The sequence below is a fragment of the Brassica napus genome, chromosome C5 (assembly GCF_020379485.1).
Source record: "Brassica napus cultivar Da-Ae chromosome C5, Da-Ae, whole genome shotgun sequence".
In the NCBI taxonomy this organism is placed as follows: Eukaryota; Viridiplantae; Streptophyta; class Magnoliopsida; order Brassicales; family Brassicaceae; genus Brassica; species Brassica napus.
In genome coordinates, this window is record NC_063448.1 from 9,768,504 (window position 1) to 9,826,364 (window position 57,861).

Consider the following 57,861-nt stretch of genomic DNA (forward strand, 5'->3'; position numbering starts at 1 on the left):
AGAACAGAAGCGAAGTCACCGGCGTATTAATTACGGAGACATAAACGAACAAAAGTGTGAATGGACGTGGAGTGGCTATGCACCTTGTATAACATTCAGGCCGGCGAGGATTTTGTCCCTCGTTAATTATTATTCTATTTGTATCAACAACAACAACAACAAAATCTAAATGATATGTTTTTAATGATGATTGTCTGTTTAGTTTTATACTTGTGGTTTACTATAATTAAGCATCACATTATTAGATTCAAATAATATGAAGTTTAAATGTTAACAGCGACACCTTAGATATTTCTGTAAGAGTTAAGAATGAATGACTCTGGACAAAATTCAGTAATGCTATGGAATGGGTACTAAGAAAAATAATGTTGGTTGGTTTATTCCATCGAATTCTTTGTATAATTATATATTAAAATTATATATAGTAAAACGGTTAATGACGTTCATGATATGTATAAAGATTTGAAAATAACGAATAGGATTATGAATAATGTAGAAAACAGAATCTAAAGCTGTGTCTTTGAGAGCAAATCTACAAGAGTACAAGACGCTGTGAGAATGAGGCTGATGATGGACAGCTAATGATGCCAACACGTCCAAAAATTTAAATAATTGAACATTAGTCATATCCACAAAGGCATTACACACCTGGAAGATAATATCATTTAAATTTTGGTTTATAAATAAATGGTGTAGCACTAATCATAAGTTTGCTACTTTGCTTTAAGATATGGCATAACTTCGTAGTTGCGGATGATTCATATATAAATAAGTTTTTTTTTTTTTCACAGTACATATAAGCTAATACTGTGATGCTACGCTGGTTAACTTATTATGATAGACTAATGATTGTAAGATTTACATGTCATTAAGAAATATCAAAGTAACGTATAATAATTGTAGATTTTTTTTGGTCCTTTTTGGTAGTTAGCTAGCTATACAGTGACTAGTGAGGTACTAGGGAGGGCTTTATTTTCTTCTCGCGTTGAAATTCATCTCTTCCATTATTTTCTTCAGCTTCTTCCTTCCATGTGTACCAATCTTTTAAAGAACCATTCTCTTCGACTTCTGACTACTAATCATCTGTGATAGTATCCTTCCTTTCAATTCAGCTACATAAAGGAGCTGTTTTTAATACATATTTGGTAAGAATCTATTTGTTTTTCCAGATTCACTGTAGATTTGACTTAGTTTTTCTTTATACCCGACACGATTTTGAACGATTCTATGGTGAAATTAGGGTTTAGCGCTTTCTAGAGCTGGTGGGGTTTCCTCTTTTCACAAATTGGAAGTTTTATAATCTTCGGGGCTCCAATGAAACATCACTTTCTATGATTCATTTCTTTATAGCATAAGTCTTGGTGACCCTTTACTCAAAGTCTTCTCTTTTCAAGTCAAGTTGCTTAGCAGCCTTGACAAGTCCTCGTTTTTTTCTAATGGGTCTTTTCGTTTCTTATCTGATTCCGAGATTTTGATTTTGCTTTCAACATCCCTCTTAGTGGAGGGAGCTCTTTAAAGTTTCATGCTTTCTCCGTGCCTCACATGCTTCTCCTTTATTTCAGAAAACCAGTTGCATTGGGTAGCTTATAGCCAATCATCTGATTAAGGTGAAGGTGAGAAATCTATCCTCTTTTACTTGTTTTTTTGGTAAATATTCTTACAACTTCATTTGCTTGTTTGTTTCTGGTTGGACTTTCCTCGGTCGTAAAGTAGATTATTGTTTTTAAAAAAAAATCGTGTAGAGTTCTAGTCACGTTGTCACGTTGAATGAGCAAGTAATGGCAGATAGCTCGTGAGCTGTGTGTTAACTTTATCCTTATGAATCTAGTGGAGGAGGAAGGAGTTGAGCTGTTTTTTTTTGGTTGGCCATTACTATCACCAAGTTTTCTCCTTTGAATCATTCTTCTCTCTTCTTCTAGCTTTGATCATTTCTTCGTCACTGTGTGTTCTTTTATCAAAAATTGGGACTTATAGTTAGATTTGTTTTTTTTTTCCTGTTTGTAGCTTTTCTATAAAGCTCTGTTAGAAAAAAATGGGATGCTTTTCATCAACGCCGAAAGACACTGGTGCGAACAGAAGAAAGCCAACCAGCATCGGCGAGGTTTCAGTATACGTACCCGGTTTAAGGATACCGAGACCCGTGGAGTTTTCACAAGCAGTTGGTGATCAATTGCCAAAGACTCTAGTGGAACGCTTGACAGCTTTGAGAACGCGTATAGTAGTGATGGCTAATCAAGAAGGTCCTACAATAACAAGAACTAGAAGAAAGACACAACATGGTATTTATATATATATCTGGGAAGATCTTTTGTATGTTTTGTATCTTTGTTCTGCTTTCTACTGTTTACGGCTCTAAGGGGAAAAAATGTTTCTTGGCAGGAGGTTCCACGCTCTCAGATCTCCATCAAGCTTTGGTAGACTATCTACCTGTTCTATTGGAACTAACTAAAGACGGTAATATCCTGTTATGTGTTTATAGATTGAAAGATCTGTTTGGTTTTAGAGATTTATTCTGACCTTACAGTGGTTGTGATGTTTCTTCAGGTAGCCATCTACAGTTTAAAGTACATTTTATTTGGGTAAACCAGGAGGATGAAGAAGAGGTTAGTAATAATTATAATCAGAGCAGTTTTCATCAAAGGTTCATCATATTATACCGTCAACTCTTTGCATATGTACTCGTGATCAGGAAACAGCAATGTCAAACATTTGGTATGAAGTTTTGTCTGTTTTGCATCTAATGGCAATGCTACAAATGTCACAAGCCAATTTGCTGCTTCTTCCTAGAGGGTTTAGTGATGGCCACAACCATCCGAAAGTATCAGAAGGTTAGGCTTCTTCGCTTGCCCGGGGAGAATTCTCATTCTTAATGTTATGTTTAATCTCTAAGTGTTATTCTATTTGATGGTTTTGAAAGAAAAAAATTTGTTAACTAAATGTTGCTGCTAAGGTCCCTGACACTGAACAGTCTCGTTGTTGTTTCGTTGAGTATAGAAAACAGACGAGCTTCGATCGATATCTTCTTAAAGGCAGCTGGATATCTTGAATGTGCTGTTAAGAATGTTCTCCCTCAGTTTTCTGCTGAGCAAAGGTTTATAGACGGAAAATTTCTAATGTCAATTTACTCTAATTGTTGGTAGTTCTGAATTGAACTTAATGGCACAATCTTTGTATTTGTATTTCTGCAGGAGAAGTTTACCGGTGGACCTAGCGGAGGGAGTTCTACGAGCTCTTTGCTTGCAAGCACTAGGCCAGGTAGGACCTCTCTTTTTAACGGATATTGTTAAGTTTCTTACATTTGGTTACTTTCCTTTTTATGTGATCTAATAACATATTTCAAGTTACTGATTTTTTCTTTTAGGGTGTTGATATCCAACTCGGCATGGCAATTGATAGTTCTAAGGCCACTCTTGCAGTCAAGCGAAGGCTTGCATGTGAAATGGTTAAATATTGGCAGCAGGTAAATTCCTTACTCTTATCTGATTTTACTGTCTTAAGTTGGCTGCCACGTCTTGCAAGCATCTGAAATTTTCATTAACGCTTGACTTTCCTTGTCGGTGGCCACTAAAACAGGCACAAGACAATTTGATGAATCTTCCATTAGCAAATGGTTGGGGTGAGAAGCATAGACTCTTCGTTAAGTGGAAGTATGTTGAAGCTAAGGTATTGTTTTGTGGTCTTTCTCTTGCTCTCTTACTCCTTACATTATGTAAACCTGTCTGGTCCTTTTTCAGTTACTGTCCTGAGCCTTGGCTGCATTTTGTTCTGCCCCTGTAAAATCATCAAGCTCCATTTGTCTAATGTCATGTTTCATTTTCTGGAATAATTTGGATCAGGCTGCGGCTTACTACTATCACGGTTTGATTCTTGATGAAGGAAACACAGAGAAATCACATGGCATGGCAGTTGCTGCTTTACAAGCTGCAGATGAGTGTTTCAAAGAAAGTAAGAAAGCCTCTGAAGCATTCAACGCCTCTTCACCTACTTCAAGGTATATTCTTTCTCCTGAGCTCATTTGGTCACAGATGTAGAAGTCGTTTCGAAGATCCAGTATTTGTTTTACTGCAGGACACCACCGCTTTTCGGGACAATGAAGTATCTAACAGAGAAAATCCCGAAAGATACTTCGAGTAAAGTCAGGATAAACCGTGATCTATACTCTTATGAAAAGTGAGTTTTATTTGGCTTTGCTTCCTCTGCAATAAATTATAAAGCTGAGTTCTTCTTTTGATGAATTGATTACTCTCTGATGAACAGAATAATGGAGACGGCACCAACACTTCCTGATTTCGCTTTGGCATTAAAGCCAGATGAGTATCAACTTCCTCTAGTTGAATCTACGTAATCTGAAGATGCTTAAAACGTTTCAAACAATAGCAATCGAAGATATAGATGTGAAGACCTTATAGAGCAAAAGAATGAGTGGTTTCCAATGGCTGCCTGCAAAAATGGATTTGGATCAGTTTACAGTGAGAGATATCTTTGTATGTTAATGTAAACCATATATTTCTGCAATAAATTATCATTCTTGTTATTTCCAGTATTCATAATAACACTTCAAGTGTGTCTAATAAAGACTATAAGTATAGGCAAATGGTGGGGTTATGTTATGTTCTAGTATATAGGTTCTTGGTGATTAAGGTTGCCGGAGATGTGGAAAGGTGTTAAGAGAATTGTTTGACTTGGAGTGAAGCATCAGATTGAGCAAAAGAAAGAAAGTTCTGGAATGAAAGCAGAATCTAGAGACTAGAATAGATGATTCAGATTTCTTTCAGACAACAACATGGTCGGACAGATTCTTTTTACTGAAGGAAGAAAAAGTCGAACAAGTCAAGAGGCTGTTAGAATTCTGTTATAGTTCTTAACCAACTTTTATTTCAAAGACAAATTATTTTCAGTATATAGAAATTAGAAACTGTTGGAAAACGCAGGTTTTAGGTCTGAATATTTCTGTGTTTCATTAATAAATAAGTGTTTCCTTATATAAGAGATTACAAGATAAGTAAAAACGAAAGTATCCAAAACCTAAACCCACTAGGATTAGGAAAACTACTAATATATAATAATGGAAAGATAACGATTACAAGGAAAAAGAAAGATGGTTTCTTTTTCTTCAAGCCGCCTCTCTCTCTCCATGTCATGGCCGACTCCCTCTCTCTCTCTCTCTCCAAGTCGTGGCCAACTCTCTCTAGTTGTATGGGCCGGTTATGGACCGGGCTGGTTATGGACATCCACTAATTGATTTATAACACTCTCCCTTGGATGTCATAACCATTCAGGATCGTAGTACGCTTCATGTTGCCTCATTAAAACCTTATCAGGAAAACCCAGTGGGACAAAACCATGATGAAGGAAAAAGAGTACAACACGTACTACTCCTCCTGATGTGGACCTCAGTGGAGGTTTCTTCAGTCTACGCATCTGATGCGTGATCTTTCTTGAACGTGCAGGTAGGGAGTAAACAAATCGGCCAAGTTCATTACTGAACCGCAATTGGATTACTTTGACCTTTCCGGTCTCTTCTCATGTCTTCTGACATCGTGTGTGCGTGGTCAAGAAGTGGACCTTTGGCTGTCGACTACTCTTAATTAGGTCGGACAGACTAAACACACTGTGGACAATATATATACTGAGCATGGTACTTATGAACTTATAGTCTCAGGTCGTAAACCTATGTTCCGGTGTATCTACTACACGGATGTGTACCAATGTCTCTGTCCATAGATCTTTCTTTATTATCATCGACTATGCACTAATCTGATCGATCCATATTGAGTCATAGACTTCTTCTATACATGTTTATAACTTGTCTCATGAGTGTTCTAGATCAAGATGTGATCAATGATTAGTGATGTAATGAGTTTTATAATCTCATCAAGCTATGGCTCTTCGGCCGAACACACTCATGGATCTCGATCAGTAATCTCTCTTGCATTCGATAATGCTATTGCAGTCTTTTATCCATACCTTGATGGTGTCCCATGACCTTTGTTGCCGTGGATCATACCACGCACCGAAAGATCTATTAGGTCATGGACCTCGACTACACGAGTTTATGAACGGCAATCATGATGGCTGATCTTTCTTTTCCACTAGCCATGATCAAAGAAGAAAGGCCGGACACCTCTAGCCAGACACCCACACAGATTTAATAAATAATTTGTATCAACCAATTAACCTCTCTTTAGGCTGGTTTAGTATAAAGTAAACACAAGGAATTCAAATCTCTTTTATAAGTATATGTATGGACTGAATTTGGATTGTCCTTATACAATTCCTTTAATAGTATTACATACTATATGCAGCTGCTTTGTTTCAATCCATGAACAGCTTAGGAACAATAATGTTCTTTATCCATGTACAACTTAGGAACAATGTTGTTCTTTATCCATGAATAGCTTAGGAACAATGCTGTTCTTTATCCATGAACAGCTTAGGAACAATGTTGTTCTTTATCCAGTGATCCATATGTTGCTTACTACATCAGTATCTAATTTCTTTCTTATGACCAGACCTTTATCAATTTCGAATTTGTGTAGCAGCATCCACCACATAGGAGTTTATCTCCTTATAATATGTTCCATGGTCTTTGTGAGTATCCTTGTGTAACAAGCTATGATCTAATGCTGTTAGTAGGAAAACATGAACACCTTTACACCTTGTGATCATGTACCATCTCTCACGGTTTCTTATTCCTCACAAGACCCATCTATTTCACTGGTTTATCAGATGGCGTTTCTGTATATGTGTATGGCCAATACGTCTATCTCTTCTTTAGATATTTTAAACCCCACGTTTATCTTTTCAATCTAATCTTTAATCTTTATGAGTACTCTTTTGTGGGTTCATGATCCTCGTTTATATCTTTAAACTCAAGTGCTACTCTCTTATGTATCTTTATACAAATATATATCTTATGTGTCGACACTTATGTATATGGTTCCATTGTGTTCCAGACATGATCTAATCGATTTGAGATTTCATTATCCAGGACCTTTGTTACCTAGTAGCTTGGCGTCCCAAGCTACATGGTTTGGTACCTTAGATGTTTAGCTGCGCAGTCTTTTCTCAATGTCTGGTCTGGTTTCCTTATGACCTCGGATTTGTATTCTATGCACCTTTCTCTTTCTGAGGTTCCTTATCTTATGGAACACTTTGGTCTATCTTGTATAGACTCTGTAGCAACTTGACTGTGTCTCTTTCTAGGACATCATATTTCGTTTGGTGCTAAGCTGGTTATGACTTAGTCATTCTTTTCTTTTCTTTTCGGGTCAGTGTCTAACATCTCGATTAGCTAGCTATGTATAATCTTTTCTTTCTTTGGACGTCTATAATTCTAATCCGAGGATCTTTGCCAAGACAATGATGGTTGATACCATTATGTTTCTTATCATTCTTTACTCTTTACCAGCTTATAGCTTTCTCTTTTTAATCTTGGATAGTCGGATTCATTGATCATACAATCCGTGTACCTGGCCACTTTCTGATCACCCATATTTGGCTCAAGGTCTCTTAGAAGTCGTGGGAGAAAGTCATACTCTTATCCAACATATATTAACAATCCTCTTCTGAGGTTCCATCTTAGACGGCACATATGTCTGTGGTGGTTTATTCAATAGTCTCTTAAGATGGTATATGTCTGGCTCATGACCCGTATTCAATCTGAGATGGGAATATCTATGCTCACTTATATGGCCTGATGCATATTAACCTTATATACATGTAAAACTCGTGATGTCCCCAAGCTTATAGACTTTAGAGTCTGAACCTTATAGGTAATAGCCTGTACGGCCAAGCTGTTATCAAGCTGTTATATATGTATTTATAGTATGGTTATGGACCACGGGTTTGTCCTCACTCCCCCTCATGATCATACTATAATCTGCAGATGCTTGGGACATTATAGCCTAATGAGTTTCCCTTGTGTACATGTTACACAACGTGAGATACTATGGGATAACTCTGTGTGCCCTTTTGATATCAATCTTTTTCATCAAGTTTAGACCAGGATGGCCAATCCGGTCATGCCATATAGTGTATAATTTTCGTGGGGTATACCAATCTGGTTATCATGGCTCTTGCCTCTTATCATACTGATCTTTGCATAGTCTAGATCAGTAGAGAATGCATGTATAGTTTCGACCACTCTTTGTTTCCTTTGCCCATTGTTTCTATATGGAAATCATTCTTATATCATATATCTTATAAACTCAATGGGCTTCTATGGGTGGATATAGAGCATTAGGTCTTTCAAGCCTGCGTGCTCTTTTTAGGCACCAATGTACTTAGCCTCTTTAGGCACCAATGTACTAAGTCTAGCCGTAGCCCTTTAGGCAATTCTATATTGGTCGCAGGCCCTTATCTGACTGACTATACCCGCAACATTGCCTTATATATTGGTGTTTTCTTAGTCATATCTAAAATCATTCATTCATCTTATAATATAAGTTCTTAATTCAAGAAAATTACAAACATAAAGCAAAGCAAACACAGAAGTCGAAATCAACATTTTTTTTTTAGACAATCAGATGTTTTAACCTAATGATTCCCCATTACATATATTATGGCACACTGACTTGGTCGAGTGTGGTGGCTTAGAAATGCCACAGCCTCCTCTCCCTTAACCATGGCCAAAACTGGGTCCACAACCACGGTTATAGTGATTCTTATGTCCATGGTCGTATAAGGTGGTTTGGCTATGCCCACGTCCTTTCCATCCATCACGGTTACAGCCGTATGATTTATCATGATGGACGTGGTTGCTTTCTTCAGATTTTTTTTTCTGCAGCCTCATTGGCTTAGGGTTGGCGAGTAATCATTATTGCCCTGTATCTATTACTTTCACTTGCATTATTGTCTTCGATGATACATTCACCGAGGCCCTTTGATTTCAGGACAATCTCTGTGTCTAATGCCCATTGTAAATAATTATCTCCAAAGAGATTTAGGGCAGCATAATCTAGATTGCTGATTTTCGACATCTGTAATCATATATCACTCAATCTTTATAAGAAAATAAATCATGTGACCAAGTAAACAATCGAGTTAATTCATTCCTAATAAACAAGCCACACTGCTATAGGGGTGATGTGCAATGAGGCCACACGCCCTAGGTGATGTATGATGCTGCCAAGCAAGCAATCAAGTAATGATCAATGCATCAGTAAGTAAGCCACACGGCTATGATAGTAAGGTGCAATAAAGGCCACACGGCCAAGATATGATGCAAACAATCTATGTTGATCCAATTAGGGTTTTATCATCTTAGCAATACAAAATGTGGCTAGGGTTTCACATTTTATGAGAATCAAAATAATCTAGCACCTTAGCTTTCAAGACATCAATTAGATCAGTCAAAATAACAAGAATCAAACCTAAACTCAATTTGGATCAATATCATGCGATTTAGGGTTTCAAGGCCCTTAGGGATTCAAATTCGAGATTTAGGGTTTCATATTCAATATGCAATCAATCTAGCTGACTTAACTCACAATCAATAGAATCAATCAAGCAAGCAAGCCTTATGGCTAAGGTTTATGCCTCACGGCCAAGAAGAAGCCACACGACCATGAGGAAGCCACACAGCCAAAACAGGAAAACAAGCCGAAGAAGCCACACGGCCAAAACAGGAAAACAAGCCGCACGGCTAATGATTCAATTCAGGATCAATGCATATAGTTTGTTGTGTAATTGCAATCCTAGCATAGATGCATTCTATCAGTTTATACAATGTACTCAACACAAGCAAGCTAATCGGCCAAGCAAAGAACAATCATACTACTCAACACAAGCAAGCTAATCGGCCAAGCAAAGAACAATCATACTTGATTTCAATTTCAATTTCAATTTCATCCTAACATGAGATTTTAAGTGCAATTGCAATCAATCAATGTGATTAGGTTTAGGTATGAATGCAACAAGGCCACACGGCCACAAGTATGATTATGTCTAGAACAGTTTAACCTAATCATTTAGTTTCAGATTTTGATTTTTAAACAATCTAAACTAGATCATTAGGGTTTTGATTTAAACAAGCCAATTACTTCAGATTCAAGATTCAAGTTTAAACAATTTTAATCATAGTTCTAGGTGATCAATCAATCAAACAAAATTTTTTAAAATCCAAACAATTAAAATCGATTTATCAAATTAGGGTTTTGGGAATTCGATTTGATCTTAGATCAAGGGAGTTTAATTTTGAGATTCAAAACCTTCAAGGTTCTGATTTTAATTGATCAATGGATCAAATCTCGATTTTAAGGTTTGGATCGAACTTATAGAGCTTCGATTTACTCATAGGTTATCGATCTATTATCCTATGGCTTTCATCCTTTTAGAGATTATATTTTAGGGTTTCAATCTTTACAAAACAACCAGATTCGATTCATGTTTTCAGAATTCGAATTACCTTTAGGTTTTGAAGATTGTAGAACCGGACCACCAAGAGAACCTCGAGCTAGACGGGACGCGAGCTGGAACAAGCTGGAACGCGAGCTGGAACGAGCTAGAAGGAACGCGTGCTGAGGCGCGAGCTGGAACGGAACGCGTCTGATCGGGAACGCGAGCTGTAGTTGTCCGGGATGTAAGCTGAGACCGGATGGAGCTGAGGCTGAGTTTGTCTAGTATCAGGAACGCCTTAGGGCTGGGGCTGATCGGATGAACACGAGCTGGAACACTTGCAAGAACAGATTAGGGTTCGTCGGGTTCGGATTAGGGTTCCAAAGCAAATCGGCGCGCACTGTATCAGTGCGTGAGGGCGCGTCGGTGGTCAGATCGACAAACGGTTTGCACTGACTAATTCGTCTTGGCAAGAGCTTCGATTTGATATCTTGATCGTTTTCTGGGTTGATATCTTGCATATTTCCATTGTTTTATCCATTCACTCATTTGCATTTTGATCATATAGACTAGGATTTAGCCATGTTTAGGTTGCATTTTGCATACATAAGTCTTTATCAGGTATTGGAGTACCACATGAAGTTCTCAGAGACATTTGGGTGTGTTTGGAGCTCGAAAGAGGTGTAAAGATGATCATTGGACGAGCAGAGCGTTGGGAGCGACTTCCCGGAGCGACACCAGCAAGTCGCTCTGACCTGCCTTATAAGAGCGACCTTACCAGAGCGATGCGGAGAAGTCGCTTGCCATTTCATCCCGGTGGAAGCCGAAAACTGACCCGGAGCGACCTATCAGAGAGACCACTCCAGGTCGCTCCCGAAGCCCAGAGCGACTTGGCCAGAGTGACACCCCGAGGTCGCTCGTATTTCTACCGCGTGACGACAACACAATGGAGCCGGAGCGACCCACTGAGGTCGCTCCCGAAGCCTGGAGCGACCTTACCAGAGCGACGCAGAGAAGTCGCTCGCGTTTTCATCGCTCGGAGACACGAAAACGGGCCCGGAGCAACGTCTCGCAGCGACCCCTCCAGGTCGCTCCCGAAGCCTGGAGCGACCTCTCGAAGCGACTACTGGAGGTCGCTGCGCGCCTATTGTTTGTTCGAATTCAGTTTACTCAAGGGCCTTTTAGTCATTTCATTATGCACGTTTTTACATTTCAAAACCTATGTTTTAAGTACCTTTGGTAGCCACCAGACATATCATCTTGATCTTGGAGGAAACCACCAAAAAAACCTCTTGGAAAAGTTCATCTCTTTGATTCATTTGATCATATGTTATCCTGTTGATTTCTAATCTATTTTCTGTATTTCTCTACATGATTAATCTGAAATCCAATATGGGTTTAAGAGGAATCATGAAGAGTAGTGAGTAATCACCTTTTGAATTCATGGGTTAGGGAGATTAAGGGTGATTAGGTTAGTTCTAGGATGTTTTAGTGTAGATCATTCTTGTTCCTTGCTAGTAGAGTATTCATAATGCATCTTATGAGTTGGCCACTCAAAAGTTGATCTTTAGACATGTCCCACCCACAAGGTGTTTGATGAAATGCCTGAGACAACTCTCCTAAGCTTTTAACATACTTTACCAAAGACATTTGTTGTTAAAGGTGTTAAGATAGCCAATAGACCTGTTAGTAATGATTGCTTTCATATTATTCAACCAAAGACATTTGATGTTTGAGATATGTTAGTAAATGAACATTCATCTAGACATAGAGTTTGTTTAAGATTGTGTCTAAGCTTAAGGTTGATAGTTTGATTGATCGTTTGCCATCCTTAGTTCGAAACTTGATCACCCAAGGTCTAATCCCTATGCCCATGAGTTCTCTTTTCCCTTAGTAAAGAAAGTTATTTCATTTATCATTAATCATTAGTTTAGAAACCTCTTGAATTATCGGTTGCACTTAGATTAAGTGAGTACTTGCATTCTCGGTGCTTTGATATCCCTCAGAACTGGTTCGACATTCACCTATACTACAACATTTGTCTTAGGAACCTTGAAAACTCTTAACACCAAATTGGCGCCGTTGCCAAATTCTGAGTAGATTGAAACATTGAGATTTAGTCACTTGCTTGAGACTAAGTCATTTTAAATTTTGTTTTGTTACTGATTCTTCTTCTTCAGAGCTTTAGAGAGAGAGTGTGCTAGAGCTAGAAGAGAAGAAGAGCAACAAGCCCACTTGCAGGAATTGGACGTTGATATGGCAGATCCACAACAAGAGACAGAACACAGACTGCGGACAGCTCGACCCATTGGTACTTATGACCGGCCCAACATTCATGGTCATAGACTGGGAATCCGAGCACCGGCTGTGGCAGCCAACAACTTTGAGGTCAAGTCAGGACTCCTCAGCGTGATCGAGAACAACAAGTATCATGGCTTGGCTCTAGAGGACCCATATGATCACTTGGACAGGTTCGACAGCTACTGTGGGTTGTCAAAAACCAATGGTGTGTCAGAGGACGCCTTAAAGCTCAAGTTATTCCCTTTCTCTTTGGGGGATAAGGCGCGTCAGTGGGAGAAGTCCCTACCCAACGACTCTATCACCACTTGGGATGACTGCAAGAAAGCATTCTTGGAGAAGTTCTTCTCTACTTCAAGAACTGCTAAGCTGAGAAATGAGATCTCCAGCTTTCAACAGAAGGGCTTGGAAGGATTCAGTGAAGCCTGGGAGAGATTCAAGGGCTACCAAGCTCAATGCTCTCACCATGGTTTCTCTAAAGAAAGCTTGTTGAGCACATTCTACCGTGGTACTCTTCCTAAGTACAGAGCCAGACTGGATACAGCTAGCAATGGGTTCTTCTTGGGGAGAACTGAGGAAGATACAGAAGAGCTGGTTGACAACATGGTAACGAGTGATGCAGTCTACAGTGGAGACCACGACAGAGGCAGTATAACAGATGAAAAGCAGCTGAGGAAGGAGTTGAAGGCTCTACAGGATAAGATAGACATCCTCATTGCGGATAAAACCACCCAAGAGCAGCTGCACTTTGTTGGTAACCCAAACCAAGAAGCAACACATGTTGTCCATGAAGTTGAGGGTTTGGAAGGGGAAGAAGAGTTGTGTTTCATCAACAACAATGGTAGCTGGTACAAGAAAGAGCCCAACTTTCAGTACAACAACTACCAACAGAAATCCTATCCTAACAACCAACAGAGTGGTTATCCGCCTAGGAACAACCAGCAAGGCAACTATCAGCCTCAGCAAAACCCTCCTCCTGGTTTCTCCAACAAAGGGAACCAGTCTTCTCAACAATAAGCTAATCCTTCTACCTCTACTCCTCAGGAAAGCAGCACAGATGTTCTACTGAAACAAATCTTGGAGTCTCAGACTAGAAGTGAAAAGCAGGTTGGATATGAGTTGAAGAACCTTCACTCCAAGATTGATGGAAGTTACAATGAGCTCAACAACAAGTTCAGGGCTTTGGAAAACCAGTTTGCTTCCATGACCACTCACCAGAATCGCCAGCAAGGGTCTCTACCTGGAAAATTTGAGCAAAAACCCAAGGAGTATTGCAATGTTGTCCTCTCTACCACTTCTTCAGGGATTGAATTGAGTAATCACAAGAAAGAGGTAGATGAAATTGAAAGATTGGTGTTTGGAACTGAGATTGAACAGGTTCAGCATCTGATTGTAGCAACAGCTGAAGCAAAGATTGTGGAGGAAGCTGACAAAATGGTTGAAGTAAAGATTTTGAAGGGAGATGAACCCATGGCTGAGAAACCAGTTGCGAAGAGAGCTAACCAGAAGCTGAAAGAGGTCAAGCTAGAGGACACCACTGAGGTTGAGCAGTCACCCTATGACAAGCTCCCATTTCCACAAAGGGTTCTCACCAAAGCTCAGAAGAAGGTGATTTCCAAATTCAGAAAAGACCTAAGTGATATTGGAATTCAGCTTCCAGCGATTTCGGGCATGTGTGAGGCTCATGTCCAAATGATGCTCATCAAGGACATTGTAGACCACCAAGCAGAAGTAGCAGAGCTTCTCAACATCTCAACTTTAAAACTTGATCCACCAGTCACACCAAAGTCTCTCCCTAAACTAGAATCCCAAGGGAAGTTCACCTTGTCTTGCTCTCTTGGTAAGCTCACCTTTGATGATGCTCTTGTTGATTATGGTGCAAGTGTGAATGTGATCTCAATGGAGATGGTGAAGAGTCTTGAGATTGAACACATGGAGCCAGATACTTCCTCTCTCACGTTTGGGGATTCTTCTTCTACTACTCCTATTGGTCTCATCAAGGATTTCCCTTTGAAGATTGGATCTTGCACCATCCCTATAGACCTCACTGTCTTGAAGATGACAACTGAGAAGAGAGTTCCATTGATCCTGGGCACACCATTCCTTACTATTGTGGGTGCTTGCATCGATTTCGCCAACAAGAAGGTCACACTCCTCAATGTCAACAAAGTTGTCTCTTACCCAATTCAGTCTCCACTGGATGTTGAGTATTGTGGAACCATCACTTGTGGAGATCCCTACATTGAGAAAGATCCTCCTTCTCCACTTTCCACTTGAGGTACTTCTCTACTTTTCCTTGTATATACCATTTCATTTTTGCATATTAGCTTTCTCTTTTGGGTATCTCTCTCTACTTGACAACACATAGACTGTGTCATTTAAGTTTGGGGGAGGTACCAAGTATTTGATCATGTTTTCTTTGATGATTTTTCATTGAGTCTTGCATACATACTTTTTAGCATAAAAAAAAAAACAAATCATATAGATTGCATCACTTGCATTTTTAGGAGAGTCTAGAGCATATAGGTTGCATTCACTTGCATTGGGAGCAATGATTTAAAATGCCTTGTAAAGAACACTATTTCACACTCGAGTAGCTATTGCATCTCTCAAAAAGCCTTGTACGTTTCGAGCCTTGAAAACTCTTCATGAATCTCATTAGTTGCTGAAACTCAATCTTTGAAGTCAACTACAACCTTGTTTGAACTGAACGAACTTAATGCTTCTTGCTTATGGTCCCTTGTGTACTGAGTCATGGATATACACATTTGAGTTGTCACATCCTTTACGCCAATCTTTTTGACAAACTCGAGTGGTACACCATTCCCAAAACCCTTCCCTCTTTTTGAGCTTTCATTATTTGATGAGTGAGGCCTTTTTCGGAAAGCCTTACATGTGCATAATGTCGAGAGTATCGGGAACGACGATGCTTGATCTTCATTCCTGCTAGATTAGGCGCTCTATTGTCTAGCTATAGGTGGGGGTGAGTGTTGTGACTATGATTTGGAAGCAATGAAAAGTTCGAAGGAAAAGAATAGACTCTTTGTGTTTAAATGGATAATCTTATTGGAATTAGTAGATAAGTGTCTAGCTCGAGTTTATGAAAAGTCTTGGCCCCGAAAAAAAAAGAATATAAAAGAGAAAAAGGAAAAAAAAATATAAAAAAAAGAAAAAGAAAGAAGAGGGGGCTAACAAAGTTGTTTAGAGCTACGATTTGTTTTGAAGTTGAGAAAATCATTTATAGATTTCAAAGAAAAAGAGTTTTATGTGCAAAGTGTTCTTGGGATCTTTTGGTGAGAGATGTGAGTTGTGTTTGACATTATGAAGTGATTGTGTAACTTGTATGTTTGGGAAAAGGGTAGAACAATGGAGATTGAGCATTGTATGCATGAGTTGGTCCCTTTCTTAGATATATTATGTGCAATGTCAAGGCTACTTGTCTTGAGAGTAAATCACCTTTAAAGATCATGTGTTTTGAACCTCTTGACTCACTTGAATAAAAGCCTTCTCTTTACTCAACCAAATGATTTGGACCAATTGACCATTTGCAAGAATTCACTTGATGTTTAATGCTTAATGAATGTGAGAGTTGGTTGATTTGAATGTGTGGATGCTTGATGATGAGTATAAGGTCAAAAGGAGTTGAGATAGGCCTAGAGAAGCTAGAGTGTGATAAGAGAGTGTGCTCATGTTGGATTAGATGTTGAATTGAGTGCTAGTTGTGTTTCTTTTGGCTAAGAGCTCCCATCTTCAAACCTCTCTCCCTATAAGTTCTAGAAAGTTCACTTGTGGACAAGTAAAAGAACAAGTTTGGGGGAGTTGATATCTTGCATATTTCCATTGTTTTATCCATTCACCCATGTGCATTTTGATCATATAGACTAGGATTTAGCCATGTTTAGGTTGCATTTTGCATACATAAGTCTTTATCAGGTATTGGAGTACCACATGAAGTTCTCGGAGACATTTGGGTGTGTTTGGAGCTCGAAAGAGGTGTAAAGATGATCATTGGACGAGCAGAGTGTTGGGAGCGACTTCCCGGAGCGACACCAGCAAGTCGCTCTGACCTGCCTTATCAGAGCGACCTTACCAAAGCGATGCGGAGAAGTCGCTCGCCATTTCATCCCGGTGGAAGCCGAAAACTGACCCAGAGCGACCTATCAGAGCGACCACTCCAGGTCGCTCCCGAAGACCAGAGCGACTTGGCCAGAGTGACACCCCGAGGTCGCTCGCATTTCTATCGCGTGACGACAACACAATGGAGCCGGAGCGACCTCTCAGAGCGACCCACTGAGGTCGCTCCCGAAGCCTGGAGCGACCTTACCAGAGCGACGCAGAGAAGTCGCTCGCGTTTTCATCGCTCGGAGACACGAAAACAGGCCCGGAGCGACGTCTCGCAGCGACCCCTCCAGGTCGCTCCCGAAGCCTGGAGCGACCTCTCGGAGCGACTACTGGAGGTCGCTGCGCGCCTATTGTTTGCTCGAATTCAGTTTACTCAAGGGTCTTTTGGTCATTTCATTATGCACGTTTTTACTTTTCAAAACCTATGTTTTAAGTACCTTTGGTAGCCACCAGACATATCATCTTGATCTTGGAGGAAACCACCAAAAAAACCTCCTGGAAAAGTTCATCTCTTTGATTCATTTGATCATATGTTATCCTGTTGATTTCTAATCTATTTTATGTATTTCTCTACATGATTAATCTGAAATCCAATATGGGTTTAAGAAGAATCATGAAGAGTAGTGAGTAATCACCTTTTGAATTCATGGGTTAGGGAGATTAAGGGTGATTAGGTTAGTTCTAGGATGTTTTAGTGTAGATCATTCTTGTTCCTTGCTAGTAGAGTATTCATAATGCATCTTATGAGTTGGCCACTCAAAAGTTGATCTTTTGACATTTCCCACCCACAAGGTGTTTGATGAAATGCCTGAGACAACTCTCCTAAGCTTTTAACATACTTTACCAAAGACATTTGTTGTTAAAGGTGTTAAGATAGCCAATAGACCTGTTAGTAATGATTGCTTTCATATTATTCAACCAAAGACATTTGATGTTTGAGATATGTTAGTAAATGAACATTCATCTAGACATAGAGTTTGTTTAAGATTGTGTCTAAGCTTAAGGTTGATAGTTTGATTGATCGTTTGTCATCCTTAGTTCGAAACTTGATCACCCAAGGTCTAATCTCTATGCCCATGAGTTCTCTTTTGCCTTAGTAAAGAAAGTCATTTCATTTATCATTAATCATTAGTTTAAAAACCTCTTGAATTATCGGTTGCACTTAGATTAAGTGAGTACTTGCATTCTCGGTGCTTTGATATCCCTCAGAACTGGTTTGACATTCACTTATACTACAATATTTGTCTTAAGAGCCTTGAAAACTCTTAACACCAAATTGGCGCCGTTGCCAAATTCTGAGTAGATTGAAACATTGAGATTTAGTCACTTGCTTGAGACTAAGTCATTTTAAATTTTGTTTTGTTACTGATTCTTCTTCTTCAGAGCTTTAGAGAGAGAGTGTGCTAGAGCTAGAAGAGAAGAAGAGCAACAAGCCCATTTGCAGGAATTGGACGTTGATATGGCAGATCCACAACAAGGGGCAGAACACCAACCGCGGGCAGCTCGATCCATTGGTACTTATGACCGGCCCAACATTCATGGTCATAGACTGGGAATCCGAGCACCGGCTGTGGCAGCCAACAACTTTGAGGTCAAGTCAGGACTCCTCAACGTGATCGAGAACAACAAGTATCATGGCTTGGCTCTAGAAGACCCATATGATCACTTGGACAGGTTCGACAGCTACTGTGGGTTGTCAAAAACCAATGGTGTGTCAGAGGACGCCTTAAAGCTCAAGTTATTCCCTTTCTCTTTGGGGGATAAGGCGCGTCAGTGGGAGAAGTCCCTACCCAGCGACTCTATCACCACTTGGGATGACTGCAAGAAAGCATTCTTGGAGAAGTTCTTCTCTACTTCAAGAACTGCTAAGCTGAGAAATGAGATCTCCAGCTTTCAACAAAAGGGCTTGGAAGGATTCAGTGAAGCCTGGGAGAGATTCAAGGGCTACCAAGCTCAATGCCCTCACCATGGTTTCTCTAAAGAAAGCTTGCTGAACACATTCTACCGTGGTGCTCTTCCTAAGTACAGAGCCAGACTGGATACAGCTAGCAATGGGTTCTTCTTGGGGAGAACTGAGGAAGATACAGAAGAGCTGGTTGACAACATGGTAAAGAGTGATGCAGTCTACAGTGGAGACCACGACAGAGGCAGTAGAACAGATGAAAAACAGCTGAGGAAGGAGTTGAAGGCTCTACAGGATAAGATAGACATCCTCATTGCGGATAAAGCCACCCAAGAGCAGCTGCACTTTGTTGGTAACCCAAACCAAGAAGCAACACATGTTGTCCATGAAGTTGAGGGTTTAGAAGGGCAAGAAGAGTTGTGTTTCATCAACAACAATGGTAGCTGGTACAAGAAAGAGCCCAACTTTCAGTACAACAACTACCAACAGAAATCCTATCCTAACAACCAACAGAGTGGTTATCCGCCTAGGAACAACCAGCAAGGCAACTATCAGCCTCAGCAAAACCCTCCTCCTGGTTTCTCCAACAAAGGGAACCAGTCTTCTAACCAACAAGCTAATCCTTCTACCTCTACTCCTTAGGAAAGCAGCACTGATGTTCTACTGAAACAGATCTTGGAGTAGAGTTTGTTTAAGATTGTGTCCAAGCTTAAGGTTGATAGTTTGATTGATCGTTTGCCATCCTTAGTTCGAAACTTGATCACCCAAGGTCTAATCCCTATGCCCATGAGTTCTCTTTTCCCTTAGTAAAGAAAGTCATTTCATTTATCATTAATCATTAGTTTAGAAACCTCTTGAATTATCGGTTGCACTTAGATTAAGTGAGTACTTGCATTCTCGGTGCTTTGATATCCCTCAGAACTGGTTCGATATTCACTTATACTACAACATTTGTCTTAGGAGCCTTGAAAACTCTTAACGCTATGGGTCCTCACGGTTTGGGAGAACGACCTCTTTGAAGTTCCAAGGTAGATTTTTTTTTTTGTTTAGGGTTTTAGGGGTTGGTTTTAGGCTCAGGGTGTTAGAGGCTATCGTGCTGATAACGTGTTGTAAAACAAAGGTTTTAGGTCTGAATATTTTTGTGTTTCATTAATAAATAAGTGTTCCTTTATATAGGAGATTACAAGATAAGTAAACATGAAAGTATCCAAAACCTAAACCTACTAGGATTAGAAAAACCACTAATATATAATAATAGAAAGATAACAATTACAAGGAAAAGGAAAGATTGTTTTCTTTTCTCCAAGCCGCCTCTCTTTCTCTCCATGTCATGGCCGACTCTCTCTCTCGCTCTCAAAGTCGTGACCAACTCTCTCTCTAGTTGTATGGGCCGGTTATGGACCAGAGCGGCTATGAACATCTACTAATTGATTTATAACAGAAACTGTAATTGTTTCTGAATACACACTTTTCCTTCTTTTTTCTGTCATCTCGTTTATTAAATAGCTAAAAACCAACAAAGTACAAGAATTAAAAGGAAAGGGCATTAGAAATGCCCAAACGTACAACAGCAAAGCCTAACCGTAAAGGTCCACACATAAAAGCCCAAAAGAAAGAGGTTCTAGACAGCTCACAGCCAATGTGTCAAAACGCATGCGGAAAATGGACACGTGGCGGAAGAGCAGAGACAATCCTTTCTTCACCGATTTTCAAGTTGTTGCTAACCGGAGATCTAATAAGTATACGTGGAAAGGCAGATAATGTGTAAAAAAAAAGAGTTAATGTGTAAATATTTTAAATGGCTATTTATTTAGAAAAAGAGATATTATCTTTTTACCCAAATTAAATTCTTCACTCTCTGCGCAGCAGCGGCGGCGATCTGGCACAGCGACGGAGATCTCGAAGCAACTTTCTCCGATCTTCCACATCTGATTTCGTTTCTCAATAGTAAGCTTCGATTATATATGCTCTTCTTTCCACTAGTAGTTTTATGGAACCAATGTGTCAAATTGATCTCGCTTGACACAGAAACCCTAATTTAGATTGCCATTATCATTACTGAATCAGATAAAATCCACAGGATTAGTGACCATGCCCGTCCTTTACGAGCAAGATAAGCACGTATCTTCCGCTATTATGACAGGACAGGTAGTAATAATCTCCATCTCCATCTCCGTTATCCTTGTCTTAATCGAAACAACACTTGATAAAACTGCTCTGTTTTGTCTTTTTTCCAGGAGAGAGGTGTGCTTAGATGCCAGGAACGAACTTCACTGCTTCATCACTGGAAGCTCACAAAGGAACAGATAGACTTAGTTGACAAAGCAGGCTTTGGTTGGTTCAGGCTAATAGGATCAATCAGTTTAAACAACTCTCTAATCTCCGCACTCGTCGAGCGTTGGCGAAGAGAAACCAACACCTTTCACTTCCCCTGCGGTGAAATGACAATCACTCTCGACGAAGTATCCTTGATCCTCGGTCTTGCTGTTGACGGGAAGCCTGTGGTTGTTGGTGTTAAAGAAAGAGACGAAGACCCTTCTCAGGTATGTCAGAGACTCTTGGGGAAGCTGCCGCAAGGTGAGCTGAGCGGGAACCGAGTGACTGCGAGATGGTTGAAGGAGAGTTTCGCAGAGTGTCCTAAGGGAGCTACCAAGGAAGAGGTCGAGTTTCACACGCGTGCTTATCTTATATACCTTGTTGGGAGCACGATTTTCGCAACTACGGATCCTAGTAAGATCTCTGTGGATTATCTTATTCTCTTTGAGGATTTCGAGAGAGCTGGGGAGTACGCTTGGGGTGCTGCTGCGTTGGCGTTCTTGTATAGGCAGATTGGTAATGCTTCTCAGCGGTCTCAGAGTATCATTGGTGGATGCTTGACGCTCTTACAGGTTTTTGTTTCTCTTTGTTGTCTTTAAGAGGTTTTATGCTCTGTCTTATCACTTTAGGCCTTGTACTAATTGGGTTACTAATCTTTAGTGTTGGAGTTACTTCCATCTGAATATTGACCGGCCAAAGAGAACCACCCGTCAGTTTCCCCTGGCACTTTTGTGGAAAGGAAGGCAACAGAGTCGTTCAAAGAATGATTTGTTCAAGTATCGCAAGGCACTTGATGATCTAGAGCCATCACATGTAAGAGTTTATTCACTGGATCCTTAGATATTCAATGTCTTTGTGAATCCTCATGATTGTTACTACTTGTCTCTCTTTAGGTTAGTTGGTGCCCCTTCGAAGGAGATCTTGACATTGTCCCACAAAGCTTCAAAGATAATCTTCTACTTGGTAGGTCAAGAACAAAACTGATTGCTCCAAAAGTAGTGGAATGGCACTTGCCAGACCGATGTATGAAGCAGTTCGGTCTATGCCAAGTTATCCCTGGAGAAGTTCCTCACAGAAAAAACGAGAAAACCCATGACGAAGACTTACTGGAAGACATGAACACAGCAGATGAAGAATGGATGAGGCGAAGGGAGAACATTGTGGAGAATGAAGGAGGCAATGTTGATGAAACTGAATATATGCAGTGGTTCAATAGCATCACAGTCCCAAAGCTTCACAGAGATACAAGTCTTGAAGCTGATATAATGAATGTGGTAAATGGATCGTCTTTGTTTAACTTAATGCGTAAATCACCTTGAAGATTTGCGCCTTTAAACCATTGTTGTTCTTTTTGTAGCAAGCTGCTATACTCCAATTCGACGAGGTGGCTTCAACGTTGTCGCTAGAGGATCTACATCCAGAGGAGAGAGAAGCAGTTGAAGAAGCAGTGATGTGTATGTCAAATGCATTGAGAGTAGGAGATTGGTATGAGGCTCCACCAACAAATAAACGCAAACGAAGAGAGGAACAAACGGAGTGTAGCGAATGAAGAGACCAAAAAAAAAAAAAGATGGCTGATCAAATGGCTGTAGGCATTCACCTGGGGAAGAAAGAAGATGTAAGTCCCATCATCACCTGAGTTTATGCAAGCATTCTTACTCTTGATAATTGTTTGGCTTTAGGAGTAGAGGTATTCTAGGAGTGCTTAATAGATATAAATCAGCAGAGGTTTCCACTATTTTAAGGATCTAACTACAGATTTATCATGGGAATGTGCAATTAATTTCGTTTCAGCTCAACAAGAGCACTAGATGATAAGATTCTGGTACTGTTAAAACTTTAATTATTATGTATAAATCTTCTTTTACATGGTGTTCTAATCAGTGTATTTCAATTAGTGATGAACTTGATAAAGTAGTTACTTAACGTGTATGTGATGTTCCTAGCTAACGAGTTGCGATAAATATGGTATTGCATACCCATCATTTAAAGAAAAAAGGTTAGTACAGCTTAAACGAATTAATATATTCCTTGTAAAGAAAATAGTTATGCACCCATTAAAGCTGTAGACTATAGTTTACCAAACAAAATGTTGTTCCACTCTGATGAACGTCAGAAGAATTTCCTAAAAATAGTCAAATGATGACACAACTGTAAATTATTTCTAGTATTATGCAAAGTTGATTGCATAAATTTCAGTATTCCCAACATATGACATAAGAATATTCCCAGTGAGGAGTGAGTCGGTAAAATCCCAAAGAAAAAGTTCAATTTTGTCAATACACACGAAACTGATAAACCCCACCAGACCGGAGAAAGTGGATAAAGTCGCCGGTTTTGTATACCATTTGGTTGATTTAAAACTCTCCGAACCAATGACGGTAGAGATGAGTTTGGTTTCAGGCATCTCACTCTCTCACTACCTCGAAAATGGTGAGAGAGAGAGAGAGAGAGAGAGAGAGAGAGTACAAGGTGCAGTAATGGAGAAAGAAGCAAGAGAATTTAAAACCCTTAAACCTCTCTCTCTTCGCCTCCTGTCAAACGCCATTAAAACCCCCTCCCCCATCAGTATCAGTTACGCGATTTCTCTAGAGAGACAGGTAAGGAGAGAGAGGGAAAAAGGAGAGATTTTGGAATCTGTAATGAATGTAAAAGGAGCAAAATGTGGAAGAGAAGAAAAGAAAGCACTAATGGCGGCAAGATACAAGTACTCTCTCTCTCTCTCTCTCTAAGTGGTTCTGTAGAAAGACAAGAGACATAATTACGGCTATCAGATTCTCTTCCGTTTCTTTTCTTTTTCTTCTCTTTATATCCTCCTCACTCTCAAACACACAAACAATTATGCTCTTAAAAAAATCTCTCTTTTTTTCTTCCTTTGGGTAGTTCAAAGTTTGTAACTTTCTTTTTCCCCTGTTTTTCTCTCTCTCTCTGGGTTGTGTGATGGTCCACAGTTAGCAAGTTTTACTTTGTTTGGTTTAAAGAGAGTTGAGGAACAAAAGGCTTTTGTTACTGTTTCTTTGTCTAGTAGACCTTTATACTGTGAATCAAGATGGAGTTTCTTGGGGACAGCTCTGAAACGGACAAGAAGAAGATGAAGAAACGATTCCACCGCCACACACCTCACCAGATCCATCGCCTTGAATCGTATGTATTATTATCCCTTTTATTCTTCTCTTTGTTTTCTCTCTCTGTTCTCTGATGATTTTGTTTGTAGGAGTTTCAATGAGTGTCAACATCCAGATGAGAAACAGAGGTTGCAACTTAGCAAAGAGTTGGGTTTATCTCCAAGACAGATCAAGTTTTGGTTTCAGAACAGAAGAACTCAAAAGAAGGTTTTCTACTTGCTTACTTTCACTCCTTGTTATTGTCTCCTTCCCCTCCATAAACGTCGTTTCTTTTTAAAGGCACAACACGAGAGAGCTGATAACTGTGCACTCAAGGAAGAGAATGATAGGATTCGTTGCGAGAACATTGCTATTAGAGAAGCTATCAAACAAGCCATTTGCCTCAACTGTGGTGACGCTCCTCTTCATGAAGACTCTTACTTTGATGAACAGAAGCTTCGAATCGAAAATGCACACCTTAGAGAAGAGGTTCTAGCTTTTTCTTTCTCTTTCTTAAACCTTCTTCATGCACTGTTGTTTGACTTTAGAGCTTAAACTTTTTATGTTTCCTTTTTGGCAGCTCGAAAAGGTTTCAAGCGTTGCAGCTCAATTCATGGGGAGACCATTCTCTCATCTCCCACCACTACTAAACCCGATGCACGTTTCGCCATTAGAGTTATTCCACAGTGGTCCTTCCCTTGATTTTGATCTTCTTCCAGGAAGTAGTAGCTCTTCAATGCCTGTTCCTCCTACTTTACCATCTCAACCGAACTTGGTTTTATCAGACATGGATAAGTCTCTCATGACCAACATTGCTGTGACCGCTATGGAAGAGTTGCTTATGCTTACACAAACAAACGAGCCTCTCTGGATCAAAGCCAATGGATGCAGAGACGTTCTCAATCTCGATAGCGATGAGAATATGTTCCCAAGATCAAGTGGTCGTGGAGGAAAGAACCACAACCTTCGAAAAGAAGCAACTAGATCTTCTGGCGTTGTGTTCACTAATGCTGTGACACTTGTGGATATGCTCATGGACTCTGTTAGTAACTAAACTCAAAAACTTTGGTTTCTTGTTTTTTTTTTCTCATGTGGGGGTTTCATTAACTTGCAGGTCAAATCTTCAGAGCTTTTCTCTTCAATCATTGCCTCATCTAAAACTCTTGCAGTGATTTCATCTGGATTGCGTGGAAACCACGGAGATGCATTGCATTTGGTAATAAGAAAAACACATTGTTGAAAATGATATCTTTGTTTGTGTAAACCTTTTAACCAACTTTGCTTTTGGCTTGTGCTAGATGCTTGAAGAGCTTCAAGTGCTTTCTCCACTGGTACCAACGCGTGAGTTCAGTGTGCTAAGATATTGTCAGCAAGTCGAACATGGAACTTGGGCTATTGTGAATGTCTCATATGAGCTTCCTCAGTTTATAACTCATGCTCGGTCATATCGATTTCCTTCTGGTTGCTTGATTCAAGACTTGTCCAATGGCTATTCCAAGGTTTGTGTGTAGCTGTTCTGTTTTGTTTCATTTTAATAGAATCTATGATCATTTGATTGCATCTTTGAATGTATAACAACAGGTTACTTGGGTTGAACATGTTGAAGTCGAGGAGCAAGAACCGATTCATGAGATGTTTAAAGATAATGTCCGTGAAGGAATAGCTTTTGGAGCTGAACGTTGGATCGCTACTCTCCAAAGAATGTGTGAGAGATTCACGGCTCTACTTGAACCAGCAACATCATCACGTGATCTCAAAGGAGGTGAACTGAAACATTTAAATCTTAATTTATCAGCTTAATATCCTTCAAGTAACACATTTGAAAACCTTTCAGTGATTCCATCGCCTGAAGGGAAGCAAAGTATAATGAGACTTGCTCAAAGAATGGTAAGCAACTTTTGCTTGAGCGTTGGCACATCTAACAACACTCGGACACCTGTTGTTTCGGGATTGGATGCATTTGGAATCCGTGTGACTTCGTATAAGAGTCAGCACGAACCAAATGGAATGGTTCTATGTGCAGCCACCAGTTTCTGGCTCCCAGTTTCTCCACAAAACGTCTTTAATTACCTCAAAGATGAAAGAACTCGACCTCAGGTACTACTACATGCACTAAAGATCATTTCGTGTAACATTTTTTAGTTTTTTTCTTCTAATGTTCTATTGTTTTGGTATTATAGTGGGACGTTCTTTTGAATGGAAACTCGGTTCAAGAAGTTGCTCATATCGCAAACGGATCACACCCTGGAAACTGCATTTCGGTTCTGCGTGTACGCTACCTACCTTATACATATCATTTAGTTCATGATTCTACTGATTGATAATAATTTGGTATATACTTTTTGTTCAAAAGGGCTTCAATGCATCATCATCACAAAACAACATGCTGATTCTACAAGAAAGCTGCGTAGACTCATCAGGCTCGCTTGTTGTCTACACTCCAGTGGATCTCTCAGCACTGAACATGGCAATGACTGGTCAAGACACTTCTTATATTCCTATTTTACCCTCGGGTTTTGCTGTTTTACCCGAGGGAGGCAGGAATAATCAAAACGCAGAGATTAAAGCTGAAGGAGGAGGAGGAGGAGGGGGTTCATTGATAACGGTTGGGTTTCAGATAATGGTGAGTAGTTTGCAGTCAGGGAAATTGAATATGGAGTCAATGGAAACAGTTAATAACCTCATCAGTACTACTGTCCACCAAATTAAAACCACCTTGAATTCTCCTTCAGCTGCTTAATTGAGGACGCCATTAATAGCTCATTTTCCCATCTGATTTCTGAGAAGGGTCTTCAATGATGATCACAGAAGTGAAGTTAATAAGTAGTACTACTTATTTTGCCTTTAATTCCAGCAAAGTTTGTAAGAAGTCATTACTCTTCTGGGTATTTGTCTCCTCTCTTCACTCTCTTGTTGAGTTTTTTTTTTGTTGGGGGGTTTTTGTTTTCCTGAAGTTTTTGTGTGTCTGAAATGGGAATATCTAGTGGGAAGTAGGAGTCAAGAACGCACCATGCTCTAGTTGTATGGTTCGGGCATTGACTTCAGTTTGTTTTCTTTTGTCTAGTTACAGTTGTTAAGTTACTTTGGTCATGGCTAAATTTCGTCCATATGTTGTTATCTATCTATCACCATTAATCTATTTCTTACTACTTATTCATGATATGAAGATGTTATTGTTAGATCCGGCAATGTAACTGAATATAATAACAATTACGTCTCTGAAACTTAGAAACACAATAAATGTATCAACCAGAGTTACAAAACAGAGAAAAAAAAAACTATCAACATTAGCAAAATTACTTCAAAAACGTATTTGACAAAATGATAACTCGAACTTTATAAAACCATATATTTACACTAGGCCTGGACATTAAAACCGGTTCCGAAGAACCGAACCGAAACCGAGCCGAAAAAACCGGTTCGGTCCGGTTTTGGGTATGAGAAATAAACCGAATGGAGCCATTTCTCTGGTACTCACGGGTAGCGGATCGGTTCGGATTTAAACCGGGATCCAATTGAGTACCCGACATTTACCTCGTGAATAGTATTCATCTTCATTACTCAACAAGGGGTGCCGGGTTCAGCCGATGGAGAAGAACGAAGAGTCTCTACTTTACTCTTTGTAGCCGTTTCTCCTCAGATCGAAGAGTCTCTCCGCATGCTCGTCTCGAGGGTCGATCTTGAGTCCCTATAAATATGGACACTGAAGATTGCATGAGTTCATACTCTTATCAATCGAAAACCTTCTCAAAGGTAAAATAAACCCTAATTGATTGCTCAATCGATTGTTCATTACCAAAGTTCTTATTTTCATTTGATTGCTAACAAATGGATTGTGTTTTTTCTGACAGATGGATTCTTCAGCATCGGTTAATCCAAAGAACAATGGCAAAGACAAAGTCTCTGATCATGAAGAAACAGAGGACGAGCTCATCACTCCTGACAACAGAGGAAAGAGGAAGACTTTTGCGAGTTCAAGTGGAGCTGCTTCTCAGCCAACAAAGGACACTAAGGTTTTAACCCCAAGGTCTTATGTCTGGGAGCATTACACTCGGACTCAAGAAAACCGTGACAGATGCGTTTGTCACCACTGCAAGAAGAGTTTTGCTTGTGCTTCAAAGTCTGGTACTTCGAACCTGGGAAAGCATCTGACAACCTGTAAGCGGTATCTGGCATGGGAAGCAGCACGAAAGAAGAATCAGACAGAACTTACCGACAATGGAGCTGTGAGGGATACAAAAGTTTCTGAAGCTCAAGTCAGAGAGGCAACAAATGAGATGCTCGTGATTGGGGAAATGCCACTTTCATTTGTTGAAAGTATGGCTTGGAAGCACTTCTGCAACAAAATAATCGGTTTCAACCCACACTCTAGGAGGACCGCAACAAGGGACATCGTTGAACTGTATGTCAGAAGGAAAACGGCTTTGAAAGCTTGGTTCAAGGCTAATAAGCAACGAATCTCTCTTACAACTGACATATGGGTTGCTCAAATAACAGGTAATGTTTGAAACTCGTTTTTGAAACTTCGAGATTATTATTTTTTTCAATATGTGAGCTTCTTCAACTTTTCTAACTCGTTTTTGAAACTGTAGGTGCGAGTTATATGGTAATCACCCTTCACTTTGTGGATGCTTCCTGGCAGTTAAAGAAGTTGATCATCGGTTTCAAGCACATCACAGACCACAAAGGTCAGACAATTTCGACTATGCTTCTAGATTGTTTGGCTGAATGGGGCATAGAGAATATCTTCTGCATCACGGTTGATAATGCAACTGCAAACACCTCTGCGCTTAGGAAGTTTCAGAGTAGATTCTCTTTATTGTCAGATGAAGCGTTTGTTATGAATGGAGAGTTTGTGCATATGAGATGCGCAGCACATATCATTAATTTGATTGTTAAAGATGGTTTGGCTGAAGTAGATAGTGATGTCGCTGCAATTCGTAATGCTGTTGGGTATGTTAGGTCTAGTACGTCTAGATTAAGGTCATTTGAGCTTCGGGTTGATTCGGGAAAGATGACTAGGGGTAGTTTGCCACTGGATGTTAAAACTAGATGGAATTCTACTTACTTGATGTTGTCGAGAGCTCTTGAGTTCAGGTTAGCCTTTGACAAGATGGAGGCAGAGGACAGGCTTTACAACGACTACTTCATGGAGTTTGATGGTGGAGCACAACGGGTTGGACCTCCTGCTATGGTTGACTGGCATGCGATTGAGCGGTTGGTAAGGTTTCTGATTATCTTCTACAACTCCACATTGGTAGTGTCTGCAAGCACTTCTCTGAACTCCTACAAGTGCTATGGCGAGATCGTTACAATCCAGAAGAATCTGATGGGGTTGAGTAATTCTGTTGACTCGGAATTGAAGACGAAGGCTGATGACATGCTCCTGAAGTTTGATAAGTATCGGGCTGGTATGAAGAACATCAACAAGATGTTGATTGTAGCAACGGTTTTTGATCCTAGGAAGAAGATGCAGTGTGCAAAAATGTGTTTTGAGAAACTCTATGGGAAAGATAGTGCAGAAGCTAAGGAGATGTTTCAGTCACTGATTGATGTATTGCGGTTCATGTTTAAGGAGTACAGTGCTCGGTATGCCAGAGGTGAAGCAGTTCAAGCGTCTCAAACCACTCCAGCTGCATCTTTTGGTAGCCAAGAAGCTTCATTCGATAGAGTCAATTTGATCAATAACGAGATGAAGTATGAAAGGATGGATTTCATGTATGAGGAGTTGGTTGGAGAAATTGAAGATCGAGAATCTAAGGATGAGTTGGATACTTATCTAAGGGAGAGTGTAGTCAATCCGAGAATCATTGTAGGAGTTGAGTACGATGTTTTGTCTTGGTGGAAGTTCAATGCTCTGAAGTTCCCTGTTCTTGCAGAAATTGCAAGAGATGTACTTGCAATGCAAGTCTCTTCAGTTGCTTCGGAGAGTGCTTTTAGCACGCCTGGTCGTATCATTGATTCATACAGGAGCTGTCTTACTCATTACATGGTTGAAGTGTTGATGTGCTCTGAGCAATGGCTTAAGGCAGACATTCGTTGTGGTGATGCAAGGCTGGTGACAATGGAACAAATTCTCAGTGACTTTGACTTTGAGTATGAAGACAAGCTTAAGAAAGGTACTTTTCTTCTCTAATCTTATATGTTAAATTTTTTTAGCTGTTTGCTAATTATATTAATTTATGTCAGAGTATGATAATCTGAACTTGCAAGAAGACTAAGGAAGTGTGTGGTCTAGTCCCTGTGTTTGGTTCTTTGGTTTCAAGGTAAACTCAACTTATAGTTTCTGCTATGAACTTTGAAGTTGATCATTGCTTATTTAATTTGCTAACGCAAGTTTGTTTTCTTTGTTCAAGGATAATTTCGGAGTGTGGTGAAGTTTTTTCTGCTGAAGTTTGGTCGATGGTGAAGTTTTTTTTGATGAAGTTTGGATGGTGAAGGCTTTTGTTTTTTTTTATGTTCGGTCTGAGACAGTAGTTCTCTTTGTTTCTCTGTTTGTTTTGTGTCATGAACACATTTTCTCTGAATGTTGTTGTTATTAGTTTATGTTATCGGAAACAGAATGTTGTATTTTTTTCAACTAGTAATATCATTCTCGGCTATATATTACATGTTTGCTCTCTTCTTCCATTCTAACTCATGTTAAACATTTTACAAGTTATTATAGTTACTTATGTAGTCATATAAGTTTGGATATTTGGATCAAAAACAAGGAAGTTTGGTTACTTTGGATCTTTTTATCCGGATCCGATCCGGTTACAATGGACATCCGATATTTTTCGGACTTTTTTTTTCATATCCATACCCACCCGGAACCGAGTGGATCCGACTCGAACCCGACCCGAATTTTTAGAATATCCGAATGGGACAATTTTTCAAAATCCGATACCCGAAAGATCCGACCCGAACCCGAAAAGGTATCCGAATGCCCAGGGCTAATTTACACACCATGAAACGTTGTTCTTGCAATCACTGTGCTCAATGAATCACCTATTTATCACATTTTATGCTCAATCTATTTGAACTTGCACCATCATTTGGTCATGAACAACAACAACAGATCCTCTCCAACGCTGTAGAAACTTCTCTCATATCTGCCAGTTTATGTCCTCTTCAGACACCTCATTGACAGATTTGCCAGTGCAATTCCTGGTTCCTGCTTGCATTCATTTCTCTGTTATCCTTGTTTATTTATTTCTTACGCGCCAGCACGACAATTTGGTTTTAATCTTTTTTTTTGGTGTAATAATAATCAAGAAGTGACTCATGCTGATTTCGAACCTGGCATCTTCACGTTAAAAAAGGTTTTGATCAAATTTTTGTAGGGGCGAAGGCGAACCTCAATTTGGTCCGGTTTACAACCGTAACGACGGAAATTACTATTCTAGGCCCATGGGCCACAAAGTAATAATCTTGATGATAGGGCTCATCCGGTAAATAAAAAAAGAAGTGGCCGACAACAATTCAGATCGCCGGCGGAGTCTCAGATCCCCCACGTTACCATCCTCCGAGGATTGTAACTTTTCTACAAATCTACGCTTTTGTACGTTGACTTCGTAAACTCGTGGCTATATAAGTCAAAATCTCTTTCTCTAATATCTCTCGTCTCGTCTCCTTTGCTTCTACCTTTTATTCCGATCCAATAAAACTCAACAAGGATCCGGTACGTCATCCTTCAAATCTCATTCCCTTCGTAAGATGCTAGTGAAAATGATTGTGGAATTGATAATTTTCTCGTAAATTTTGTTTCAGAAATGAAACCAGGTTCGTTTATGTCGGAGAAATCCGCGAAGATCTTCGTCGCTGGACACAGAGGATTGGTCGGATCCGCCATTGTCCGAAAACTCCAAGAATCCGGTTTCACAAATCTCATCCTCCGAACACATTCCGAGCTCGATCTCACCAACCAAGCCGACGTCGAATCCTTCTTCTCCGCAGAGAAGCCTGCTTACGTCATCCTCGCCGCAGCCAAAGTCGGTGGGATCCACGCCAACAACACCTACCCAGCTGACTTCATCGCCGTCAATCTCCAAATCCAAACCAACGTGATCCACTCCGCTTACACTAACGGCGTCAAGAAACTCCTCTTCCTCGGCTCCTCCTGCATCTACCCCAAGTTCGCTCCTCAGCCCATCCCCGAATCAGCTCTCCTCACCGGCCCACTCGAGCCCACCAACGAGTGGTACGCCATCGCCAAGATCGCGGGGATCAAGATGTGCCAAGCGTACAGGATTCAGCATCAATGGGATGCTATCTCCGGTATGCCGACGAACCTCTACGGTCCGAACGATAATTTCCACCCTGAGAATTCTCATGTGCTGCCCGCTCTGATGAGGAGGTTCCACGAAGCTAAGGCCAGTAATGCTGAGGAAGTTGTGGTGTGGGGAAGTGGAAGCCCGTTGAGGGAGTTCTTGCACGTGGATGATTTGGCTGATGCTTGCGTTTTCTTGATGGAGAAGTACAGTGGGTTTGAGCATGTGAATGTGGGGAGTGGTGTGGAAGTGACGATCAAAGAGTTGGCTGAGTTGGTTAAAGAAGTTGTTGGGTTTGAAGGGAAGCTTGTTTGGGATTGTACTAAACCCGATGGGACGCCGAGGAAGCTGATGGATAGCTCCAAGCTCGCGTCTTTGGGTTGGACCCCGAAGGTTTCTATTAGAGATGGTTTGCGCCAGACTTATGATTGGTATTTGGAGAATATTGTGCAGAAGAAGCAGTAACAAATTGAAAAACCTTTCAGGTGATTGCGTTTTAATGTTTTATGATTATGCGTTTTGGCTCTACATCTCATTCTATCTAATGTAAACTTTTATATTCATGGATATCATCATATACCATGTTGAGATTATCAATAAAAATCGAGTACCTTCTACTTTACTCAATTTTGGTCAGCAAACGCATCTGTTCACTGATAACACACAAACGTTCCAATGGTGTGTGCAAAACGCAACGCTGTAAAACGCGGTAATCGATGATTGAACACTTGGTTAGCTTATTTCGATAACCAGCTTATTTTGGGCCTATGGGCCATAGATAATGATTGGGCCATTAACTTATTGAGCCTCGTTATACGATCCAACGGTAGAGATTGAGTCTTCTTCGTAGATCGTACGATATTAACCGTTGGATTAACAGAAGAGCTCTGCTCCGAATAGAATCTAGTTAAAGAGGCAAGAGAACCCTTCTTCTCTCCGCCGCCCGCTTCTCTCTCTCTGTCATTTTCTTCTTATCTCCTTGCACTCTTTGAAGAGAAACGAACCTTAATAATCAAATCTCAAGGTGAATCCACTTCTCTTCTGTTGTGTCTTATCATTTCTTCGTACAAGTTTTTGTCTGATTTTCAGTTTTGTCGGTAATTGGAATTTTGAAAGACGATGTTTATTGCTTTTCAACTTCTGTGTATGTTTGATTAAATTGAATGAGTCTACTTAATCCAATTCGATGCTAAGGTTAATCTCAATAGTTCAATTAGCTCTAATTCATACGCATCTGACTTTTAAAAGATTCACTTTTGTTCTCATTGATTATGTTTTTTTTAATATAAAATAAGGTTTTTGTGAATGTACTGAATGGTTTAATTAATGTTGGGTTTGTATGGTTCATACACAGATGAATCGGGAGAAGTTGATGAAGATGGCTACCACTGTCCGCACTGGCGGAAAGGGTACAGTAAGAAGGTAAAAGCTTGTCTCTTTTTGCCATTTTCAATCCTTAGTAGTGACTTTGGTTTCTTGTTATATGAACCATTTGATCTCTCTCACTGCAGAAAGAAGAAGGCTGTGCACAAGACCAATACAACTGATGACAAGAAGCTTCAAAGCACCTTGAAGAGAATTGGAGTTAACTCCATCCCAGCTATTGAAGAAGTTAACATCTTCAAGGATGATGTTGTTATTCAGTTCACCAACCCTAAGGGTAAGTTATTTTTACACTAGAAAAATTGTAAACCTTTTGCATGTTACTGATCATTGTGTGTTGTCTCTTTTTTGGATCAGTTCAAGCTTCAATTGCTGCAAACACATGGGTTGTTAGCGGTTCTCCTCAGACCAAAAGTATGCATCTTTTCATCTCTATTTTCATGTTTCTTTTTCATTCCATTTTTTTCTGATTAAATATTGAAAACTTGTTGCTGCTTTTCTATAGAATTGGAAGATATCCTTCCTCAGATCCTCAGCCAACTCGGTATGTTCCACGTAGTTTTACTTGTTACATGCTCTTCCCCATCCCCTAAATCAAAGATCCTTAAATTTTGTTTTACTTTGATCTAATTCAGGACCAGACAACATGGACAATCTGAGGAAGCTAGCAGAGCAGTTGAAGAAGCAACCTCCTGGTGAAGGTAATGCCTCAGCAACCATCCAAGAGGAGGATGACGATGATGTCCCAGATCTTGTTGCTGGTGAGACATTCGAAGCTGCTGCTGCTGAAGAGAAAGTAGCTGCTCCTGCTGCTGAAGAGAAAGTAGCTGCTCCTGCTGCTTCTTCCTAGACAAAAGAGCACTTGGGTTTCTACATCTCTTTATATATGTTTGTTCTCTCCATCCTTTTTCCTTGTAGTCTTTCCGACCAGATTCTTCTTTCCCAGATAATGATTTTAAGGTTTTTTATCTAATTGATTATATCATCTGGTTCTCGTGTCTCCCTTTGTTACCTTGATGTGACACATTTGTCTCTTTTCTTACATATCTAGTACACCTGTATTGTTTGAGTTTCTTCTCAAACTTTCCAGACATTTCTCTGTTCTCCCTTCAAATACTTTCTCAGAGAGATGCTTTGTCTTCATCACATTTTAATCATTCTGAGATTACGTAAACTATGGCTTCCCTCTTTGTATCTACTCCCTCTTCATCTTCCTTAACTCTCCACTCCTGTCACAGTTCTCCTTTTCGTGGCATTAACAAATCAATATCACTGAAACTTGCAAAACCTGTGAAGCAGAGTACAAGACGCAGCACTCATTTGAGATTTTCACCAGAAGATGATCGAGTTCGTGAGTCTGCCAACGATGCTTCCTCTCCCGTGGCGATAGCTGAGGAGCGAAAGGAGGACCAGTCTAACAACAATGCACCGCCGTCTCCTGAAAACAGTGAAGAAGAAGATGAAGAGAAATCAAAGCAGCAAGAGATGGATTGGAAGACAGACGAGGAGTTCAAGAAGTTCATGGGGAATCCATCAATAGAAGCTGCTATAAAGCTTGAGAAGACGAGAACTGATCGTAAGCTGAAAGAGCTGAACAGAGAGAGCAATAATGAGAATCCGATCATAAGAGTATTCAACAGCTTGGCTCGTGATAGTTTGGTTAGAGAGAAAGAAAGGCTTGAGAAGGCAGAAGAGGCTTTCAAGGCTCTTGATCTCAACAAGGTAAAACTAATCATCACATCATGATTCTTCTTGGATGTTTGGGTTTTGCATCGTTCTGACACTGTTTGTGTTGTATTTACAGTTAAAGAGCTGTTTTGGCTTCGATACGTTTTTCGCCACGGACGTTCGTCGGTTTGGAGATGGAGGAATCTTCATTGGGAATCTGAGGAAGCCCATTGATGAGGTCACACCTAAGCTTGAAGCTAAGCTCTCTGAAGCAGCGGGACGTGATGTTGTTGTATGGTTCATGGAAGAGAAGTCCAATGAGATCACAAAACAGGTAGTAAAGAACTTCAAAGCTCTCTAACCTGATGTTCTTGATCTTAGGGTTAAGGCTAAAGTTGTTTTGTTCTTTGTTGTGCTTGTGAAGGTGTGTATGGTGCAACCAAAAGCCGAAATAGATCTTCAATTTGAATCGACTAGATTAAGCACTCCTTGGGGTTATATCACTGCAATCAGTTTATGTGTTACAACCTTTGGAACCATAGCTCTTATGAGTGGTTTCTTCCTTAAACCCAACGCTACCTTCGATGACTACATTGCTAATGTAGTTCCACTCTTTGGTGGGTTTCTTTCCATCTTAGGCGTCTCAGAGGTAAATCCTTGCAGTATATTCAAGATTGCTAGCTACACATTGCTGATGATGTCTAGTGTTAACTGAATAAACCCTTTACTGTTTGTTTCAGATAGCAACCAGAGTAACAGCTGCAAGACATGGTGTCAAACTAAGCCCGTCGTTTCTGGTGCCGTCGAACTGGACTGGTTGCTTAGGAGTTATGAACAACTACGAGTCGTTGCTTCCTAACAAAAAGGCGTTGTTTGATATCCCAGTGGCGCGTACAGCTAGTGCGTACCTGACTTCGCTGCTTCTTGCAGCAGCTGCGTTTATATCTGATGGTAGTTTCAACGGAGGAGAAAATGCTCTGTAAGGATTCATAAACAAAAACTCTTTTCTCTTCGTAACTGTTCTACACACTACTGTCTCTCTGATGTGTGTGTCTCAAACATTCTATATAGGTATATAAGGCCACAGTTCTTGGATAATAACCCGTTGCTTTCGTTTATCCAATTTGTTGTCGGTCCTTACGCGGACGATCTCGGCAATGTATTGCCAAATGCGGTCGAAGGAGTCGGAGTTCCTGTTGATCCTCTCGCTTTCGCTGGTCTTTTGGGTAAGTTAAGTAACTTTGTCTCTTTTGCTAGCAATGTTCATGAAATCGCTAGCCAGTTAGGCGTTTAATATGTGATTATTGATGATTATGCGGATGTCTAAACCAGCTAAACACCAATTTTAAGCGTCTAAACCGATTTAAAAAAAAAAATTGTTTCAAAAAATCGTTTATGAGGTCTAAACGTCATCATCTATATCGCTTTTTAGAACACTGTTTATTAGTATGTGTAATCATTCTCTAAAATTCAATAAACTTGTTTCAGGTATGGTAGTTACTTCATTGAACTTGTTACCATGTGGGAGACTAGAAGGAGGTCGGATAGCTCAAGCCATGTTTGGAAGAAGCACAGCTGCAATTCTCTCATTTTCCACGTCTCTCCTTCTCGGCATCGGAGGTCTCAGCGGAAGCGTCTTGTGTTTAGCTTGGGGACTCTTTGCAACTTTCTTCCGTGGTGGAGAAGAAACACCTGCGAAAGATGAGATCACCCCTCTTGGCGACGATAGGTTCGCTTGGGGCTTAGTCCTTGGACTCATCTGCTTCCTCACTCTTTTCCCCAACAGTGGTGGTACCTTCTCCACTTCCTTCTTCAATGGACCTTTCTTCCGTGGTGATGGTCTTTAAAGGGTGTTTAGATTAAAAGATATTGAGAACAAGTATTGTAAAAAAAAAAACTCACTTATTATTATAGAAGGTTACATTGTAACTATGCTTTTTTGAACATAACTTTTAGTGGAACGTCACTTAGAACAAGTCTTCTCATCCCATCTTGCACAAACACACCAACGTCTCTACACATGACCTTGCAAAAATTGCAAACAGTTGGACAAAACACGATCTTGTAATCATCTTCGTACTTCTCGATCTTGAACCAGTTATCAACCGTTGCCTGACCTGGATTCCCTTCAACGCCACAAGCTGTAACGAACCACTGATTCGTCTTCTCATCGTAATTGTCTAAGTTCCAGACCGAAGCCGCACAGAACTTGAAGTTGAGATCTGTTGAGACGCGGATGATTCTTGAATTGTCGGATGGTGAGAACTCCAACGGTAGGCCTTGCGAGATTTCGTATTGGTCTTGGATGACGCTTTTAGGACATGTTTTGTTTTCGGGTTTGGACATGGTTAGTCCCCCGCCGCGACCGCGAAGTACAGGCAAGATGTAGTATTTGGTGCCTGATGTGAGACGTCCACCGTCGATGTCGGTCACTGGTTCGAGAGCGGCTTCTGTGGTGTGGCTGATAAAGACGGCTAATATGAGGAAGATATAGAGAGCTGCTGACATTGTAGGAAGCTTTCTTTTTATGGAAACTTCTTTTTTTAGTATGAGTTGAAAAAAAGATGAGACATGAGATTGGATTTATAGGCCGTGCGTATCTCTTACAAAGTCAAAGTCAAGTTATATAAATTTGATCAAAATGCGTTGTAGAGTGCTCGAGCACAAACATAACTTCGTTGACGTGAGAATTGTCAAAGCTTCACGTGTCATGACGTCATATTACGATCATCCATGACGAAAACCCGGTTTATAAATAAAAAAAATGAAAGTGGGCTTAATTGGGCTTATTTGGCCTTATATAAAATAAGTATAACCCAAAGAGAGTTTACTTACAGTGAAGAATGATTCTGTCACAGTGTGTCTTGTCCCAAGCTGAGAAGATAATGAGAGCTTCTCCGGCAGCAATACTCTCCTTATCTCTTGCTTCAACCAAAACTCGTTTCTCCAGCGAACTTATTCAATTAAAAAAACATGTTTCGAACACTCACATCTTCTCACGACCAGTACGTCTCGTCTCGAAGCAACCTAGCATACGATGGACCTTCTCCTGCAAATGCCGAAACAGAGGAAGAAATTACTCGAAGTTTGATGATGAAGGAGAAGACTTCATCGTGGTGAACTTCTATCGCTTTGTTTCAATCCAAGATCCCGCCGCTGAAATTGAAAAGCACCTCTCTTTCTTACAGGTCCGTTTAGTTTGGACTAGTTCGGTCTTTTTTTTTTTTTACTGAAAGCATTCTCTTTGGTTTATATAATTGAAAGCTTTTTTTTTTTTTTTTTTTTGGTTATGACACCTTTCCAGGATTTGAATATACGTGGTCGGATATATCTAAATGAACAAGGAATCAACGCACAGGTATCGTTATCCTTTTCATTCACATGTGTAGCTTTGAAGTATATTATTTGACTATACTAAGCTAGGACAAAGTCTTGTGTGTTTATTTGTGTAATTCTTGTTTTCTGCAGTACAGTGGACCATCTAAAGACGCTCTTGCATATGTTGAATGGTTGAAAGAAGATGAGAGGTTCTCCGATATACTTGTTCAGATGTCTCCTGCTATCGGTAGGCATGCATTCCCTAAGTTGAAGCTACAGAACAAACCTTCCTTAGTGCAGGTAAGATACATCCATTCAACGCCACTTTTTGTTCTGTTGGATTCAAGATTCTTACTTCACATGCGTGATAGTGCATTGCCTTTGTAAGATTACTCAACATTGGTTGGTTTTTTGTTGTTCTACAGTATGAGGGAGGAATTTCACACCTTCCCTTACTTGATCCACCGATGCGAGCAAAACCCTTAGAACCATCTGAATGGAAAGAGAAGCTAAAAGACTTAACGGATGACGGTGAAGCATCACCTTCAGATAGTGGCAGAAGCTGCATATTATTGGATGTCAGAAACGGTATTTCCATTTGTATACAGTAACAGAACAGTCTTGATTCCTCTTATTATCTAGTAACTACGTCTGATCACTTATGATAGTCTGTGATTCGTACAGTGCACCACATATTGCTCTAGTTAAACCTACTGGTGGCTGGTGTTTAATTTGAGCAGGTTATGAATGGGATGTTGGTCATTTTCGTGGGGCACGTAGACCTGAAGTTGATTGCTTTCGGAACACTTCTTTTGGGCTATCTGATGAAAAGGTAAAAATTAATCCTAAGCTGAAAAGTTGTTATTTACAATCTGTAGATTAAGAGAAAGTGATCAGACAAGTCTTATCTGTAGGTTACATATTGTAACGTATTAGAGGTTAATATATCTAACACTAGAGATTTTGACACTATAGGAAGCTCCTTCAGACCCTTTGATAAATGTTGACAAGGAAAAAACAGATATACTGATGTACTGCACTGGAGGTATACGTTGCGATGTATATTCAACAGTTCTGAGGTACCACTATGGCTTCTCTACTCCATTCTCATACTACCATCTCCTCCCAAAAACAAATGTTTTTCCCAAATAACTTTCTTGTGAGAAGTCAAATTTCTTTTCAGACAGCGGGGTTTCAAGAACCTGTATACACTCAAGGGTGGAGTTTCCCATTATCTTGAGGAAGAAGGCACATCTGACTGGGTTGGGAATCTTTTTGTGTTTGACTCTCGTCTCTCTCTCCCACCAGCTGCCTACAGTAACAACACCGTGGATGAAGCCATAATAACTCCACAGACGCCTGTGGATACAAGTTTTGCAAGATGCTATATTTGTGATTCACAAGTTCATGAACTGAGACATCGGAACTGTGCTAACCTCGATTGCAATCTGCTTTTCTTGTGAGTTGCATCGTAGCTTTTGTTTCATCTTTTTATGGCTAGTAACAAAAAAAATATGACTTGAGGAAGTTTTCTAATCTTACCTCTATCTTTGGTTCAGATGCTGTGCAGAATGTGTTGTCAACTTGAAGGGATGTTGCTGTTCAGACTGCGTTACTGCTCCCAGACTTAGACCTGTCTTACATGGAATAAAAAGATATGAAAAATGGCATGTGTATCGCGATTCATAAATGCAAAATGCGCCTAGTACTCATGCCTTGCCACTTCAAAATTATGTTCACTGCATCTCTGTGATGCTCATGGGGTTTCGTCTGTTCTACAATGGGCAAGTGATTCGATGTGAAACACAACAAATGCAAAAGGTTCTTGAAGCAGAAGCTCATGCAGGAAGAAGTACTGTTCAATTTTGTTAAGTTTTTGGGTGTGAAACTTGTCAATACTCAAATTTTCATTTCAACATGTACAAACAAAACTTGCAGCAAAGAGCAAGCAAACTATGATGCAACAAGGTGGTTCTTGTTACTAACAAAGTAGAAAAATAGTTGTAGAGGTGATTATTTTAGATAAATCCGTGGTTTTAATATTTCTATAACTAACACACTCAAGTTTCTCTGCTCTCACATTACATTGAGATAACTGATATTGCAGGCCTAGTGAAATATGGTGGCTTTGCTTTGAACAACTTTCTTGAAGTGTCCTCAAACTCTTTACCATCTGGGAGCTCCATTGGTACGTGTAGCAATATAGTTTCTCAGAGAAGGAGACTGAGTAAGACCATCTGGTGCAACAGTGGTGTTCTGAGTTCCATTCTTCTGCTTCATCCTTCTCCGTGCTATGTATCCTCTGACCCAAGGAGTTACATCCTCGTTGGTCTTAATCATGATGAAGAAAATGATCCGGTAGATGATGATCATGCTGAGAATCACACTGAGGTTAATCCATTTTGATCGGTGCACGTTGATCTGGAAGACGTTCTCAAGAACGTATTCACCTGGAATCTTGAAAGCACTCCCTTGGCTGTCAAACATCAAGCCTCTCAGATCATTCTGGTATTGACCCTGAAAGAACAAACAAACAAAAATTAAATATTATGGTCTCATGATGATGAAGTGTGGTTTTTCAATGGTCTTTACTTGTAGCGCCCAGAAGTGGAAGCTAATGTATGACATAGGGTAACGCCAGAAAAGTTTAGGGATGTCATTTGGAAGCCTGAAGAATCCAGAAACCAGCATGAAGATCCCCTGAATCAAAAAGTACACAATGAAGTCAGATTCAAGAAGAGCTTTCTACTTCTACTTTTAAGAAAAGGTTTCAGGGTATGAGGAAAGCACCTGGATTCCAGCTCCGATGATGATACCCATGAGGAAGTTTGGAACAATACTAGCTATAGCCATCATCAAGCTCTCCACAACGGTGACACTTGCGTAGAGGCAGAGAACAAAGAAGAGATAGTGAGTGAATCCTGGATGCAACCCCACCATGAAGTAACATATTGTCCCGGAGATGAAAGTTATGATGATCAAGAACGGTGTTGCAGCTAGTGTGTTGGCTATCACAAACGCAGCTACTCCATAGTGGCCGTTTAGTCTCTCTCTTTGGAAAACCTGCGATCATTTTCAGTTTAAACAAATTCGTTTGGTTCGAGGAAACTGTGAGAGGAGCTAAGTTACCTTCATGTCTTCAACAAAAGAAGGAAACCCACCGATTGACATGAATGTTACAAAGCCAAAGACGAAAGACGCACATGATCCTCGTGCCTGGTTTGACAAACAGCAAAAGGAAGGACATGGTGAGAGGCAAAATTAAAACCTCAGTTCATGTAATTAAGATTATATGGGGAAATACCAGAATGGCGCTGTAGCTAGTCCCAACGTTCCAGTAGATGGTTCCAATGCAGACTGTGACCAGTATGTAAATAAGAAGTCTGAGCCAGTAATATCCAAAGTCCCTTGACATGTTGATGAAGGACCGCTTGGTTAGAGTGTAGGTCTGGAGTAGGAAACTAGCCTGGCTGCCTCCAGAGTCAAGAATAGTCCCTTTCTGTAGTGAGGAAACAGGTTAAAAGAGACCAGTGACTCATCCCAAGCTTGAGAAAAGAACAGAGAGTACTTACATATTGTGATATCTCCTCAACCTTAGCTTTTGCATTGTAATAATAGTCAGAAGTGTGGTAATAGTCCACCAAGAGTCTTATAGCTTCTGTTGTGGTAATCTTCTCCAACGGATCATCGCTTGCTTCAAACTGAGAGAAGTAGAGATTAACAAGTTTGATCAGCAAGTAAGATTTGAAAGCTGTTGAAAAAGTAAAGATGTTTCAGTACCCTAAGCTTCATAGAACCTTTCAGAGTGGCTCTAACTTTGTCAAAGTCTGAGTTTACGCATCTCAGGAAATGATCAGAAGGGTTCCTCAAAGCAGGACATGGAAACCCAGCTTGTGCAAAGAACTGCATTTGAAAGAGAAAAATAAACATGGATTAGTTTTCAAGATTTTCTTCAGAGATTGATTGGTTTAGGTTACTTGCCTCATAAGCTTCAGAAGCTTGGCCAAAGTAAACAGTTTTGCCACTAGAAAGCAGATACAATCGATCAAACAACTCAAAGACCTCACTACTCGGTTGATGGATCGATGCAATCACGGTCCTTCCATCTCGTGATAGTGCACGCAATGTCTGAGTCACAAAGAAAGCAGAAGCACTGAACAAAAAAAAACACACACACAAGTAGTTAGGTTTAACTAGTTGTTATAGAACCTAAATAAGAAGTTGTTATGGAACCTTTACCTATCAAGACCACTTGTTGGCTCATCAAGAAAGAGTAAACGAGGTCTCATGAGAATCTCAAGAGCAATACTAACTCGTCTCTTCTCTCCACCGCTAATCCCACGCAAATGCCAGTTTCCTATAACAGTATCAGCACAGTCCTGAAGACCCATCTCTATTATTGTCCTCTCCACTAGGGCAATCTTCTCCGACCGTAACATCTTGTCAGGAAGACGAACTCTCGCTGAATACCATATAGTCTCTCTCACGGTTAACGTGCCGATTAAGTTATCGTCTTGCGTCACATAAGCCTGTAAATAATTACCATAACAAACAAACAAAAACACACTACATGAGTCAATAGCAAGCAAACAAAAAACAATAGCTAAGATCCAAAATCCAAGAACATTCTTATATTATTTCATATCAAGACATGCAACAGCTAAAACCTATGCAGAAGCATATATGTGTCTGAAAATTTGTTTTTTTTTTTAATATTAAGTAAGCCTTTTTACAAAAAAAAATATATATATGTGGCTGAAAAAAAAAACTTTATATAAAGTTGAAAAGTTGGGAGTTATTTTTTACCAAAAAAAAGTGACTTATTTTTAATAAGTTAACAAACTATGATTGAAGATTAAAAGATGTGTAATAAGTTGGTACTAACAGCTGTTCCAAAGGAGAGTTTGGTTTTGCGGCCGTTAAGAAGAACGGTGCCGGAGAGAAAAGCGTTAGCGGCGAGGCGGCTAGCAAGAGCGTCGAGCATAGTAGATTTTCCGGAGCCGGAAGGGCCCATGAGAGCCGTTAGAGTACCCGGTTCGGCGTAACCGGTGAGACCCTCAAGAACGTTCTGAGTCTCACCATCTCCCATAGTCACCATCACCGTCAGATCTTGCCACGTAAGCCTCGCGGAGACATCTCCTACGAACTCCGTTGGTGTTTTCTCTCTCCATATGGCTTCACTCAAGGGACTTAACCCACCAACCGGAAAGTTCCCTCCCCCGACCGAGGCCGGTACGGTGGTTTGTTGTCTGCTTGGTTCTATCTCCATTTAGTAACCAAAACAGAGGAGTTATGCTTGAAGAAAAAAACAGAATCCGAGAAAACTGAGAAAAGGGTTTGTCGAGAAAATGGAAAAGGTGTGAACTTTGAATTGGAAGACGAAGAGAGTATTGAATCAGGTTAAATAGGAGAGATTCAGGAGAAAAGAGCTTAGTGTAACAGAGTCGTGAGAAAGTTGCATGAACAACAAACTTGGACTCGTTTCTATTCTCATGAACTTGGATGACTGAAACAAACAAAACACTTTTTCTTCTCTTTTTGTTGGTTTATTCTCCTCTTATCTTCAAGATAACTGGTTCTTTGAATAATATTTTTCTTGGTTCAAACAAGAAACGAGATAGTTATGAAGACAGCAAAGAGATGGTTGGCAGAAGAATTGAATGGAAAAATTAAGATGAAAGTGTGGGGTCCAATTTTTTCTTCTATTCTTTTGCTGCAACATTTAATGTAGGCTGGTAGTAGATAGATGGTTGCATACTTGCATTAAGTATCAATAGACCGCCCCAAATTTGATAATACTTTTTTCATAAGGAAAGATATTTGATCGAACTTTGTAAGATTGTTATTTTGTTTTGTTTAGATGAATAAATAGATTTTTATATCTTATGCTTATTGGTAGTGAAAAGGGTTAGAAAGATTAGTAGTCGTAGCTCTTAAAACATCTTACTAAAGTGGTGGTATGTTTTAATGACTGACTATTTTGAAACTGAATCTATCTGCACAGCTAAATTTCGGTGTGAAAGATAGATAGGAATGAAATAGATCTAATTTAAAAAAAAATGTTTTTGTCTTCTAATTATAAAACATGTATACAAATTAAATGTAGAAATAATGTTGACAGAAAAGTGCCGACGAAATATTAGACAAGAGTATGAGTCTATAGTTGATTTGTTCATTTGTTGGTACTTGTTTTGTTAACAAGGACCCTTCGATAGCATTCTACGTAGGTCCAAGTGTCATTAGTTATAAATGCTACCTCCTTTGTTCTCCAAATATTCATATTGGGCTAAGACGTTGAATGAAACGTTTTATTGGGCACTCTATAAAAGTTCTGCTGGATCAGTAAGTGTGTCACAGAACAGCTAAGCCCAATATAAATGGAACGCGGGGAATGGTGATAAACTGATAATGGTCCTCTAACCAAATTGATTTCCTCTGTTTTACAATTGAATCCGTGGTTTTAGAAGAAAAGGGAAAATAAATACATTATGTAATCCGTGACAAAATTAGCTTTTAATTACCTTTTTAGTGAGAAAAACAGGTTGTGTATACATTTGTCACATCCTAATTTGACAAGTAGGGACTACTATTATCATACTCCCTCCGTTTTATATTGTAAGTAGTTTTAGCAAAAAATGTTTGTTTCACAGTATAAGTAGTTTTCATATTTCAATGCACATTTTCTCTTTATTGGATATTGTGTAACCAATCAAATAATACTAGTTTTTTTTATAATAGGTTGAGTTTATTAGTTAAATAATATTTTTTACAAAAACAACAATTTCTTAATATTAGTGCTTTTAACTAAAACTACTTACGATATGAAACAGAGGGAGTACAAAACAAAAGACGAGGTGACTATTATTATCAATGTACTCGTCGCATCGTACGGTTCAAAACATACTTGGGGAACAAAAACAATACTCCCTCCGTTTTTAAATAGATGGTGTTTTAAGAAATTTTTAATGTTTCAAAATAGATGATATTTTCATATATTAATGCATTTTTTCACTTTATCAAAAACTGTGTAACTAATGATATTTTGTAGTCTATTTTGTGATTGGTTGAATAACTTTTAATTTATATTTTAATGATATTTTAAGATAAAAAATAAATTTTTTAATAGTTGTATACAATTTTAAAATTTCGTGTATTTTGAAATAGACGAGGGAGTACAAGAAATGAGGTAAACGACAAGAAGAAACGGAACACTTGACTCGATCTAACAAAGCCACCTCTCCACGTGTAAACTTTATTTGTTTCATTTCTTTTTATTTTCTTTATTATTCGGGATGGATCCCCATGTCGGATCTTGTAATAATGCACCACAACTAATTTGTGTGAACTCGGTAATTATCACATGCGAGTAAATAATGTCGCTTAACAATATAAGAGACAAGATAAGGTAGAAAACAAAACATAAAGAGAAGCAAAACGCGATAGATCGACGCAGCTTTCCCGTTACGTGGCAACCAGATAGACCCATCACTGCCCTCACTTACACGACTTTACACTAAGACTTACACATGTACGGTTCTTGCATTCACCACAAGAAAACACTCCGAATTCCGACGGAGCTTCCGACGGACACCAAGGTCGTCGGACATTTGCGACGGAATACTGACAAATTTCCGACCAAATCCAAAAAAATGAAGTCGTCGGAATTCCGTCGGCCATTTCCGACGGAATTCCGACGACATACGGTTCGTCGGAATTTTCCGACGACTTTTCGACGACATTCCGATAAAAAATGTAACCGTTGTAGTCGTCGGAAGTTCGTCGGTATATTCCGACGGAATTCCGACGACATTCCGATTAACAGCAAAGTCGTCGGAATTCCATCGGTATTTTCCGACGGAATTCCGACGAACCATGTGACCGTTGCCGACAAATACATATGACCGTTGTATAGCCGTTTGGGATTGGACAATTCCGACGGAATTCCGACGGACTTCTTTACATCCGTCGGAATTTCGTCGGAAAGTCGTCGGAGGTCCGTAAGCAATTTCCTATAAATACAACCCCTCCTCATTCAACTCATTCACACTTCATTCTCTCTTCATTCTCTTTAGTCATAACAATTCCGTGAAAATCATGTCTTCAGAAGTTTATTATCGTTCGTGGATGGATAAACCTCATTTGGATCCGAACACCAATTTGCTTACGGAAGAATACGTTCAAGGGATTGGAGAATTCATGAGGCTTGTTCAACAGCAACCGGATGCAAAAAGTGGTATGTTAAGATGTCCCTGCTCTTCTTGCAATAATAATAAGGTTATAAAAGAATTTGATGTTTGGACTCATTTGTATATGAAAGGGTTTTCACGTAATTATAAAGTTTGGTACCTTCATGGGGAAACTGGTTATGAATATGGTAGTACTAGCGAACCTCAGCCTGTTAGTGAACCTCAGCCTGATATTAGGTTAGAAGAATCTAGAACGGATATAGATTATGGTGTAGGTACTGAGCAGATGGTACATGATCATTATAGAGGGGAAGAACCAAACCCCGAGTCTAGGAGATTTTTTGACATGTTGGATGCAGGAAAACAACCTTTGTATCAAAATTGTAGAGATGGTCATTCAGTCTTATCATCTGCAACTAGATTAATGGGTATTAAGACAGACTATAATTTGGCTGAAGAATGTATGGATGCGATTACTGATTTTGTCAAAGGTATTCTACCTGAGGATAACCTTGCACCGGGTTCATACTACGAGGTTCAGAAACTTGTTGCAGGTCTTCAACTACCGTATGAAGTGATAGATGTATGTATTGACAACTGCATGATCTACTGGAGAGCGGATGAGACACGGAATGTATGCAAATTTTGTGGGAAACCTCGTTATCAGGAGACGAGGGGAAGAGTTCCGATCCCATTCAAAAGAATGTGGTATTTGCCTTTGACGGAAAGATTGAAGAGGTTGTATCAGTGTGAGCGCACAGCAAAAGCAATGAGATGGCATGCAGAGCATTCCACAAATGGTGAGATTAGACATCCTTCAGATGCAAAGGCTTGGAAACATTTCCAGTCAACATATCCAGAATTTGCGGAAGAGAGAAGAAATGTTTATCTTGGATTATCTACTGATGGTTTCAGCCCATTTGGAAAGCATGGAAGGCAGTATTCTCTATGGCCAGTTATTGTGACACCGTACAACTTACGGCCGAGCTTGTGCATGCGACGAGAGTTTTTGTTTCTCTCAATTCTAGTCCCCGGGCCAGATCATCCTAAAAGATCACTAGATGTGTTTCTTCAACCACTAATATATGAGTTGCAACAACTATGGGCGCATGGTTTTGAGACATACGATGTTTCGCGCAAAGAAAACTTTCAGATGCGGGCAGTACTTATGTGGACAATAAGTGACTTTCCAGCATATGGTATGTTATCTGGATGGACAACACATGGGAAGCTATCATGTCCATATTGTCAAGATGACACAGATGCTTTCCAACTAAAGAACGGAAGGAAAACGTGTTGGTTTGACTGTCACAGACGATTTCTACCACCTGATCATCCATACCGCAGGAGTAAGACTTCGTTTACGAAGAACAAGCAGGTGTTTGATGGTCCACCTGAGGAAGTTAGTGGGAAAGATTTGTTGAAGCAGTTTAGGTATTTTGATGCAGAAAGGACGCCAGATGTAGGTGGACATGAAAACATTCGAGTCAATGCGGTTGGAGAGCTACATAACTGGCACAAAAAGAGTATTTTCTGGGATCTACCATATTGGGAGAGTCATCTATTGCGGCATAATTTAGATGTCATGCATATTGAGAAGAACTTCTTCGATAATCTGATGAACACAGTCCTTAACATCCAAGGTAAAACGAAGGATAATTTGAAGTCAAGGTTGGATTTAGTCGATATTTGTGATCGTTCTGAACTTCACGTTGATGAGAACGGTACGGCCCCTTTTCCCATTTATCGGCTAGATGGTGCTAGAAAAGAAGAGTTCTTTGATTGGATTACAGAGAAAGTGAAATTTCCTGACGGATATGCATCAAATTTGGGGAACTGCGTTGATAGAAGCGAAGGAAAGTTTACTGGCTTGAAGAGTCATGATTGTCATGTAATTATGCAGCGCCTCCTTCCGTTTGCCTTTTCAGCATTATTGCCACGTAATGTTCATGAAGCAATTGCAGGGATTAGTGTTTTTTTCCGTGACTTATGCAGCAGAGTATTGACTGAAGAGGGTATTAATAATTTGAAGACAAACGCACCAGTCAGCATGTGCAACCTTGAGAAGATATTTCCTCCATCATTCTTTGATGTAATGGAACATCTTGCTATTCATCTCGCAAGAGAATTGGAACTTGGTGGTCCTGTGCAGTACAGATGGATGTATATTTTTGAGCGTTATATGCATCATCTGAAGAAGATGGTCAAAAATCAAAGCAGGGTGGAAGGATCTATAGTGGCACAGGTGATCAATGAAGAAACTGCAATCTTTGCTGAAAATTATTTTCCACCAGAAGTGCAAACAAAACACCGAAGACCTGCTCGGCATGATGATAGAGGGGAGAGAGCAACATATCATGTTACTGTCCCAAGCATGTTCAAGGAAATAGGACGACTTAGTGGAAAATTCACGAAGCGGAGACTTACGGACACTGAGAACGCTCATTTGCAAACATATTTGCTCACCAACTGTGAAGATGTTCTACAATATGAGAGGTAAAAATATTTATTCATTTATTGTTAGATTAATATTCAATAAATTTATTTCATATTGATAATATTTTTGTATATAGTGTATATATGGCGGAGTTGCGTATGACTCACAGGCATGCAACAGAAGATGAGCTTCGACAACTTAGAGATAACGGATTTGCTGCGTGGCTTCGTAGTTATGTGAGTCATATATCCTATTACCCTATGCAAATGATTAGTTTAAATTTAATATATATAAACTAATTAATTTTGCAATCATATATGTTTTTTTTATAGGTGAATGATGGTTTGGCCAGAGGTCTTGTGTTCGATGATTGGATACGCGAATTTGTGCAGGGACCAAACTATGTGGTCAAATCATATCCTAAATTTTGTACGCGAGGATATGCATTCACAAGGAAAGGTCATTCTAAGACAACATATGATGCTGGTGTTTCATCTTCTTCTGGTGACGATGTCTACTACGGCAACATAAAAGAAATATTGGAAATCCAATTTCCTGGAATGGTTGGATTGCGTTGTGTAGTATTCTATTGTGATTGGTATGACACCACCCCAGATAGAGGAGTGAAGATTGATGCGTTTGGTGTTACATCAGTTCATTCGCGGCGGAAACTTCAATATTATGATCCCTTCATTCTTGGTTCGCAAGCTGATCAGGTATGTCAATATATTCATAATTTTTTACCAATATAATTAATTAATGTTATATATTGAACTAATACTTTGTATAATTGATATGTATAGGTGTGCTACATCAGTTACCCTCGGGTGACGTACAGAGACGATCCATGGGTTACTGTAACGCAAATCAACCCAAGAGGACGAGTGGATGGAACTTCTGATGATGATGAACCATTGCAACCAGAGTCTACCAGCAACGCCCAGGCAGTTGAAGATTTGGAAAATGTTCAACTCGTTGAGAATTTGACTGTGTTTGGACATGATGCTGTCGTACATTCAGAGCCGGAAGCCGAGGTTGGGGAGTTTGATGAAGATTCAGAAGATTCTGATTAGTTTTTTTTTTTTTTTTTTTTTTAATGGTCCGTCGGAAATCCCTCGCAATATACCGACGACATAGCGACGACAACGGGTTTCATTGAAAATTGGAAAGGTCGTCGGTATTTCGTCGGAAAATACCGACGACATTCCGACGAACTCGACAAGTTCGTCGGAATGTCGTCGGTATTTTCCGACGAAATACCGACGACATGTTTTTCTATAAAGTTTCAATCATAAAAATCTATAAATTTAGATGCCAAAACTATGAAAATAACACATAATAAGTGTTTAGTATAGTATTAGATCGCAACCGTTCAAATATAACAACTCATTAAAATATTTATGTATGCATATCATTGTTTTCATAACATCTCATCTTAACATTATGTACTTATACAATCATATTTATATAAGCTTACACTACAAAAAATATTGTTGTGTAAAATCGTGTTATAAAACATTTTTATTGTTAAATCTTTATGCAAATACTATATATATTATCAAAGGTTTGGATTTTGCATTTAGAAACTTGAAAAGAACACCCTAAACACTAAGTCGTCGGAATTCCGTCGGAATATACCGACGGAATGTGTCCGTCGGAAAATACTGACGGACACGTTCCGTCGGAATTTCAATTAGCCCGGGAGAACCAAACCGCTTGAAAATTTTCGCGAATCGGCATTTGGTATATTTTAAATATACCGACGGAATACCGACGAACCCGTGTCCGTCGGAATCCACGGAAATAAAAACCCTTCTCCTTTCTTCTTCGTTATCTCCGCGGCCTCTCTCTCTCAAAACTCTCCGGCGATTTCGGCGATTTCGGCGACTCTCCGGCGATTCCGGCCTCTCTTCACCGGCGAATCCTCTCCTCACCCTCCTATCTCTTCCCCAAACCCCAAATCATGTAAGAATCATCCCAAACCTTTTTTTTTTCAATTGTTTAGGGTTTTGGAAGTTGATCTCGGATTTTAGGTTGTTTGATTGAACATTTTAGGATTGAATGGATAGTTTAGGATATATAAGTTAGGATTGTTGTTTTAGTTTTTTTTGGAACATTTTTTGATTTTTAAAAACGTTTTTTTGATTTTTTAAAACGTTTTTTTATTTTTAAAAACGTTTTTTGATTTTTAAAAACGTTTTTTTGAAAAAAATATAAATATTTAACACCATTTTTCTTCATTTATAAATTTTAACAACATTTTTCTATATTTATAAATTTTTTATAATTTTGTATACATATATATATATGTAAATCATGTATAGTAAAAATTTTAAAATTTTAAATTTTTTATATTTTTTTTTAAGTTTCCACTAATAAATATTTAACAACATTTTTTTTTTAAAATATAAATATTTAACAACATTTTTCTTCATTTATAAATTTTTAACAACATTTTTCTATATTTATAAATTTTTTATAATTTTGTATATATATATATATATATATATATATAAAAGGTTTAATAGTTTTTTTTAAAACGTTTATAAAACCTTTTGTAAATATATAAATGAAAATATGTTTGATGGGTTAATTTTTTTTTTTAGGGCCGAGGATGAAGCCCGCCCCGCAGCCCGTCTTCGACGTAGTTCGGTGAGCGGTTCCCGTGCATCGGTATCGTCTCATGACTCGGTTCCCGCATATATTCCCGCTCCAGCTCCCTCTGCCCCTCACGCTGCCCCTCACGCTGCTGCTCAACAGGATCCGGGGGTCATGCCGGTTCATCTATTGGTTCAACAACCAGGTCGAGAGCATCTCCCGTTTCTCCAACTCAACCCACGACGAGGCCATAGCACTTGGTTAGTATTTTTTTTATTTGTACCGTTATATTTTTTGCTTTAATTAACTTGCTAACTTGTATTTTTTTTTAAAGGTTCACCAAGTCGAAAAATGGCATTAGCCGGAGCATCAACCAGATGATGTACTCCATGCTCCGTTTTGGATATCCAAAGTGGAGTGTGATCCCTTCCGACGAACGAGAGTTGTGGTTTCGTCAGTTTGCGGTATAGTAACCCTTCATTTTTTTTAAGTTTTTACATTTTTTTACATATATTTACTTATTAAATTGTGTTTGTTTTGTAGCAAGAGTTCAACTGGCACTCCGATCTTACGGAAACAGTCCGTAAGAAATTCAACGAAAAGGCCATGGACTCTTACACAAAGCAGATAAACGCGTGGAAGACAGTTTGGCAGAAGAACAAGAAGCCACGGTTCATCAACGGGGGGGTGTGGGAGCAGTTGATAGCTCATTGGGAGAGGGAAGACACTGCAGAGACGTCTTCTAGGAACTCCAGGAACCGGAAGAGCGATCGTGGCGGGAAAGGTATGTATGTGCACAACCTCGGCGCTTGCTCCATGTCTACTAAGGAGGATGAACTTGTAAGTTTTTTATTATTATTTATCTTTATATTTTTTAAATAAATATTTTATATATTTTTTGGCTAATAATGGCGGTTTTTTTAGATCGAAGCAAATGACGGTAATCCCGTTGATCGTCTCCAACTCATTAAGGTGGCTCACACTAACAAGACGACGGGTCAAATTCAGGACCCCGTGATCAGAGGTGTAGTTGATTTGGTGGAAGCTGAGATAGTTTCTCAATCTCAGCCTCTCTCTGATGACGGCGACTCCACGGGAGCTTCAACCAACCTGTCTCTATTGCAAATAAATGAGATGGTTGAAAAGGTAATTTTTTTTATTAATATATTTTTTTTATAATGTCGATTACTTACTTGTCCATATTTACTTACTTTAAATATTTTTGTAGGCGGTTCCTAAAAGGAAAGGAGGCCGTTTAGTTGGGTTGGCCCGTCGTGCTTCTTCGTATCCGGCATCTTCTTCGCAAGCTCCGTATGCCGATCCCATGATTCTCGAGGAGCTACATGACAAAGATGAACGGATTGGGGCATTGGAGGAGCAGAACACCACTATCCTTTCGGAGAATGCCACTATCCGTTCGGAGAATGCCACTATCCTTGCTGAGTTGGCATCCCAGAAGAAGTTCAACACCGAGATTATGCAGAAGCTAGATCGTTTGATGTCTTCGAGTTCATCTTAGTTTATTTCGGCTTTATAAAACTTTCGGAATGTTTTTTTTTCTATTTCGGTTTGTATGAATTTTAAACTTTATGAATGTTTTTTTCCTATTTCGGTTTTTATGAATTTAAATTTTATAATATTATTAGTTTTAAATTTCCAATTTTTTAAATTTATTAATATCAAAAAATATATAAAAATGCAAAATTAATTTGTAAAAAAAAAAGGGTATATACCGACGGACAACGGTCGTCGGAATATACCGACGGACATATATCCGTCGGACTTTACCGACAAACTCATTTCCGTCGGAATATACCGATGAACGTGGTTCGTCGGTATATTCCGACGACCGATTTCCGTCGGTAAATTCCGACGCCCAACGTTCGTCGGAATAAACCGAGTTCGTCGGAATATACCGACGAACCACGTTCGTCGGAATTGTAGTTTTCCGATGAACTCTGGTCTCGTGTAGCCGCATCGTAATATCGTCGGAAGTTCGTCAGAATGACGTTTCTTGGTATTCGTCAGAAAGTCGTCGGAATTTCTGACGAAATTCCGACGAATTTTTTTTTTCCGACGAAACCATACCGACGGACGGATTCGTCGGAAATTCGTCGGAATAGACCGATTCCGACGATTTCGGCCATCAGAATCCCCCTGTTTTCTTGTAGTGATTGTTTTCATTCACCAATTCTTTAAGAATCAGTAGTGACGACGACTGTAAGCTCACAATTCACATAACTCCTCATCAGATTAAAAATATATACGTAACTAAAACTGTTTATTGTCCTTTTAGCTCAATGGCCAGAGATTAGTGTATTGACTGTTGGATAATTCCAATTAACTTGAGGAGCAAGTTAACTCATTAAAGTGAAGTTTGATGGGTTAAGAAAAAATGAAAACATATCGAGCTTATGAATGTTTCCATATTATTATTAGGAAAAGATGTAGCTTCGCCCTTAGGAAAAGATGTAGCTTCGCCCTTAGGAAAAGATGTAGCTTCTTCATATATAAAGAGTTCTCATGGAGAGATGTTCCATCAAGAGAAACACATTGAAAGGTTTAGTTTTGAGAGAGTTTCTAAATCTAATAAGAAGAGAAGTTCTTATAATCTTTGTGTTCGTGCAACTTTAATTGGTATCAGAGCTCCAGGTTTCGAAGGTCGTTTACAAGAGGAGTTGTAACTTCGATCAAAACATGAGAGACAATTCTCAAGCACGTGATAAAGGTCTTGAGATGAAGAAGGACATACGATGTCCGATGCTAACATCGACCAACTACACCGTATGTTCGATGCGAATGAAAGTGATGCTTCGTTTATACGAAGTTTGGGATACAATTGATCCAGGGAGTAACGATGCAAAGAAGAACAATATGGCGATTGCTCTAATCTTTCAATCAGTCCCGGAGGCGCTAATACTTCAGATTGGAGAACATGATACTTCGAAGAAGATTTGGGAAGCTATCAAATCCCGTAACCTAGGTGCTGATTGCGTGAGAGAAGCAAGGTTACAAACTTTGATGTCTGAGTTCGACAAACTGAAGATGACAGACACAGACACGGTGGATGACTACGCAGGAAAACTTTCAGGCTTAGCATCGAGAGCAGCCGCGTTAGGAGAGATAATGGAAGCATCAAAGCTGGTAAAGAAGTTTCTGAAGGGACTTCCAAGAACGAAGTTCATTCACATCGTAGCGTCGTTAGAACAAGTGTTGGATCTAAATTCAACGGGATTCGAAGACATTGTTGGGAGATTGAAGGCTTTCAAAGAACACATCAAAGAAGAAACCCAAGATGAAGATCAATCGAAGCTAATGTTTGTAAAGAATGATGCACAAGGTCGTGGAAGCCATAGCAACTCGCGAGGAAGAGGCAGAGGTAGAGGTTATGGTGGAAGAGGAAGAGGACAAGGAAGGTCTAATGGTTCTGATGGACATAACAAAGGAGGAGAAGCTTCAGACAAGACCAAGAAGGACTACTCTAAGGTTAGATGTTGGTGATGCGACAAGATGGGGCACTTCGTGTCACATTGTCCTACACGACCAAGAGAAGAAGCTAACCTAACGGAAACACAAGAAGCAGATGCATTATATATGCATGAAGTAGTATTCCTCAACGAAGAGAGAGTGTTTCCTAAGAGGTTTGATGTATCCGATGGAAATACGAGTATATGGTACCTTGACAATGGTGCAAGTAACCATATGACAGGCAAGAGAGAGTTCTTCTCAAACCTAGATGAGAGCATCAAAGGCAAAGTCAAATTCGGTGATGGATCAAACGTCGAGATTATTGGGAAAGGTTCGATCACGTTCATCGGAAAAACAGGGGAGAGAAGAGCACTCAAAGATATCTACTAGATCCCAAGTCTTAAACACAATATCATAAGTCTTGGACAAGCAACCGAGATGGGTTGTGAGGTCAATATGAAAGAAGACTTACTGATGCTGAAAGATCCCCGTGGAAGGCTATTAGTACAAGTCGCAAGGCAACCAAACCGATTGTACAAGACGCCAATGGAGGTTGAATATCCGAAGTGTCTTCAAATACAAGAAACTGATGTTACATGGATGTGGCATGCACGGCTAGGACATGTGAACTTTGGAGTCATGAAGAATATGGTAGACAAAGAGATGGTAGTAGGGATGCCTTAGGTGATACACGAGAAAGATGTGTGCAGCGCCTGCTTAGTTGGGAAGCAAACTCGGAAGTCTTTCCCGCCTAAAGCAAAGTATCGAGCATCACACGCATTGGAGTTGGTACATGGTGACTTGTGCGGTCCGATATCACCATCAACACCAGCAAACAATAGATATGTATTTGTTTTAATTGATGATTACTCAAGATATATGTGGACGATGCTGCTAAGAGAGAAGAGTGAAGCGTTCGATCGGTTCAAAAAGTTCAAGGAGTACGTGGAGAATCAAACGAAGCTACAACTCAAGACTTTTCGCATCGATAGAGGAGGAGAGTTCACATCTTCTGAGTTCATTCGTTTTTGTGAAGAAAACGGTGTAACTAGACATCTCACCGCACCGTATACACCGCAACAAAACGGTGTGGTTGAGAGAAGAAATAGGACACTAATGGAGATGACTAGAAGTTTGATGAAAGCTATGAAGATACCTAATCAGCTATGGGGAGAAGCAGTACGTCATTTAACGTATCTCATAAACCGCATTGCTACAAAGGCTTTGGAAGACAAGACTCCATACGAAAGCTTGTATGTTAAGAAACCGAACATTAAGCATCTAAGGATCTTCGGATGTGTAGCTTTTGCAAAAATCAACAGTCCTCATCTCAAGAAGCTGGATGATCGATCAAGGATGGTGATCAACCTAGGCACAGAGCCCGGCTCAAAAGCTTACAGACTCTATGATCCGGTCGCGAAGAAGATAGTTGTTAGTAAAGATGTAATCTTTGACGAGAAGAAAAGTTGGGATTGGTCCACACTATCAACAAACGTAGACGAAGAACCAGGATCATTCAAACTTCCTCATATTGATGTTACAGAAGAAGGAGTTGGTGATGAGCATCAAGATCACCAACACCACGAAGAGCAAAACAATAATGAAGAAGAAGAAGCTGTAGACGCAGATGAACAAGAGCAAGTAGTAGAGAACAACGATGCAAACCAAGACCCACATGTAACATCAAGATATGGTCGTAACATCAGAAAACCAAAGCGGTTCGATGATTACATCCTACTCGCTGAAGTTGAAAGTGGCAGACTCTTGCTCACCATCGATGGTGAACCAGAAAGTTACATCGAAGCTGCAGTAATACAAGCTTGGATCGATGCAATGAAGGCAGAGATCGAATCTATCATCAAAAACAAAACCTGGAAGCTCGTCAAGAAGCCGGCAGGTGTGAAACCGATAGGTTTGAAGTGGATCTATAAGATCAAGAGGAATGCAGATGGAATGGTGATCAAATACAAAGCAAGGCTAGTTGCAAAAGGTTATGTGCAACAACAAGGCATAGACTTCGACGAAGTATTTGCACCAGTTGCTCGGATAGAAACCATACGACTACTCTTGGCGTTAGCAGCAACTAATGGATGGGAGATCCATCACTTAGATGTGAAAACTGCGTTCTTGAATGGAGACTTAAATGAGGATGTATACGTTACTCAACCAGAAGGCTTTGTGGAGAAAGGAAAGGAGGATCATGTGTACAAACTTAGCAAAGCACTATACGGTTTGCGTCAAGCTCCGAGAGCTTGGAACATCAAACTCGATCGTGTTCTCAAGGAGATGGAGTTCACGAAGTGCACCAAGGAACCTGCGGTATATCAAAAGAAACAGAAGGGGGAGCTTCTGATCATAGCTATATACGTTGATGACTTGTTTGTAACAGGGACTTCACTCAACGTTATCAAGCAATTCAAAGATGATATGTCAAGAAGATTTGAGATGTCAGACCTCGGGAAGCTTACAT

The 57,861-nt window shown here is 39.7% G+C and overlaps 9 protein-coding genes and 2 non-coding genes across 13 annotated transcripts; 7 read left to right on the top strand and 4 right to left on the bottom strand.

Moving 5' to 3' along the window:
- Positions 1 to 870: 870 nt before the first annotated feature.
- Positions 871 to 4,534, top strand: BNAC05G13880D. Of its 2 annotated transcripts, none has more exons than XM_013867902.3 (13): positions 871 to 1,145; positions 1,563 to 1,613; positions 2,005 to 2,279; positions 2,383 to 2,454; positions 2,545 to 2,603; positions 2,690 to 2,828; positions 2,995 to 3,091; positions 3,189 to 3,255; positions 3,362 to 3,460; positions 3,574 to 3,663; positions 3,837 to 3,991; positions 4,069 to 4,170; positions 4,258 to 4,534. In XM_013867902.3, exons 3-13 carry the CDS (start codon positions 2,033 to 2,035, stop codon positions 4,343 to 4,345), a joined length of 1,215 nt encoding a protein of 404 aa, XP_013723356.2. In that variant the 5' UTR covers positions 871 to 1,145; positions 1,563 to 1,613; positions 2,005 to 2,032; the 3' UTR covers positions 4,346 to 4,534. The 2 variants fall into 2 exon arrangements, with proteins under 2 accessions (XP_013723356.2, XP_013723355.2); XM_013867901.3 differs by having other exon boundaries at positions 876 to 1,145; positions 2,380 to 2,454.
- Positions 4,535 to 13,002: 8,468 nt separating this feature from the next.
- LOC125588067 lies at positions 13,003 to 13,109 on the bottom strand. The gene has a single exon (XR_007324463.1). It is a non-coding gene; the product is annotated as a small nucleolar RNA R71 (small nucleolar RNA).
- Positions 13,110 to 18,625: 5,516 nt separating this feature from the next.
- On the bottom strand, positions 18,626 to 18,732 carry LOC125588044. The gene has a single exon (XR_007324440.1). It is a non-coding gene; the product is annotated as a small nucleolar RNA R71 (small nucleolar RNA).
- Positions 18,733 to 20,487: 1,755 nt separating this feature from the next.
- On the top strand, positions 20,488 to 22,874 carry LOC106427173 (protein MAINTENANCE OF MERISTEMS). Of its 2 annotated transcripts, none has more exons than XM_013867915.3 (6): positions 20,488 to 20,608; positions 20,729 to 20,809; positions 20,899 to 21,549; positions 21,638 to 21,790; positions 21,871 to 22,251; positions 22,335 to 22,874. In XM_013867915.3, exons 2-6 carry the CDS (start codon positions 20,753 to 20,755, stop codon positions 22,524 to 22,526), a joined length of 1,434 nt encoding a protein of 477 aa, XP_013723369.2. In that variant the 5' UTR covers positions 20,488 to 20,608; positions 20,729 to 20,752; the 3' UTR covers positions 22,527 to 22,874. The 2 variants fall into 2 exon arrangements, with proteins under 2 accessions (XP_013723369.2, XP_013723370.2); XM_013867916.3 differs by having other exon boundaries at positions 20,493 to 20,608; positions 20,742 to 20,809.
- Positions 22,875 to 24,005: 1,131 nt separating this feature from the next.
- On the top strand, positions 24,006 to 27,223 carry LOC106427172 (homeobox-leucine zipper protein HDG12-like). Its single transcript, XM_022702338.2, has 10 exons — positions 24,006 to 24,121; positions 24,192 to 24,309; positions 24,382 to 24,570; positions 24,662 to 25,123; positions 25,196 to 25,297; positions 25,380 to 25,580; positions 25,663 to 25,843; positions 25,916 to 26,178; positions 26,262 to 26,351; positions 26,435 to 27,223. The coding sequence occupies exons 1-10, from the start codon at positions 24,027 to 24,029 to the stop codon at positions 26,819 to 26,821; spliced, it is 2,088 nt and encodes a 695-aa protein (XP_022558059.2). The 5' UTR covers positions 24,006 to 24,026; the 3' UTR covers positions 26,822 to 27,223.
- Positions 27,224 to 31,493: 4,270 nt separating this feature from the next.
- On the top strand, positions 31,494 to 32,955 carry LOC106427171 (putative GDP-L-fucose synthase 2). Its single transcript, XM_013867910.3, has 2 exons — positions 31,494 to 31,744; positions 31,834 to 32,955. Exon 2 carries the CDS (start codon positions 31,836 to 31,838, stop codon positions 32,796 to 32,798), a length of 963 nt encoding a protein of 320 aa, XP_013723364.2. The 5' UTR covers positions 31,494 to 31,744; positions 31,834 to 31,835; the 3' UTR covers positions 32,799 to 32,955.
- A 274-nt stretch (positions 32,956 to 33,229) lies between these two features.
- On the top strand, positions 33,230 to 34,703 carry LOC106427168 (basic transcription factor 3). The gene is made up of 6 exons (XM_013867905.3): positions 33,230 to 33,357; positions 33,688 to 33,755; positions 33,845 to 33,993; positions 34,074 to 34,130; positions 34,222 to 34,260; positions 34,352 to 34,703. The coding sequence occupies exons 2-6, from the start codon at positions 33,688 to 33,690 to the stop codon at positions 34,564 to 34,566; spliced, it is 528 nt and encodes a 175-aa protein (XP_013723359.2). The 5' UTR covers positions 33,230 to 33,357; the 3' UTR covers positions 34,567 to 34,703.
- A 189-nt stretch (positions 34,704 to 34,892) lies between these two features.
- On the top strand, positions 34,893 to 37,369 carry LOC106427165 (probable zinc metallopeptidase EGY3, chloroplastic). The gene is made up of 6 exons (XM_013867903.3): positions 34,893 to 35,438; positions 35,521 to 35,718; positions 35,809 to 36,033; positions 36,125 to 36,363; positions 36,456 to 36,610; positions 36,873 to 37,369. The coding sequence occupies exons 1-6, from the start codon at positions 34,893 to 34,895 to the stop codon at positions 37,229 to 37,231; spliced, it is 1,722 nt and encodes a 573-aa protein (XP_013723357.2). The 3' UTR covers positions 37,232 to 37,369.
- On the bottom strand, positions 37,265 to 37,980 carry LOC106427167 (kunitz trypsin inhibitor 5). The gene has a single exon (XM_013867904.3). The coding sequence runs from the start codon at positions 37,890 to 37,892 to the stop codon at positions 37,314 to 37,316; it is 579 nt and encodes a 192-aa protein (XP_013723358.2). The 5' UTR covers positions 37,893 to 37,980; the 3' UTR covers positions 37,265 to 37,313.
- Positions 37,981 to 38,211: 231 nt separating this feature from the next.
- On the top strand, positions 38,212 to 40,744 carry LOC106427134 (rhodanese-like domain-containing protein 8, chloroplastic). The gene is made up of 8 exons (XM_013867864.3): positions 38,212 to 38,572; positions 38,689 to 38,742; positions 38,853 to 39,002; positions 39,128 to 39,290; positions 39,443 to 39,534; positions 39,678 to 39,781; positions 39,886 to 40,161; positions 40,262 to 40,744. Exons 1-8 carry the CDS (start codon positions 38,228 to 38,230, stop codon positions 40,389 to 40,391), a joined length of 1,314 nt encoding a protein of 437 aa, XP_013723318.2. The 5' UTR covers positions 38,212 to 38,227; the 3' UTR covers positions 40,392 to 40,744.
- LOC106427133 (ABC transporter G family member 11) lies at positions 40,659 to 44,331 on the bottom strand. The gene is made up of 10 exons (XM_013867861.3): positions 43,588 to 44,331; positions 42,942 to 43,231; positions 42,684 to 42,855; positions 42,483 to 42,605; positions 42,275 to 42,403; positions 42,007 to 42,201; positions 41,832 to 41,918; positions 41,493 to 41,765; positions 41,295 to 41,402; positions 40,659 to 41,219 (listed from the first exon to the last, which is right to left on the bottom strand). Exons 1-10 carry the CDS (start codon positions 43,969 to 43,971, stop codon positions 40,869 to 40,871), a joined length of 2,112 nt encoding a protein of 703 aa, XP_013723315.2. The 5' UTR covers positions 43,972 to 44,331; the 3' UTR covers positions 40,659 to 40,868.
- Positions 44,332 to 57,861: the final 13,530 nt, after the last annotated feature.

Excerpts from the sequence above, each read along its gene's own strand:
- LOC106427165 (XM_013867903.3), top strand. The coding sequence starts at position 34,893 with ATGGCTTCCCTCTTTGTATCTACTCCCTCTTCATCTTCCTTAACTCTC. Across the intron at positions 35,719-35,808 it reads CCAATGAGATCACAAAACAG|GTGTGTATGGTGCAACCAAA; the intron begins GTAGTAAAGAAC and ends GTGCTTGTGAAG. Across the intron at positions 36,611-36,872 it reads CGCTTTCGCTGGTCTTTTGG|GTATGGTAGTTACTTCATTG; the intron begins GTAAGTTAAGTA and ends AACTTGTTTCAG.
- BNAC05G13880D (XM_013867901.3), top strand. The coding sequence starts at position 2,033 with ATGGGATGCTTTTCATCAACGCCGAAAGACACTGGTGCGAACAGAAGA. Across the intron at positions 2,455-2,544 it reads ATTGGAACTAACTAAAGACG|GTAGCCATCTACAGTTTAAA; the intron begins GTAATATCCTGT and ends ATGTTTCTTCAG. Across the intron at positions 2,829-2,994 it reads CCATCCGAAAGTATCAGAAG|AAAACAGACGAGCTTCGATC; the intron begins GTTAGGCTTCTT and ends CGTTGAGTATAG.
- LOC106427172 (XM_022702338.2), top strand. The coding sequence starts at position 24,027 with ATGGAGTTTCTTGGGGACAGCTCTGAAACGGACAAGAAGAAGATGAAG. Across the intron at positions 25,581-25,662 it reads TGTCCAATGGCTATTCCAAG|GTTACTTGGGTTGAACATGT; the intron begins GTTTGTGTGTAG and ends GTATAACAACAG. Across the intron at positions 26,352-26,434 it reads ACTGCATTTCGGTTCTGCGT|GGCTTCAATGCATCATCATC; the intron begins GTACGCTACCTA and ends TTTGTTCAAAAG.
- LOC106427167 (XM_013867904.3), bottom strand. The coding sequence starts at position 37,892 with ATGTCAGCAGCTCTCTATATCTTCCTCATATTAGCCGTCTTTATCAGC.
- LOC106427171 (XM_013867910.3), top strand. The coding sequence starts at position 31,836 with ATGAAACCAGGTTCGTTTATGTCGGAGAAATCCGCGAAGATCTTCGTC.
- LOC106427133 (XM_013867861.3), bottom strand. The coding sequence starts at position 43,971 with ATGGAGATAGAACCAAGCAGACAACAAACCACCGTACCGGCCTCGGTC. Across the intron at positions 42,404-42,482 it reads AAGGTTCTATGAAGCTTAGG|TTTGAAGCAAGCGATGATCC; the intron begins GTACTGAAACAT and ends TACTTCTCTCAG. Across the intron at positions 41,919-42,006 it reads CTAGCTACAGCGCCATTCTG|GCACGAGGATCATGTGCGTC; the intron begins GTATTTCCCCAT and ends TTGTCAAACCAG.
- LOC106427173 (XM_013867915.3), top strand. The coding sequence starts at position 20,753 with ATGCCCGTCCTTTACGAGCAAGATAAGCACGTATCTTCCGCTATTATG. Across the intron at positions 20,810-20,898 it reads CCGCTATTATGACAGGACAG|GAGAGAGGTGTGCTTAGATG; the intron begins GTAGTAATAATC and ends TCTTTTTTCCAG. Across the intron at positions 21,791-21,870 it reads ATGATCTAGAGCCATCACAT|GTTAGTTGGTGCCCCTTCGA; the intron begins GTAAGAGTTTAT and ends GTCTCTCTTTAG.
- LOC106427168 (XM_013867905.3), top strand. The coding sequence starts at position 33,688 with ATGAATCGGGAGAAGTTGATGAAGATGGCTACCACTGTCCGCACTGGC. Across the intron at positions 33,756-33,844 it reads GGAAAGGGTACAGTAAGAAG|AAAGAAGAAGGCTGTGCACA; the intron begins GTAAAAGCTTGT and ends CTCTCACTGCAG. Across the intron at positions 34,131-34,221 it reads CGGTTCTCCTCAGACCAAAA|AATTGGAAGATATCCTTCCT; the intron begins GTATGCATCTTT and ends GCTTTTCTATAG.
- LOC106427134 (XM_013867864.3), top strand. The coding sequence starts at position 38,228 with ATGATTCTGTCACAGTGTGTCTTGTCCCAAGCTGAGAAGATAATGAGA. Across the intron at positions 39,291-39,442 it reads ATTATTGGATGTCAGAAACG|GTTATGAATGGGATGTTGGT; the intron begins GTATTTCCATTT and ends TAATTTGAGCAG. Across the intron at positions 39,782-39,885 it reads GTATATTCAACAGTTCTGAG|ACAGCGGGGTTTCAAGAACC; the intron begins GTACCACTATGG and ends ATTTCTTTTCAG.